Source organism: Triticum aestivum, chromosome 3B, assembly GCF_018294505.1.
Source record: "Triticum aestivum cultivar Chinese Spring chromosome 3B, IWGSC CS RefSeq v2.1, whole genome shotgun sequence".
In the NCBI taxonomy this organism is placed as follows: Eukaryota; Viridiplantae; Streptophyta; class Magnoliopsida; order Poales; family Poaceae; genus Triticum; species Triticum aestivum.
In genome coordinates this window covers 360603039-360675127 of record NC_057801.1, presented here as the reverse complement: position 1 = coordinate 360675127, position 72089 = coordinate 360603039, and the positions used below count along the sequence as shown (strand labels likewise).

The following is a 72089-nucleotide window of genomic DNA, read 5'->3' as shown; positions in this document are numbered from 1 at the left end:
TAATTATGTCATAAATGAAGTAGCTAAGCTAATTATAGATCATTATTGAGCTATCCTAGGTTGTTATGCAGTTTTGTACCTAAGTGAGCTAATTATGTCATAAATGAACTAGCTAAGCTAGCTATAGATCATTATTGAGCTATCCCAGGTTGTTATGCCATTTTTTAGCTAACAAAGCATTTGTTAAGCAAAACACTTGGGAAAACTTACCATAATCCGGGAGGTGAAGGGCTGGCCAGGGTTGCTCCACCGTGAGACGGAGAAGGATCGGTCGATCCTTTATGGGAGGCGTGCTGCACGAAAGATCATTTGCAATGTTTAATTAGCATGATGCAACTGAAATGTGAATACTAGTAACTAATGACCATTCAAATGAAACTCACCGTGTCCGCTATAGCAATCTGGGGCATAGGCACATTTTGTTTTCAAGAGTCAGTCATATTAGTTAGTAATGAAACGAACATTGCGTGCATGATTTGGCTAGTATGCGGGAGAAACTTACCACGAGGATCTCGTATAGGGCCCGGTGACTCGTGTTGTTCCGGTTCCTCTCCGCCTCCAACGGATTAGTCGTCCTCTCCTCCATGTCCCTCACCTTCTCCTCCGCCTGCCTAGTTGCCTCCGCCACAAGCTCCTGGGCCCTAGCCTCGATAGCGAGATCCATTGGCCGTGGTAGAGGCCTCATCTCGGGAAGAGACTTCGTCTGCCGCTTCTTGATATCCGGGAGACTTCTGGGACAACGCATGAGTCCATCCCCAATGGCTACGTTGCCATGTTTCCTCCCATCACTAGATAGCATCACGAGCTCAGGATCAAAAGGACTCTGGCTCGGGTTGAAGTCCTCACCTTTCATCTGCTTCCCCCAGTCTATGTACCTCACAAGCTTGTTGTGGGAGGAGATGTTGGTGAAGCTATCTGGATGATTGAGGTCATCCTCCGAGAATGCCTTGGCCTTCTTGTATGGGTCACTATGGGCCATGACATAGAGGTCGTACCGCGGCGGCACCTCCTTCTTGTTGTGTCGCGCCTGAAAGAGAGGAACGGGGTATTAGTAATTAAAGCTAGCATGAAGAATGAAATTGCATGAATCGAACCACATACCCAGTGATCCCTGTACTCAGACAGGTTGGAGCTCCCTTGATGGTGCGGCACACCTCGCATCTGGGCACGCTTGCCCCTGGCCTTGTTGTGGAAGGCTAGCCATTGGGGAGTGCACCACTCATCCAGCAACCTCTCCCAACAGTCCATCTTATTCGCACACCATCTCGGGGGCACCCAAGTTAGACAAAGAGAAATTCCAGTGCTACGCCTACGAATCAAATCAAGGAAACTGGTACAAGGCCTTAATAATAGGTAATTACCTTCATGTACTTGTCCTTACTCAGATACTTGAGGCGGCACTTCTTCTTCTGCCTCCTGATGTTAGTCGAGGCATAGTAGTCCCGGACAGCCTGCCCCCGAGCCTTGATGTCTACTACACAACCTTATTCTTGTAGACGTTGTTGGGCCTCCAAGTGCAAAGGTTTGTAGGACAGTAGCAAATTTCCATCAAGTGGATGACCTAAAGTTTATCAATCCGTGGGAGGCGTAGGATGAAGATGGTCTCTCTCAAACAACCCTACAACCAAATAACAAAGAGTCTCTTGTGTCCCCAACACACCCAATACAATGGTAAATTGTATAGGTGTGCTAGTTCGGCGAAGAGATGGTGATACAAATGCAATATGGATGATAGATATAGGATTTTGTAATCTGAAATTATAAAAACAGCAAGGTAACTAATGATAAAAGTAAGCGTAAACGGTATTGCGATGCTAGGAAACAAGGCCTAGGGTTCATACTTTCACTAGTGCAAGTTCTCTCAACAATAATAACATAATTGGATCATATAATCATCCCTCAATATACAACAAAGAGTCACTCCAAAGTCACTAATAGCAGGTGACAAACGAAGAGATTATGGTATCGTATGAAACCACCTCAAAGTTATCCTTTCTGATCGATCTATTCAAGAGTCCGTAGTAAAATAACACGAAGCCATTCTTTCCGTTCGATCTATCATAGAGTTAATACTAGAATAGCACCTTAAGACACAAATCAACCAAAAACCTAATGTCACCTAGATACTCCAATGTCACCTCAAGTATCTGTGGGCATGATTATACGATATGCATCACACAATCTCAGATTCATCTATTCAACCAACACAAAGTACTTCAAAGAGTGCCCCAAAGTTTCTACCGGAGAGTCAAGACGAAAACGTGTGCCAACCCCTATGCATAAGTTCATTGAACCCGCAAGTTGATCACCAAAACATATATCAAGTAGATCACGTGAATATCCCATTGTCACCACAGATAAGCACGACAAGGCATACATCAAGTGTTCTCAAATCCTTAAAGACTCAATCCGACAAGACAACTTCAAGGGGAAAACTCAATTCATCACAAGAGAGTAGAGGGGGAGAAACATCATAAGATCCAACTATAATAGCAAAGCTCGCAATACATCAAGATCGTATCACCTCAAGAACACGAGAGAGAGAGAGAGATCAAACACATAGCTACTGGTACATACCCTCAGCCCCGAGGGTGAACTACTCCCTCCTCATCATGGAGAGCGCCGGGATGATGAAGATGGCCACCGGTGAGGGATCCCCCCTCCGGCAGGTAGGCGGAACAGGGTGCCGATTAGTTTTTGGTGTCTACAGAGGCCTGTGGCGGCGGAACTCCCGATCTATTGTGCTCCTCGATGTTTTTAGGGTATATATATATATATATATATGGGTGAAAGAAGTCGGTCAGGGGAGCCACGAGGGGCCCACGAGGGTGGGGGGTGCGCCCAGGGGGGTAGGGCGCCCCCCTGACCCTCGTGGCCTGCTACGTCTCGAGCTTGCATTGGTTTTCCCCGAATAGGAGAGGATGATGCAGCACAGTAGCGTAAGTATTTCCCTCAGTTTTTGAGAACCAAGGTATCAATCCAGTAGGAGGTCATGCGCAAGTCCCTCATACCTACACAAAACGATAGCTACTCGCAACCAACGCGGTTAGGGGTTATCAATCCCTTCACGGTCACTTACGAGAGTGAGATCTGATAGAGATAATATTTTTGGTGTTTTTGGTATAAAGATGCAAAGTAAAAAGTAAAAGCAAAGCAAGTAAATAAAGTGATGGAGATTGATATGATGAGAATAGACCCGGGGGCCATATAGTTTCACTAGTGGCTTCTCTCAAGAGCATAAGTATTCTACGGTGGGTGAACAAATTACTGTTAAGCAATTGATAGAATTGAGCATAGTTATGAGGTTATCTAGGTATGATCATGTATATAGGCATCACGTCCGTGACAAGTAGATCGAAACGATTCTGCATCTACTACTATTACTCCACTCATCGACCGCTATCCAGCATGCATCTAGAGTATTAAGTTAAAAACAGAGTAACGCCTTAAGCAAGATGACATGATGTAGAGGAATAAATTCATGCAATATGATAAATACCACATCTTGTTATCCTCGATGGCAACAATACAATACGTGCATTGCAACTCTTTCTGCCACTGAGTAAGGACACCGCAAGATTGAACCCAAAGCCATGCACTTCTCCCATAGCAAGAACTACCAATCTAGTTGGCCAAACCAAACCGATAATTCGAAGAGACTTGCAAAGATAACTCAATCATACATAAAAGAATTCAGAGAAGATTCAAATATTATTCATAGATAAGCTGGATCATAAACCCACAATTCATCGGTCTCAACAAACACACCGCAAAAAGAAGATTACATCGAATAGATCTCCACAAGAGAGGGGGAGAACATTGTATTGAGATCCAAAAAGAGAGAAGAAGCCATCTAGCTACTAGCTATGGACCCGAAGGTCTGAAGTAAACTACTCACACTTCATCAGAGGGGCTATGGTATTGATGTAGAAGCCCTCCGTGGTAGATGCCCCCTCCGGCGGAGCTCCGGAACAGGGCCCAAGATGGGATCTCGTGGATACAGAAGGTTGCGGCGGTGGAATTAGGTTTTTGGCTCCTGTTCTGATCGTTCGGGGATACGTAGGTATATATAGGAGGAAGGAGTACGTCGGTGGAGCTCCGAGGGGCCCACGAGGTAGGGGGCGCATCCAGGGGGGCGCCTTCCACCCTCGTGACCTCCTCGGAAGCTTCTTGGAGTAGGGTCCAAGTCTCCTGGATCACGTTCGGTTGGAAAATCATGACCCCGAAGGTTTCATTCCGTTTGGACTCTGTTTGATATTATGTTTCTTCGAAATACTGAAAAAGGCAAAAAACAGCAATTCTGGGCTGGGCCTCCGATTAATAGGTTAGTCCCAAAAGTAATATAAAAGTGGAAAATAAAGCCCATTATAGTCCAAAACAGTGGATAAAGTAGCATGGAGCAATCAAAATTTATAGATACGTTGGAGACGTATCAGGCATCCCCAAGCTTAATTCCTACTCGTCCTCGAGTAGGTAAATGATAAAAAAAGAAATTTTGATGCGGAGTGATACTTTGGCATAATTTCAATGTAAATCTTTTTAATCATGGTATGAATATTCAGAGCCGAAAGATTCAAGACAAAAGTTCATATTGACATAAAAATAATAATACTTCAAGCATACTAACAAAGCAATTATGTCTTCTTAAAATAACATGGCCAAAGAAAGTTATCCCTACAAAATCATATAGTCTGGCTATGTTCCATCTTCCCCACACAAAGTATTTAAATCATGCACAACCCCGATGACAAGTCAAGCAATTGTTTCATACTTTAACATTTTCAAAACTTTTTCAATCTTCACGCAATACATGAGCGTGAGCCATGGATATAGCACTATATGTGGAATAGAACGGTGGTTGTGGAGAAGACAAAAAGAGGGAAGATAGTCTCACATCAACTAGGCGTATCAACGGGCTATGGAGATGCCCATCAATAGATATCAATGTGAGTGAGTAGGGATTGCCATGCAACGGATGCACTAGAGCTATAAGTATATGAAAGCTCAACAAAAGAAACTAAGTGGGTGTGCATCCAACTCGCTTGCTCATGAAGAACTAGGGCATTTTGAGGAAGCCCATCATTGGAATATACAAGCCAAGTTCTATAATGAAAAATTCCCACTAGTATATGAAAGTGACGAAATGAGAGACTCTCTATCATGAAGATCATGGTGCTACTTTGAAGCACAAGTGTGTTAAAAGGATAGTAGCATTGTCCCTTCTCTCTTTTTCTCTCATCATTTTTTTTATTTGGGCCTCTCTCTTTTTTTTATGGCCTCTTTTTTTTCGTTCGGAGTCTCATCCCGACTTGTGGGGGAATCATAGACTCCATCATCCTTTCCTCACTTGGGACAATGCTCTAATAATGATGATCAACACACTTTTATTTTTCTTACAACTCAACAATTACAACTCGATACTTAGAACAAAAATATGACTCTATATGAATGCCTCCGGCGGTGTACCGGGATATGCAATGAATCATGAGTGACATGTATGAAAGAATTATGAATGGTGGCTTTGCCACAAATACAATGTCAACTACATGATCATGCTAGCAATATGACAATGATGGAGCGTGTCATAATAAACGGAACGGTGGAAAGTTGCATGGCAATATATCTCGGAATGGCTATGGAAATGCCATGATAGGTAGGTACGGTGGCTGTTTTGAGGAAGGTTTATGGTGGGTGTATGATACCGGCGAAAGGTGCTCGGTATTAGAGAGGCTAGCAATGGTGGAAGGATGGGAAAAAGTGCGTATAATCCATGGACTCAACATTAGTCATAAAGAACTCATATACTTATTGCAAAAATCTAGAAGTTATCAAAGCAAAGTATTACGCGCATGCTCCTAGGGGGATAGATTGGTAGGAAAAGACCATCACTCATCCCCGACCGCCACTCATAAGGAAGACAATCAATAAATGAATCATGCTCCGAGTTCATCACATAACGGTTCACCATACGTGCATGCTACGGGAATCACAAACTTAAACACAAGTATTCTTTAAATTCACAACTACTCAGCTAGCATGACTCTAATATTATCACCTTCATATCTCAAAACAATTATCAAGCATCAAACTTATCTTAGTATTCAACACACTCAAAAGAAAGTTTCACATATCTTGAATACCAAGTATATTAACATTAAGCAAATTACCATGCTATTAACAACTCTCAAAATAATCTAAGTGAAGCATGAGAGATCAAGTTTCTTTAAAACAAATCCACCACCGTGCTCTAAAAGATCTAAGTGAAGCACTAGAGAAAAAATTATCACGCTCAAAAGATATAAGTGAAGCACTATGAGCGAACTATCAAGCTCAAAAGATATAAGTGAAGCACATAGAGTATTCTAACAAATTTCAATTCATGTATGTCTCTCTCAAAAGATGTGTACAGCAAGGATTATTGTGGTAAACTAACAAGCAAAGACGCAAATAATACAAGACGCTCCAAGCAAAACACATATCATGTTGGTGAATAAAAATATAGCTCCAAGTAAATTACCGATGGAAGTGGACGAAAGAGGGGATGCCTTCCGGGGCATCCCCAAGCTTTGACTTTTTGGTTTCCTTAGATTATCTTGGGGGTGCCATGGGAATCCCCAAGCTTAGGCTCTTGCCACTCCTTGTTCCATAATCCATCAAAAGAATTCACCCAAAACTTGAAAACTTCACAACACAAAACTCAACAGAAATCTCGTGAGCTCCATTAGAGAAAGAAAACAAAAGACTACTTCAAGGTACTGTAATGAACTCATTCTTTATTTATATTGGTGTTAAACCTACTGTATTCCAACTTCTCTATGGTTTTATAAACTATTTTACTAGCCATAGATTCATCAAAATAAGCAAACAACACACGCAAAACAGAATCTGTCAAAAATAGAATAGTCTGTAGTAATCTGTAACTAGCACAAACTTCTGGAACTCTAAACATTCTACCAGAATAGGAAGTCCTGGACAATTTGTTTATTGATCAGATGCAAAAAGAATCAACGCAAAAGCACGTTCCTGTGATTTATCATAACTAAATTTGTGCATGCAAAGTTTCTGTTTTTCAGCAGAATCAAATCAACTATCATCGTAGGTTATCCTATAGGTCCTACTTGGCACAAACACTAATTAAAACATAAAACCACATCCAAACAGAAGGTAGATGGATTATTTATTCCTAAACAGAAGAAAATACAAAAAACACAAAATAAAATTGGGTTGCCTCCCAACAAGCGCTATCGTTTAACGCCCCTAGCTAGGCATTGAGATTTCGATGATGCTCACATAGAAGACAAGAATTGAAGCGCAAAGAGAGCATCATAAAACACGTGACAAACACATCTAAGTCTAACATACTTCCTATGCATAGGCATCTTATAGGCAAACAAATTATCATAGCAAGCAAAAACTAGCATATGCAAGGAAGCGGAAAGAAACAATAGCAATCTCAACATAACGAGAGGTAATTTATTATCATGGAAATTTATACAACCATATTTTCCTCTCTCATAATAATTACATGTGGGATCATAAGAAAATTCAACAAAATAGCTATCATATAAAATATTTTCAACACGATCCACATGCATGTAAAGTTGACACTCTTCCAAAATAGTGGGATTAACATTAACTAAAGCCATGACCTCTCCAAACCCACTTTCATCAAAAATTTCATAAGATTGAACATTCTCCAAATATGTGGGATCTAAAGTTGACACTCTTCCAAACCCACTTTTAATATCATTGCAAACAATATTATCAATCTCATATTCATCATGGGGATTAAATAAATTTTCAAGATCAGAAGAAAAACCACCCCAATCGTGATCATTGCAACAAATAGTAGACATAGCAAAACTAGCATCCCCAAGCTTAGGGTTTTGCATAATTTTAGCACAATTAACATCAAGAGAACTTATAGGAAAATCATTGCAATCGTGCTTTTTATTCAAGGAGTTATCGTGAATCTCTTCATAAATTTCTTCATCATAATTTTCAGATTCACGAATTTCAAGCAAAACCTCATAAAGATAATCTAGTGCACTCAACTCACTAGCAATAGGTTCAACATAATTGGATCTCTTAAAGAGATTAGCAAGTGGACGAGGATCCATAAACTTTTAGCAAGCGAAGATGCAAGCAAAAAAGGAAGGTACATGGAGACACAAGATCGAGCAGAAGAGGGGCGAATAAAATGGCAAGGGTGAAGTGGGGGAGAGGAAAATGAGAGGCAAATGGTAAATAATGTAATGCGAGAGATAGGGATTGTGATGGGTACTTGGTATGTTGACTTTTGCGTAAGCCTCCCCAGCAACGGCGCCAGAAATCCTTCTTGCTACGTCTCGAGCTTGCGCGTTGGTTTTCCCCGAAGAGGAGAGGATGATGCAGCACAGTAGCGTAAGTATTTCCCTCAGTTTTTGAGAACCAATGTATCAATATAGTAGGAGGTCACGCGCAAGTCCCTCGTACCTGCACAAAACGATAGCTACTCGCAACCAACGCGATTAGGGGTTGTCAATCCCTTCACGGTCACTTACGAGAGTGAGATCTTATAGAGATAATATTTTGGTATTTTTGGTATAAAGATGCAAAGTAAAAAGTAAAAGCAAAGCAAGTAAATAAAGTGATGGATATTGATATGATGAGAATAGACCCGGGGGCCATAGGTTTCACTAGTGGCTTCTCTCAAGAGCATAAGTATTCTACGGTGGGTGAACAAATTACTGTTGAGCAATTGATAGAATTGAGCATAGTTATGAGGTTATCTAGGTATGATCATGTATATAGGCATCACTTCCGTGACAAGTAGATCGAAACGATTCTACATCTACTACTATTACTCCACTCATCGACCGCTATCCAGCATGCATCTAGAGTATTAAGTTAAAAACAGAGTAACGCCTTAAGCAAGATGACATGATGTAGAGGAATAAATTCATGCAATATGATAAATACCCCATCTCGTTATCCTCGATGGCAACAATACAATACGTGCCTTGCAACTCTTTCTGTCACTGAGTAAGGACACCGCAAGATTGAACCCAAAGCCATGCACTTCTCCCATTGCAAGAACTACCAATCTAGTTGGCCAAACCAAACGGATAATTCGAAGAGACTTGCAAAGATAACTCAATCATACATAAAAGAATTCAGAGAAGATTCAAATATTATTCATAGATAAGCTGGATCATAAACCCACAATTCATCGGTCTCAACAAACACACCACAAAAAGAAGATTACATCAAATAGATCTCCACAAGAGAGGGGGAGAACATTGTATTGAGATCCAAAAAGAGAGAAGAAGCCATCTAGCTACTAGCTATGGACCCGAAGGTCTGAAGTAAACTACTCACACTTCATCGGAGGGGCTATGGTGTTGAGGTAGAAGCCCTCCGTGGTAGATGCCCCCTCCGGCGGAGCTCCGGAACAGGCCCCAAGATGGGATCTCGTGGATACAGAAGGTTGCGGCGGTGGAATTAGGTTTTTGGCTCCTGTTCTGATCGTTCGGGGATATGTAGGTATATATAGGAGGAAGGAGTACGTCGGTGGAGCTCCGAGGGGCCCACGAGATAGGGGGTGCGCCCAGGGGGGCGCCCTCCACCCTCGTGACCTCCTCGGAAGCTTCTTGGAGTAGGGTCCAAGTCTCCTGGATCATGTTCGGTTGGAAAATCACGATCCCGAAGGTTTCATTCCGTTTGGACTCCGTTTGATATTCTGTTTCTTCGAAATACTGAAAAAGGCAAAAAACAACAATTTTGGGCTGGGCCTCCGGTTAATAGGTTAGTCCCAAAAGTAATATAAAAGTGGAAAATAAAGCCCATTATAGTCCAAAACAGTGGATAAAGTAACATGGAGCAATCAAAAATTATAGATACGTTGGAGACGTATCATGGCCCCACCTCGAAGCTTCCCTGACGTCTACTCCAAGTCTCTTGGATTGCTCCTGTTCCAAAAAAAACTCTCCCGAAGGTTTCATTCCGTTTGATATTCCTTTTCTTCGAAACACTGAAATAGGCAAGAAAACAACAATTTGGGTTGGGCCTCCGGTTAATAGGTTAGTCCCAAAAATAATATAAAAGTGTATAGTAAAGCCCATAAACATCCAAAACAGATAATAAAATAGCATGAATACTTCATAAATTATAGATAAGTTGGAGACGTATCAGCATCCCCAAGCTTAATTCCTGCTCGACCTCGAGTAGGTAAATGATAAAAGAAATAAATTATGAAGTGTGAATGCTAGCAGGTGCATAAGTTTGATCAATGATAATTTCAATCACCTTTTCTAGCATCATTATATGTCATAACAGCAACTCATCTCATAAAACTTCTCACGATCAAGTAACAAGCTATTCACATGTTAAAGCATAGACCATAAACTTTCTTGAAAACTAGCAAACTATGTTCTCAGTCATCAAACAATTGCAATTCATCTTATTTTCAGGAAGGGTCTATATATGAGCTTTGATTTAGCAAATCCCACATGCTCAACTATCATATAGTCTTCCATGATTGCTACCACTCAAAGCATATTTTTAGAACAAATAGCATCGATCGAACACAGAGAAAGATAGGGCATTAATGTTTCGCCTCCCAACTTACTTATCATATAGATAATTGTCAACAGTAATAATTCATGATCAAATATATTTGAATGGCCATATATGCTTAGATCTTTCCCCATCACATGATGCTTGCCAACTAAAGAGTTGGTTGGAATGAGAAGGAATACTATTGACTCTTGCATAAAAGTAAAAGATAGGCCCTTTGCAGAGGGAAGCAGGGATTTGCAGAGGTGCCAGAGCTCGAAGCTTTTAAAACAGAGATGAAAATAATTTTGAGAGGTATACTTTCATTGTCAACATAACAACCAAGAGTTCCCAATATCTTCCATACTAGATACATTATAGGCGGTTCCCAAACAGAAAGGTAAAGATTTTACTCCCCCTCCACAAGCAATCACACACCACGACTTGTCCGAAACAACGGGTGTCGTTCAACTATCAACAATCCTGGGGGAGTTTTGTTTAAATTATTTGCGATTTGTTTTTTATCTTTGATCATAGGACTGGGCATCCCAGTTACCAGCCATTTTTCTTGTGAATGATGAGCGGAGTCCACTCATCGTGAGAATAACCCACCTAGCATGGAAGATACTTACAACCCCTAGTCGCTACATGAGCGATTTAGGCATACAAAACAGATTATTATTTGAAGGTTTAGAGTTTGGCACATGCAAATTTACTTGGAACGGCAGGTAAATACCGCATATAGGTAGATATGATGGACACTCATGGAAGAAACTTGGTTCAAGGAATTTGGATGCACAAGTAGTATTCCCGCTTAGTACAGATATTTTGGCTAGCAAAGAATTCTAAATAGCAGGCACCACATGTTGGAGGATCTATAACAATATAACTTTTATACAAATATGCCCAAGCATAACTCATTATGTTGTCTTCCTTATCCAATTTCAACTAATTTGCTCAGGTTTAAAAATAATTAATGGGGCTCACAATCATAGAGATGTCTAAGATAGTATATTTATATGTGAAATCTCTCTTCCTTCAATATTCTTTCATGAATTTTTCAAGTGACCAATACAATGTTTGCTAAGCTTCAATAAATTTACCACCTCTACTTCTTAGATGTGAAGTCATTACTCCCCATGGGATAAGCATATGAAACATAAATAATTCCAGATTAATGATATTCAAATCATTCAACCATTTACTCATAGGATATAAGTGAAGCACACGAGTAAATGACAAACTACTCCAAAAAGATATAAGTGAAGATCAATGAGTAGTTAAATAATTATGTAGCTATGTGAAGACTCTCTCTCATTTAAGAATTTCAGATCTTGGGATTTTATTCAAACAGCAAGCAAAACAAAACAAAATAAAATGATGCTCCAAGCAAAACACATATCAAATGGTGAATAAAATATATAGCTCCAAGTAAAGTTACCGATGAACGAAGACGAAAGAGGGGATGCCATCCGGGGCATCCCCAAGCTTAGGCTCTTGGTTGTCCTTGAATATTACCTTGGGGTGCCTTGGGCATCCCTAAGATTAGGCTCTTTCCACCCCTTATTCCATAGTCCATCGAATCTTTACCCAAAACTTGAAAACTTCACAACACAAAACTCAACAGAAAACTCGTAAGCTCCGTTTGTATAAGAAGATAAACCACCACTTAGGTACTATTGTGAACTCATTCTAAATTCATATTGGTGTAATTTCTACTGTATTCCAACTTCTCTATGGTTCATACCCTCCGATACTACTCATATATTCATCAAAATAAGCAAACAACACAATGAAAACAGAATCTGTCAAAAACAGAACAGTCTGTAGTAATCTGTAACTTTCGAATACTTCTGTAACTCTAAAAATTCTGAAATAAATTGGTCGACCTGAGGAATTTGTCTATTAATCACATGCAAAAAGAATGATCCTAAAAGCACTCTCCATTAAAAAATGGCAGTTAATCTCGTGAGCGCAAAAGTTTCTGTTTTTTACAGCAAGATCGCAAAGACTTCACCCAAGTCTTCCCAAAGGTTCTACTTGGCACAAACACTAATTAAAACATAAAACCACATCTAAACAGAGGCTAGATGAATTATTTATTACTAAACAGGAGCAAAAGCAAAGGACAAAAGTAAAATTGGGTTGCCTCCCAACAAACGCTATCGTTTAATGCCCCTAGCTAGGCATGATGATTTCAATGATGCTCACATAAAAGAAAAGAATTGAGACATAAAGAGAGCATCATGAAGAATATAACTATTAAATTTAAGTCTAACCCACTTCCTATGCATAGGGATTTTGTGAGAGAACAATTTATGGTAACAATAATCAACTAGCATAGGAAAGCAAAACAAGCATAACTTCAAAAATTTCAACACATAGAGAGGAAACTTGATATTATTGCAATTCTTACAGCATATGTTACTCCCTCATAATAATTTTCAGTACCATCATGAATTAATTCAACAATATAACCACCACCTAAAGCATTCTTTTTTCATGATCTACTTGCATAGAAATTTTATTACTCTCCACATAAGCAAAACTCTTCTCATTCGGAATAGTGGAAGTATCATAAGAGACTCGAACACTATAAATTGTTTCCACATTAAAAGAGTAATGTTCAGAAAAAGGGTAATCATAATCATGACAAGTTTTATAAATATAATCATCACTACTTTTTATAGCATACATATCATCACAATAATTATCATAAGTAGCAACTTTGTTCTCATCATAATCGATTGAAACCTCTTCCAAGATAGTGGAATCATCACTAAATAAAGTCATGACCTCTCCAAATCCACTTTCATATTCATTAGAATAAGATTCAAAATACTCCAAAATAGTGGTATCATTACTTCCCAAAGTTGACGCTCTTCCAACCCCACTTTCATCAATATAATCATCATAAGCAGGAGGCATGCTATCGTCATAATAAATTTGCTCATCAAAACTTGGGAGGCTAAAAATATCATTTTCATTAAACATAGCATCCCCAAGCTCAGGACAAACATTAATTGCAGCAAATATATTCTCAAATATGTCATTCTCATCAAACATAGCATACCCAAGCTTGGGCCTTTTCATATGATAAGCATAGTCACTCTCATCATTAATAGTATGGATAGCACCAATAGTATAGCAATTATCATCATCACAATGAGTAATAGGAGCAACATCATTTGGGAGGAATACCTTTCTACCTTTGCTTCTCCGTCTTTTCTTTTTCTTCTTCACATCATGTGTGGGTTTAATCCTCTTTTTGGAGCTCGTTATTAATGAGATTGGTTGAATAGAAAGCTCCTCCTCGTACCTGTTTCATCATAAAAAGAATAGGAGGATATTGCGAAATCTCTTCCCTTTCATTAGTATTCTCTTCATCTTCTATTTGTTTTCTTGACTTTATGTAATTGGCAATATAAGGATTTTCAATGCAATTCACCGCACAATACATATAAATTTCCTCTAGATCAATATCAAGGAATTCCTCAAGGTTATATTCTAGAATATGCTCAGTTATACGTTTCATTTCTTCATAACCCAAAAGCAAACTAAGTTCATTATGATGTGCAGGGGAAATCAAGTCATCACAATTTTTGGACACGATTCGATCATGAAACAATTTGCATTGGAGATTTGAATGACCATGTTCATTGCAAAGTTCACAAGTATGGCAAACAAATTTTAAATTTTCAGCATAAACATCTAGAATTTCTTGCAACCATTTAGTTTCTAAATACTTGTGCCTCTTGCAAAATCTATCTTCCATATTTGGTGTGTACTTGAAAACTCTATGCACTCCACAAAAGTTGACATGCTTATAAGAGACATTTTCATCATGACTAGTGCAATCATCATTAGTACTATGGATATTCAAAGAGTTCATACTAACAACATTGCAATCATGCTCATCATTCAAAGATTTAGTGCCAAACATTTTATAGACTTCTTCTTCTAGCACTTGAGCACAATTTTCCTTTCCATCATTCTCACGAAAGATATAGAAAGATGAAGTGTAAGAGGCAAACTCAATTCCATCTTTTGTAGTTTCCTTTTACAGACTAAACTAGTGATAAAACAAGAAACAAAAAGATTCGATTGCAAGATCTAAAGATATACCTTCAAGCACTAACCTCCTCGGCAACGGCGCCAAAAAAGAGCTTGATGTCTGTTACACAACCTTCTTCTTGTAGACGTTGTTGGGCCTCCAAGTGCAGAGGTTTGTAGGACAGTAGCAAATTTCCCTCAAGTGGATGACCTAAGGTTTATCAATCCGTGGGGGGCATAGGATGAAGATGGTCTCTCTCAAACAACCCTGTAACCAAATAACAAAGAGTCTCTTGTGTCCCCAACACACCCAATACAATGGTAAATTGTATAGGTGCACTAGTTCGGCGAAGAGATGGTGATAGAAATGCAATATGGATGATAGATATAGGTATTTGTAATCTGAAATTATAAAAATAGCAAGGTAACTAATGATAAAAGTAAGCGTAAACGGTATTGCAATGTTAGGAAACAAGGCCTAGGGTTCATACTTTCACTAGTGCAAGTTCTCTCAACAATAATAACATAATTGGATCATATAACTATCCCTCAACATGCAACAAAGAGTCACTCCAAAGTCACTAATAGCGGAGAACAAACGAAGAGATTATGGTAGGGTCGAAACCACCTAAAGGTCATCCTTTCTGATCGATCTATTCAAGAGTCCGTAGTAAAATAACACGAAGCTATTCTTTCCGTTCGATCTATCATAGAGTTCGTACTAGAATAACACCTTAAGACACAAATCAACCAAAACCCTAATGTCACCTAGATACTCCAATGTCACCTCAAGTATCCGTGGGCATGATTATACGATATGCATCACACAATCTCAGATCCATCTATTCAACCAACACAAAGTACTTCAAAGAGTGCCCCAAAGTTTCTACCGAAGAGTCAAGACGAAAACGTGTGCCAACCCCTGTGCATAAGTTCGTTGAACCCGCAAGTTGATCACCAAAACATACACCAAGTGGATCACGTGAATATCCCATTGTCACCATAGTTAAGCACGACAAGGCATACATCAAGTGTTCTCAAATCCTTAAAGACTCAATCTGACAAGACAACTTCAAGGGGAAAACTCAATTCATCACAAGAGAGTAGAGGGGGAAAAACATCATAAGATCCAACTATAATAGCAAAGCTCATGACACATCAAGATCGTATCACCTCAAGAACACGAGAGAGAGAGAGAGATCAAACACATAGCTACTGGTACATACCCTCAGCCCTGAGGGTGAACTACTCCCTCCTCGTCATGGAGAGCGCCGGGATGATGAAGATGGCCACCGGTGAGGGATCTCCCCTCCGGCAGGGTGGCGGAATAGGGTGTCGATTGGTTTTTGGTGGCTACAGAGGCTTGCAGCGGCGGAACTCCCGATCTATTGTGCTCCTCGATGTTTTTAGGGTATATGGATATATAGGTGAAAGAAGTCGGTCAGGGGAGCCACGAGGGGCCCACGAGGGTGGGGGGCGCGCCCAGGGGGTAGGGCGCCCCCTGACCCTCGTGGCCACCTCGAAGCTTCCCTGACGTCTACTCCAAGTCTCCTGGATTGCTTCGGTTCCAAAAATAACTCTCTCGAAGGTTTCATTCCGTTTGATATTCCTTTTCTTCGAAACACTGAAATAGGCAAGAAAACAACAATTTGGGTTGGGCCTCCGGTTAATAGGTTAGTCCCAAAAATAATATAAAAGTGTATAGTAAAGCCCATAAACATCCAAAACAGATACTGAAATAGCATGAATACTTCATAAATTATAGATACGTTGGAGACGTATCAAGCCTTGTGCCGTGTGTTCTGAAGTAGGCGCTTGCACTCGGCTTTGAGAACCATAGCCGCGTCTGCCTCGTGTTCCTCAAGACACCTGTAGAAGGTCTGCAATCAAACAAGACAACACTGATCATTAGTACAATCACCAGGTACTGTTGATTTTTAATTCTGTAAAGGAGAAATTACCCACAACCGCCGTCTCACAATGTCGGCCACCATCTCGCACACGACACCGTCGACCATCTCCCCCGGTGGGGCTAGGGCAGCCTCGTACAGCTCCCAGGTCACTGCTAGTTGTGGAAGCTCACCCTCACCGGGTAACGTGACCCACCCCGGGAAGTGGTGCTAGACTAGAGTACCAAGGACCTGGTTGGGCCTGCAGACACCATCTGCGTGTATCCAACCCCTGCAGTATGACAAGGCCAACACATTAGATATTAATTTGAACAAACATGAAGGCAAAAGGTTCAAAAAGAGTAAATTAATGCACTTACTTCTCCCCCGTTAGGCTGAATCAACCACCTCTGGTCACGGGTCGCCGGCACGAACGGTAGCTTAGTACCACCATGCTGGTAGACCTTCTTGCCCTCCTCAACCCACTCGCTCTCGCTGAAGCTATCATTAGATAAGGTCTCCTCGACATCATCATCATGGTCGCTAGTCTCTGTAGTCACGTGTGACAAAGACTTTGGGACCCTAGTCTCCTGGGAGGAAGACTGTGGGACCCGAGTCTCCTGGGAGGAAGACTATGGGACCCGAGTCTCCTGGGAGGAAGACACTGGGACCCGAGGCTCGGCGACCAGAGGCTCGTCGATCCGAGGCTCGTGGACGGGAGTCCGACACGGGTCCAGGTCAGACGGGTCCACCTGAGACGGAGCACTCTGGTGGTCCGGAAACTCAGCGAGGGGTGGCTGCGAGGAAGGTAGAACAACCTTCCCACCTCTCCCAGCGCCCCGCCCACCTCTACCTGCACCCCTCTTCTTCCCCCGACCTCCTCTCCCGCCCGAAGAAGAAGCACTCGTCGAAGGTGCTGGGGGTGTCTGCATGCTGTCTACCAGTGCCCTCTGAAGGTTCTGGGGTGCAATAACAATACCCCTACCATGCGCTGAGGTAGGAGGCTCGGAGCACTCTCGACCCAAGCCCACCATCTGTCAACACCTGCAATGACAAAGAGTAAACAAAATTAGTACAACATAAACATAATAATTTTTTTAGTGTGTATCATCATCATGAACATAATAAAAAATTGAATACCTAATAACATAAACTAATTAATATCGGGGTGTAGGTGTCGGGGTGCCGTGTCGGGATCTCGGGGTGTCGTGTCGGGGGTCGGGTTGTCGGTGGTGTCGTGTCGGGTGTCGGTGGTGTCGTGTCGAGGGTCGAGGGGTCGGGGTGTCAGGGTGTCGTGTCGAGGGTCGAGGGGTCGGGGTGTCGGGGTGTCGTGTCGAGGGTCGAGGGGTCGGGGTCAGGGGGTCGAGGTGTCGTGGTCGGGATGGCACGATACCCCTGATCCCGATCCCTCGACCCTCGACACGACACCCCGACACCCCAATCCCTCGACCCTCTACACGACACCCTGACATCCCGACCCCTCGACTCTCGACACGACACCCCCGACACCCCGACCCTTCGACCCTCGACACGACACCCTGACCCCTCGACCCTCGACACGACACCCCGACACCTCTTCTTCTTTGTTTACTTTTTTTTTCATCTTTCTTGTTTATTCTTAAAAAAGAGAAAAAACTACCTAAACTAATTAAACTAAATAACCTAATTAAACTTAAACTAACTAAACTAAAAAACCTAAACTAATTAAACTAAATAACCTAGACCAATTAAACCTAAACTAACTAAACTAGAAAACCTAAACCAATTAAATCTAAACTAATTAAACTAAACAACCTAAACTATTTAAACTAAATAACCTAAATTAATTAAACTAAATAACCTAAACAAATTAAACATAAACTGAATAACCTAAACTAACTAAACTGAAAACCCTAAACTAATTAAACTAAATAGCCTAAACAAACTAAACCTAAACCTTAGCTAAAAACCCATAATTAATTGAACCTAAAAACTAACTAAACTAAAAAACAGAAAAAAAAACAGGGTGTCATGGGCTCACCGTGGGGGCGGCGACGGGTCGGGGAGGGGGCGGCGACGGGGCGGTCCACCGGCGGCTGCAGCATGGAGGCGGCAGCGGGGAGGCTCGGGAGGGGGGTGGGGAGGCAGGGAGGGGGCAGCGACCGGAGGGGGTGGCTACCGGGCGAGGGGAGGGGGGGCGACGGGGCGACGACGGAGAGGTGGTGGGCCGGTGGGACGACGGGGTGGTGGGGCGATGGGGCGGCGGCGGTGCTCGTTGGGCGTAGAGGAGAGGAGAGGAGAAAGAGAGAGGGCGACGGCGGGGGCGTGGGACATTATCTTATTTTGAAGCTTTGCCGTCCGCAAGCTGAGGGCAACGGACTCTTTGCCGTCTGCTGGCGAAACATCAAAGAGGGGGCCCATTAGGGCTTAACAACCAGTGGGCCAAACACCCTCTTTGTCGTCAGCTAGCGGCGGCAAAGAAGCTTTGCCGTCAGCTAGCGGACGGCAAAATATTAGCTGATTGCAAATCATTCCTTTGCCGTCCGCTGCCTCTTTGCCATCTGCTTTCTCGTGGCTGATGGCAAAGACATTCTTTGTCGTCTGCTAGTAGACCACAAATCTTTTGATTCCAGTAGTGATTGGAATCGCAACGGGAACCTGTGTTTAAGTTCCGAAAATTGTAAATTATGTATCACAAAATTGTTTCATTCTGCAGAGGGTCCAAATCGTGTACTCCCATCCACCCCTTGTTCAAAGACTGTCTGCTCATTTAAGACCTGGATAGCAAGAAAGAAGACTAATTGGAGATGATTGAGCTGAGATCATTCCTCCCCAGCGTGAATGCCAACTATCTTGCATCGCTTGAACCTCAATGTCTGGATGTTCAGAGGGATTTGATACACCAGAACATCTGAAAGCAAACACCCACGATTGTCTTATCCATAAATTTTCATGAATGTAGGATCGATAAAATTCAGTTAGCATGAACGATTTCAAAATGTAGTTTTTAATGTTTCAAAAAAAAAATCCAGAGAAGAAATCACCTCAGACAAACTTCAAACCAGAACAAAGATCGGGTGTTGCCGGCAAGCTCCTGCGACCTACTCGATCCAGATCGTCGGCTCAAACCCGCTGATGCACATGAAGCTTATAGGCAGAGTTTGAGTGCAGAGGAGGACAACCATGGAGGCCGGTGTGGGAGGCGCGAGAAGGTGATGAACGGTCGAGACAAATCTCGGCTGGATTCGATAACCAGGGGAGGAGGGCGACGGGGTTGGCGGTGCCGTCCAGATCAGGGCGTGCACGGCGAGACGACGCCGTCGCAGCTCGTCGGCGGTGTAGGTGAACGAGGGAGACGTCGGCTCTACCTCATCTGGCTGTCCGCTGCGTGGGAAAGATGGCAGGACGGGTGGGAGGTGCTGTTGGCGTCGGGGGTCGCTGTGGAAGAGGGCGACTCACTGGTCGCTTCAGCGGTGTCGGTGGCAGAGGAAGAGGAGGGTCAGGTGGCGGCGCTCTAGGGCGCAAGGCAGGCGACATGGGTAGTGGGGGGAGTTGTTTCGAGCAAGGCATCACACAAATTGAGGGGATTGCGATCAACTTCCTTTTTCGCATGCCTCACGCGTGATTTTAGGGGTTGCGAACATGAGCGCGTCGTATTTTCCTCGGTGGAGCACGGTTAGTCAACCTAAGTTATAACCTAAATTACAAAACGCACACCAGAAAACAGATTAGATTAAGCCTAGCTGTTAGATCGAGTTTAGGGATCTAATCATGCGGTGGTAATGGATTCGTGCACGTCTTGTGGGTGTATTTAAAGAAGATAATGTTGGATTGTTTATTGGTACTACCTCCGTTCGGATTTATTAGTCCCTCTTGTATTTTGTGTCAAACTTTGACCTTCAATTTAACTATAAAAAATAAGTTATATATCATAAAAATAGTACCACTGGAAGCCTCTTTCAAATATGAATGTAACAATATAAGTTCTATAACATACTACATATATTTGGTTGGTCAAATTTATGATCAAAGTTAGTTACAAATTACAAAGAAGACGAGTAAACCAGGAGGTACTAGTAGAGATGGAGATAAATAAATAGTGATCATCATAAGAAGCAAAAATCCCCTTCCCACCCTCTCACCTCCACACCAGCGGAAAATAGTAATAATCCCCACCGCCCAACCCCCACCCTCACCCTCCCCGGCGCGTGCGCGTGCGATGCTTCGGCGCCGGCGTCGGCCACGGGTGGTGCAGTGATGGTGGGCTTCTTCCGCAGCGGCAACCTTGCCTCCAGGGTGTTCGACCGCCAGTTCCTCTCTCCGCGCCCCGGCGCAACCGTACGCTTCTTCCTCCTTCCTCCCGCCTCGCTAACCCTCAGAATCGGTGATAGGCGTAGTGCTCTTGCGACTGTGGGCACGCGGAGGGCGGTCGAATGCGGCTGCTTTCCTTGCGTTAGGGCGGGCAGAGGGTGGTGTCGCTGTGGTTGCCGTTGCTACACGTGATTAGCCTTTGTGGCCTGTGGGGGGTTTTGGGGTGGGGTGAGGCCCCATTTTTGGGGTTGTACTGTTGACTATGGTACTCCTGTCTGTGCTGTAGTATGAGAACTGTGGCTAAGATATTTGCCAGAGATATCTAGAGTCTAGAGCTAATGACACTCCTGGTATTAAGCCATACATGGTAAAATATTAATGCGACAATGTCAGCCTTGTGAATAACTAGTACTTCCTCCATTTCTAAATATAAGCCCTTTTAGAGATTTCAATAAGGACTAGTACATACGGATGTATATAGACATATTTTAGAGTGTAGATTCACTCATTTTGCTGTGTATGTAGTCCATATTGGAATCTCTAAAAGGCCTTATATTTAGGAACGGAGGAGTAGCTCATAAGCAGTGAAATGTCACAAAAAAAGAGGTTAAATGAAGTAGGCAATGGTTGGAGTGAACTGACACATTCCACCTATCACCTTAACAATTTTAGGATAATTTGTACAACAGGGCGATGCAAGATTATCTTATCCCTATGACTTAGACAATTATCTATGTCAAGTAGTTTAGTTAACTAGTTTATGGTTCAGAAAACAAAACAATGGTGTAGGATGTCAAGCTTGAAACTGAGTGTGAGGAATAATGCAGCAAAATCCTTGGGACTTCTGAATTGAGATTTTTTTGGGTGAGTTGTTATGTTGTGCAGAACACCTATCAAGCATGAGCAAACAAGTAAACAATTGCCTAGTGTGTGAGATTGAAAATAAAAATACATGCAACATTGATGAATTTGTTATTGCCTGTGTCCATAATCTAGGATAGATGAAACATGCACAAAATCTGCACACTTGATGCTGTGGCAATACTTTTAGATGAAGATATTCATTACCCAAGATGGGGAGTGTAACTGTCAAAAGTTAAAGTTCAAGAATGTAGGCTCATATCTTTCTTTTAGGTAGACATAATTCACACTTGTTGCTGTATATTTTTTGATGACTGATGTGTGTTGTCTTCCTGTAATAACTATTGGAACTCACATGCTTTGGTGTTCTAGCATGCTTTTTATATTGAGTCTTGGTTATGGCCTTGTGATGGAGCAAATTTCTGCAACCTTTTTATTATGCAACTTAAGAAGATCTAAGTGGTTTTTCTTCTCCTTCCCTTTTCCATTGTTGACAGGTTAATACTGTCAGACAATTCTATGAGAATTTGGTTCCAAGTTACACTATATACGACATAGATTGCCCGGATTATTCGTTTCGCAAGTTCACTGATGATGGCAAGTATCTTGTGGCCTTTAGTCGAAACCATCAAGATTTGATTGTGTACCGTCCCATCTGGTTAACGTTTTCATGCCATGAAGAATGTGATTCTCATGATCTTCCGGCCAATGCAGAGAGATTTGACAGTTTCTTTAAGCAGCTCTACTCAATCTCACTTGCATCCAGCAATGAGTACATTTGTAAGGACTTTTTCCTCTACATGGAGTGCCATCAATATGGCTTATTTGCAACGTCAACTGCACAAAGTAATGACTCAAGTGCCACTGATGGTGCAATTCACGGGGTACCATCAATTGAGAAAATAACTTTCTATCTTGTGAGGTACAGTTATCTATTTGTCCTGATTTAGGAAGTGCAGCTTTTAACTCAAACTAAAATATATTCTGTAACCATGCTTTCCTACATTTGGGTGGATTAGCACATCTGTATTTTTGTTATTAGGTTAGAAGATGGTGCAATACTAGACGAGAAAGCTTTCTGCAATGATTTTATCAATTTGGCTCATAGTATTGGTGCTTACTTGTATGAGGATCTGGTTTGCATTGTCTCTCTTCGATATCAAACAATACATGTCCTACAAATCCGAGATTCCGGCAGCCTTGTTGAGGTACGGAGAATTGGTGCATTTTGCCGGGAAGATGACGAACTATTTCTTTATTCACATGGCCAGGTACATGCAAATCTTTGTATTTTTTCAAGATTGCTTGGTCTGCAGTCTGTACATGGGTTGCATTCATTTTCACATATTTGTTTCTTCCGGTTCGCAGCATCTACCTATTAGCCTGTTTTGACGTACCTTTGTTAACATGTTCTCAGTTATACGATTACTTTTAGAACATGTGTGCAGCATACCACATGGTTTAGCGAGACATATAATTTTAGTTTATCTGGCAATATCATTATAAATCTCTGGTTTACTATCGAATTTCAAATTATTGTTTGATATTCTTTCGTTCATCCTCTCTAATTGTTGTCTGAAAATAGTCTTGTTTTACCCACATCACTTATATACAGCAAATATCCTTTGGAGGCTGTAGCAAACCTTCATGTCTGCAATCTGTCATCCTTGAACAAGACTTTGGAAATTGTCTGTTATTGAACTTGTGAACTACGAAATTGATAATGGAGTTTATGCTTGCAGGCTGCACAGGGGAATTCTTTTCTTCCTGGCATCAAGCAACGGTTGCTATCATTTATTTTCCGCAAGACTTGGAATGAGGAACCTGATCAGGCTTTGGTTAGCTACTTAGCTATCTTACACATTTATTTGCTATGTGATCTTGATCTGCACTTTGCATTCTTACTCGCTTAGTTATTGCCAGGTTGATCTCAATATTTTGAATCCTCACGTCTGTTAGGAATATGCAACTTGTATTCTCACGGGGCCATAGACCGGTATATATACATGTACATGTGTAGGAAATATTCAGGAAACCCCTTATACAATGGGGTAAATATAAAAGACTACATGGCTATATGTATAGTACTCTTAACACCCTCCCTCAAACTCATGGTGGATGAACAACACTGAGTTTGGAGAGATAGAAGCCATGCTGCACTCTAGTCCGGGTCTACGTAAAGAAATTCGCCAACTGTAACTCGGAAGGCACATACTGAAGAGCAATAACCTGATCCTGCACATCAACGTGCACATAGAAAGCATCAACACCAATATGCTTGGTTAGCTCATGCTTCACAGGGTCATGTGCAATGCTAATAGCACCTGTACTATTAGACAATAGCAGAGTCGGTGTAGTGAAAGAAACACCAAAGTCCTAAAATAACCACCGTAACCAAGTCGCCTCCGCAGTCAAAAGAGCCATAACTCGCAACTCAACCTCTGCACTCGAACGGGAAACTGCAGTCTATTTCTTCGTCTTCCATCGTCTTCTAGGCAATGAGAGAACCACCAAGAATAACATGGTAAGCAGAACGTGAACGGCGATTTGAGGGATCACTAGTCCAGGTAGCATCCGAATAGGCCTCAAGCCGTAAGGAATTGGAGCGAGGAAAGAACAGACGACGAGAGATCGTGCCCTGAAGATATCGGAGAACACGAAGGAGGTGACTATAGTGAATCGAAGTGGGAGCAGAGACAAACTGACTCAGAAGATGGACTGCATAAGAGATATCTGGATGAGCGACAACTAGATAGACAAGACTCCGAACAAGATGATGGTAACGCGTCAGATCAGACTAGGGGTCACCATCAGTATCACGAAGGTGGACATCGAGCTCCATGGGAGTCTCAACAATGTGCTCATCAGTAAGAGCAGCACGAGCAAGAAGATCTTGGATATACTTCTCCTGGGAAATAAAAAAGCCATCTGAGGTAGAAGAGACCTCTATCCAAAGAAAATAGCGAAGAGGGCCAAGATCCGACATAAGAAACTGTTCACTAAGACGAGCCTTCACAAAGACAATATACTGCCAGTGATAATCATGTCATCAACGTAGAGAAGAAGAAGAGTTCGACCAAGAGTAGAAAGATGGACAAACAACGCTGGATCATGAGCACTCGTTGAAAAACCAGCAGCGGTCACCATAGAGGCAAAATGCTCAAACCAAGCGCGAGGGGCTTGCTTAAGTCCATAGAGAGAGCGACGAAGACGGCATACCATGCCATCAGGAACAGAATACCCAGGTGGGGGCTGCATGTAAACCGCTTCACGCAGCTCACCATTAAGAAAGGCATTCTTAACATCAAGCTGAGACACAAACCAGTGGCGAACAAAGGCCATGGCAAGAAGTGTGCGAACAGTGGTCATATGGGCCACAAGAGCAAAAATCTCATCGTAATCACGACCATGCTCCTGTTGAAAGCCACAAGCCACTAGACGAGCTTTGTAACGCTCAAGAGAACCATCAGAGCGAGTCTTAACCTTGTAGACTCACAAGTGATGGGGCGAACACCGGGAGGAAGAGAAACAAGATCCCACGTGTCTGTGTGCTCAAGAGCAACAAGCTCCTCTGCCATCGCAAACTGCCACTCGGGATGAACAACAGCTTGACGATAAGAAGTCGGCTCAAGAACAACAACACCAGCGCGTGGAAAACCAAGGCGATCAACAGGCGGAAGCGGGCAAGGATGCAACCCATAAGTAGGCTGAGACGAGGAAGGTGGCACATCAGTAGACACATCCACATTATGTAGATGACGAGTATAATACTGCGATGACGAGTATAATACTGCGGAAAAGATGGAAGAATACCAGGAGTATTCACCGAGAGAGGCGAAGGTGCAGAATCCTATGACGAGCGAGGTGAGGAAACCATGGGAGATGGTGGCACGGATCTGCAACAGTCGGAGAAGCTGGGGTAGTAGGACGGACGGGCAAGGGCTTAACTGGAGTGATAAGCGTGTCAGGAAAAGTGAGGAAAGATATATCCTCTACTGAAAAGGCCAAGGAAGATGGACGCGGGTAGATGGGACGAGACTCATCAAAAGTCACATCCCGAGAAATACGCATCCGACGACCGACAGGATCCCAACAACGATAACCCTTATGCTCATCGCTATAACCTAAGAAGACACACTCAACAGACTGAGTAGACAGTTTGGTGCGTTCATGAGGGGCGGGAAGAACATAGCAAACACAACCAAACAAACGAAGTGCCGAGTAATTAGGAGAACGATCAAAGAGAAGTTCTGAAGGAACGCAACCCTATAGAGCATTGGACGGCTGAAGGTTGATGAGATAGGTGGAAGTGGAGACAGCCTCAACCCAAAAGTGAGGCGGAAGAGAGGCGGCGCTCATCATCGCACGGGCCGTCTCAAGAAGGTGACAATGCTTGTGCGCAGCGACACCATTCCGAGCATGAGTACCAGGACAAGAAGCAACATCTTGGAGATATACTCTCCAGCAGAGTCAGCACGAAGCACATGAATAGGCATAGAGAATTGAGTGTGAACCATGGCAGCAAAACACTTATAGATAGATAAGACCTCACTATGAGAAGACATGAAATATATCCAGGGGTGGCGAGAGAAATCATCTATAAAGATAATATAGTAGCGATGACCCCCTTTCGAGGCAAAGGGAGAGATGGACCCCAGACATCAGAGTGAACAAGGTCGAAAGGACGCTGAGATACAGTGTCGCTATGACGATAAGGTAACCGGACCTGTTTACCAAGACGACAACCCTGGCAGTCTATGTTGGCGCCCCCTCCTCGCAGCGCCGCTTCTTCTACCTCAACAACTCTCTCTTCCTCTTGTTTCTCTCAAGGACGCAAACCATGGAAGAAACCGAGAAACACACACACTCACACACCAAGGAAGAGAGCCAACTAGCTTTGCCGTGAGGCACTTCCTTGGCAATCACAAGTGTTACATTTTTTCTCAGCCCTCCGGGCCACTTTTCTCATCGCTCATTGACGCATATATATACAAGACCATACACGCACTTGCCAGCCACCTCTCTCGGGCAACTAATCCCACTAACTTATGCATGCACTATCAGGCCTTATCCTACTCATGGAATCACTCCAACAACCAACACGACTTATCCGTGCAGGCCTCTGACTGAATCCTTTCCTAGTACTAACTAGGCATGCAACTACCTAAACAGATTAGCTTTGCATCTGTGTACACGTGAAGCACAACTCTGACGTGCACACCTGTCGCAGCTGGAACTACATGCATGACTCAAAAACAAGAAATAATCTAAACTTAGCACTAATAGCAAGATTAGTTCCAACAGTCTAAAGACACACCGTCGGAGACGGGTCCAAGAAGACCACATTGAACTAAAGATGAGAGACGAGAGCCACACAAGTGACCAAGGCGATGATGCCACTGCTGAAAAGAGCTGGTAGACATGGCAACAGAGGCGGAAAGACTGGCAGCGGTGGCAGTGGAGGGAAGGTGTAGCCAGTCAAGCTCCCAAAGACCCTGGGAGTCACGGTGTCGAGGGCCAGCACCAAGGAGAACACCAGTGTGACGGTCCAGAACGGAACATGAGTCAAAGTAGAGAATGACCCTATAACTAGAGTCAACAATCTGACCACCAAAAAGGAGCTGCATGGTAAGTCGAGGAACATGAGCAACTTCAGGAACATGAAAAGATGAAGTGCTAAGAACGCCTCGGCTAGTAAGCGGGAGAGAAGTACCATAGGCAGTAATAACATGAACAAGAGTCGAGAGATGGAATGGATGGCAAGGTGGATGAATCATGAGTCACACGGAGATGTACCTGCGTGTGTAGAAGGTGGTCTCACAATGCCAGAAGAGTCGGTAGCAGAACTAGCAGTACCTGTCGATGGAGAACGGAAGATGCAGGTCGCAGGCATCGAAGTCATGTAATCTCTTGCTCAGTCAAGAGCTCAACTGAAGAAGTCGGCGTAGATGCACTCGACAATAGAGAGCCGGAGGTAGCCAACAGGTCGCGAAGTCACGCAATCTCCTGCTCAGTGAAGTACACATCCGGATTAGGCGACGTAGCAACACCGGGGAAGGAGCGGCCACCACCACCTCTGGAAGCCACTAGATGTGGCGGTGTAGCATAACCAGTAGTGTTCGCAAAAGCTGATGAAGGAGACGAGGCCGTATGCAGGCAAGCACCAAGTGCCAAGGGAAGACGCGTGTGCGAGGTGGTCCATGGAGCCATATACACCAACACTGTCGGGGAAAGTCGCGAGAGGAGTCGATGTAGAGCGACAAGCACTGGTGGAAGTCGCGAGAGGAGTCGGTGTAGAACGACAATCACAATGTGCGGAGGTCGAGAGAGGAGTCACTGAAGAGCGACCAACATAACCTGTAGAAGACGCCAAAGGGGTGGACGAGCATCAAGCACCGAGGAACGACGCATGTGCGAGACGGAAGTAGTGAAGGGAACACCGTCAGGAGACGGGTAGCAAGGGACATGCGTACCTAAGGAAAACATCTCTCTCTCTCTCTCTACTCGCGAAGACCCAACAGCCGAGCTAAGACAGCCGGAGCAGGCAGCTGCGGAGCAGAGCAGATCACAGCGGCACAGGAGGCTTTGGCAGAATTTGTCTGGGCAAGTGCACGAGCGTGAACACACGTCACACCCTTCACGGGTGGTGCAGAAGCAACAGGTGAGCAAAGCACAAGTCATGTGCAGGCACACTCCACGGGCAGATGGGCGTCATGGAATCAGGCCAGGCTTCGAGCAGAACACGCGCGCTCGGATGAAGCTCTCGTGAGGGAGCAGCGACCTGGCACGTGGAGGCCTTCGGGCGTAGATGAGCGGGGCGGGGCGACGCGTGATGAGTGGCCTGGCGTAGTATGCAGCGGATCGGGAGGAGAGGAACACAGCAGCAACCGTTCAGAGAAGAAGCGGCGGCGCACGACGGGATCGAGCATGAGTTGCGGCGTGCGAAAAAAAACCCTAGGGCTCTAATACCATGTTAGGAATATGCATCTTGTATTCCCATGGGGCCATAGGCTAGCATGTACAGGTGTAGGAAATACTAGCAAACATTCCTGTGCACAACGGGAGAAAAATAACATCACAACCCATCACCACACACACAATCTGCTTCATCCACTTGAAGAAGGTAACCCATTTGTTTCGTAGGGATCCTCATTTTCGCCGTCACGGACGTAGGCCGTTCACCTTGTCATAACACGTGACGTGGTCAAGGTGATGGATTCGGTCACCGCATTGCCATTGAACCACACCGGTACAAGAGAACATTTATAACTCAAAAAAGTAATATTGTCGAGCTAGACGTAAGGGCTGCATTCCACAAATTGCTTCCTGATGTTCGTGCACTGTTACATAATGAAAAATTTCTCTCAACCAATATTTGTGTTAATTCGGTAAAATTTGTATAACATCAACCTTCAAATTTGGAGCATAGTAGATGAAACATAATTATTTCCAACAGAAATCTAAATTTGTTAACAGATCACCGAATGATATACACATTACCGTTCAACATATATTACTACAAAAAAATATCATCTGCCCATTGGAAACGAACTGAGATTTATCGAGAAACCACTCAGCAGCAGGGTAATACAATTTGTTCACATTGACAAAGAACAATATTATTCCAAAACTTAGTACGGCTCCGCAGATCAAGCCAGTGGTAGTGATACAAATCAAAATGCGGCTTATCAATCGGCGTGACTGCCACTCACCAAAGTACGGCTCACGCACGCCCTCCCGAAGCAGCCTCACCTTTCTTGGATATGGCATCAAGTTCATGATCGCGCGATTCCTACAATATCTTATGAACTTCAAACAAATCCAAAAACTGCATACATGTTTCTTTGGTGGAATAAACAACACATGCGATCATGAGAACATGCGCTACTAAACTGAACTGGCAAACAAAGTTGCTTTGAGCCCGTGCATTGCAACGGGAGAAAATGACAGTATGCAGAACCAGCTCCGTCGTAGGGTTGAGTGCTCGGGGTGCAGAACCAGCTCTGCCGTAGGGTTGAATGCTCTTAGGGGAGGGCGGTGACAGCAGGGTAGAGCTAGTTGAGACCAGCGCGCGTGTGTTTTTTACATTTTCCTGACAGTATATTTGAATTTTCAATAGCAACTTGTTGGCATCTCTGGTGCAAGCAATAAATAAGCATTTGCAAGCATACCAAATACTAATCCATACTCAATGCATACTGGATCACAGTAGTGGAAGCACCACAACTTTCATTTTCCCTGCTCTGGCAGCCAAATCTGGTTGCCCTGCAACACCAGTAAACAGGTCCAAGTGACTGTAGCAAATGGGGGCAAATTATACAGTGAATTTTCTCTTTGCAACACCAAGTACACTATCCAGGGAGTGGAACTAGTATCTGATTTCAGAATGTTGAAACTTACAGGATATGATCTCATTCTTGGAGTTGACTGGATGTATAAACATAGTCCTGTCACTTTTGATCTCCCTAACATGCAGCTAGGAGTCAAACTCTCTAATGGAGAACACATCACATTCCTGGATGAAAGTTTGCCAACAAGTCCCTGCTCTCCATTGTTACAAGATATGGAAAATATAATGGAGGACATGCTCACTGGAGCCCTGATGTGGATGCAACCAGTGCAGCTTGAAACCATCCATGAATCTGTCAAACAGCCTGGAATTAAGACAATCTTAGAGAATTTCCATGATGTGTTTGAAGAGCCCACTGGTCTACCTCCAAAGAGAGATTGTGACCATGCAATCAACTTAGAACCTGGAGCCCCAGTTATAAACCAAAGAGGATACAGGCTACCACATCACCAGAAAAATGCTCTAGAGGAAATTATTAAAGACCTTCTGCAAAAAGGGATAATTAGATTAAGTCACGGTCCATATTCTTCTCCAGCCATCTTGGTCAAGAAAAAGGACCTGACTTGGAGGTTATGCATTGATTACAGAAGATTAAATGCCCACACCATCAAGAACAAGTATCCCATACCAATGATAGAAGACGTACTGGATGAACTTAATGGAGCAAAGATTTTTACCAAGTTGGACCTCAGAAGTGGTTATCATCAAATCAGGATGAAAGAAGGAGATATTGAAAAAACTGCCTTTAGCACACACATTGGCCTGTTTGAGTTCCTTGTCATGCCATTTGGAGTGACAAATGGCCCACCTTCCTTTACAGAACTCATGCAAACTGTATTGGGACCCCTCCTGAGAGATTGTGTGTTAGTTTTCTTTGATGACATCCTCATTTTCAGTAAAACATATAAGGAGCACTTGGAACATGTGACTCTAGTATTGGAAGCACTCAGGAAACATCAACTATATGCAAAGCTCTCTAAGTGCACTTTTGCACAAAACCAAGTAGAGTATTTGGGATATGTGATCTCTGACAAAGGAGTATCCACAGACCCTGCCAAAGTAGAAGCAATCATTAACTGGCCCACTCCTCAAAATGTGACACAATCGAGAAGTTTTCTGGGCTTAGCAGGGTACTACAGAAGGTTTGTTCAGAGTTATGGGGTGATCTGTAAGCCACTGTTTGATGCATTGAAAAAGGATGGATTTCAATGAACTGATACACAAGCAACTGCTTTTTAGCAACTAAAGGACAAAATGACATCTGCTCCAGTTCTGGCCCTACCAAATTTCTCCTTGCCTTTTGTTTTGGAAGCTGATGCTTCTGGCTATGGGATAGGAGCAGTACTGATGCAGAATGGACAACCTATTGCTTATATGAGCAAAGCACTAGGCCCTAAAGCTGCTGCCTGGTCCACATATGACAAAGAAGCACTAAAAATGGAAGCATTACTTTGCCTCCTCCTCCTTGATCATCAGAACTGACCAACAGAGTTTAAAATACATACAAGAGCAAAAAGTTACTGAAGGCATTCAGCACAAACTTCTCATTAAACTCATGGGTTACAACTTCAGAGTAGAATACAAAAAAGGAAAAGAGAATAGAGTGGCTGATGCTCTCTCCAGAGTTAAATATGCTTTACTTGCTTTGGGGTCAAGTACTGCAATTCCTACTTGGATAACTGAAGTGGTGAACAGCTACAAAGGGGATACAAAATGCTCTGATCTACTTGCTAAACTAGCAATAGACCCAGCTGCTCAACCTCCTTACACCCTAACTAGTGGAGTCCTAAGATACAAAGGAAAAATCCTGATTGGCAATAACAGTGCACTGAAAAACTCTCTGCTCACTTCTTTTCATAAGTCTGAACTGGGAGGACACTCTGGTGAAAGAGCAACTTATCACAGATTGAAAATCCTTTTCACATGGCCAGGAATGAGAAAAGCAGTCCAAACCTTTGTCCAGCAATGCCCTGTCTGTCAGCTACACAAAGCTCAACATGTACACCCTCCTGGGTTGTTACAGCCACTGCCAGTTCCTGATTTTGCCTGGACCCACATTAGCATGGATTTTGTGGAAGGATTGCCCAAGTCTGAGCATAAGGACATGATACTTGTGGTGGTTGACCGTTTCATTAAATATGCTCACTTTATTGCTATGAGACACCCCATTACTGTCAAGACAGTAGCACAAGCCTTCACTGACAATATATTTAGACTACATGGTTTGCCTTCTGTCATTGTAACTGACAGGGACAGGATATTCACCAGTCACCTGTGGCAACATCTGTTCAACAAAATGGGAGTAAAGCTACACTTGAGCACTTCCTACCACCCCCAAACTGATGGGCAAACAGAAAGAGTGAACCAGTGCCTGGAAAACTACCTGAGATGCATGGCTTTTGCTCACCCCAGGAAGTGGCACTCATGGTTGTCCATGGCTGAATGGTGGTACAACACCACATTCCACACATCCTTGAAAATGACCCCTTTTCAAGCCTTATATGCAAGACCACCCCCTCTGATTGCAGAATTGATGCTACCACCAGTAGAGGGAGATGATTACCAAGCTCAACTGGACAGAGATACAATAGCACAACAGATTAAGGACAATTTGCTTAAGGCACAAGAAAGAATGAAGTTCTTTGCTGACAAGAAGAGATCTGAAAGACAGCTGGCAGTGGGAGATATAGTCTATGTCAAATTGCAACCATACAGGCACACCAGTTTAAGCATACACAGACACTTGAAACTTCATTCCAAATACTATGGTCCTTTCAGAGTCATGGAAAGAATTGGAGTTGTAGCTTATCGCCTCCTTCTACCTGAGGGTTGTCAACTTTACCCCACTTTTCATGTCAGCCAACTCAAAAAGCACATTGGGCCTGAAGCTGTGCCAAACCCAGCATTACCTCTCCTTGATGAGCAGGGGCACATACTCATCCAACCTGAAACTCTGCTTGACAGAAGGTTGATCCCAAGAGTTCAGGGAGACATCAGCATCCCAGTGGTGCAGTGGCACATCAAGTGGCTGAACTTACCAGTGGAGAATGCAACTTGGGAAGATGCGGCTTTTATCCAGAAGATCTTTCCTGATTTCCATCCTTGAGGGCAAGTCTGTTGTTAGTAGGGGGGAATTGTCAGGCCCGCCAACTGTAGCAGTTCACATGACGAGCCACAGTACCATCAGCTATTGCCTGGAGAAGCTACGACCGTCGATCCGTGATCTGACGACCCGGAGGAGAACTTACCGCTTCGCCGATTCAAGTGTGCCCACAACCGTCGATCTCCATCTGGACGGCCAGCATCGTCGCGACCTACTTTTTAAAAGTTACCGCGCTGTCTTTTACCTGTCGAACATGTCACTATCTACTTTTACTCTGAATTTTGCTTTATAAACCCCTCTCCGGCTTGTGGAGAGGGCATTCAGGATTAATCTGGGCTTGGCCCTCGCAGCCGCCGTGTTCCGGCTGGCGAAAACCCTAGCTACCTTGCATCGGATCTGAGTGAATCAAACCTCAAATCTCCCACCGAATTGCTTGTTTTTCTTCGATCTCTTGCAATTTCAGAGACAACCACCACTAGGGTCTGTCAGAGTGCAGACCTGGATGTGGGGCGCCGACATGATACCGCCGTATGGGGACGGCCGAACGCCAAGGGACACCTTGCTGGCCGCCATGGTGGACATGGCGGTGGTGGAGAGCGTCGAGCTAGTGGATCCGAAGGGGGGCCGGATCCGGTAGCCGCCAGGTGCATCGGGCCGCTAGCACCTCGATCTAGTCAACAGCGGCTGCGATGGTAGGGAGAGGGAGAGGAGGGGGTCGAGAGTTTTTTTAGGCAGCGTGGGCTGCGTCGTGCGTGGGATGTGGCAGAAAAAGACTTAGTAAGGAAAAAAAGAAAGAAAGAACGAACAAGCCGTTTTGTCGCTCGGCGGTGGCATACATTGTAATAATAGGTAATAGATCCGAGTCGTTGATCTTTGCGCTTGACACAAAAATTAACGGATCTAAAGGGATGACGGATAGAGAACTATGAAAGCCTCCGTCCTTTATTATTAGGTAAAGATAAAGATGCAGGAAACCCCTTATACAATGGGGTAAATATAAAAGACTACATGGCTATATGTATAGTACTAACAACGTCAATTATGATGCTTAAAATCATCTCTAATTTATTGCATCCACTTCTGAAATATTCGCACTCCCTGTCATTATTGTGTACAGTCAATCTTGCATCTTTTGAATTGTTGAAACAAACTTATGCTTAATTGCTTATTCCCCCTTCTTTCTTGGTCGTGTGGTCTTTCTTGTGAAGGAAAAATGTTTTGTTTCTACTTGTTTGAAATTGTAATTTTTGTTTGCAGAGGGTCCAGCATCTGAAGAAGAAATTTTATTTTCACTTTCAAGACTATGTGGATCTTATCATATGGAAGGTACCTATAGATACTTTCAAGACTAGCTTAAATGAATCATAATAGCAGTAGGATTTTGCTCTGTTTTTCTTTTGCCTTAGTTCTTTCTTTCTTCTCTCTTCTGGTTATTCTTAAGTATTGGCTAGCCTATGTTTTGTCTCCTTTTTGTTCCTGGTTTTGGCTGGTTTACTTTGGAAGTCTTATGCCTTCTCTGCAGTCTTCTACGTGAGATTTTTTTTCTCCTACTGTCATCCCTTCATTTTTTCTGTTAGATTGAAGTTTTATATTCTGCACTTACAGCTTTTGTTGTTCATTTTAGCTAGCTATCAGTAACCTAAGTATTTACGGGGACTATGCTGTTCACTGAACACATTGTTTTCTGCTAAATAATATTTGCAAGACGTGTTTATAACATGATGGTGGAACAGGTACAGTTTTTGGATCGCCGTCACCTATTTATCAAGTTTGGTAGTGTCGATGGAGGGGTAAATCTATTTTCTCCTGACATCTTACCAGTATTTTATTCACATCTTGTCACCATCTAATTGCAGACACTCTAATATATTTCTTTAGGTTACTCGGAGCACTGATCAAAACCTAGCATTCTTTGCTGTGTACAACATGGAGACGACAGATATTGTCTCACTCTATCAGGTATCTATGATCATCAGAGATGCTGTTCAAGTTATTGGATATATTTTCCCTTGTGTTTGAACATAATACATAATTTGTCAGCAGAATTCTTCGGAGGAGCTGTATTCATTGTTTGAACATTATTATGATCATTTCCATGCAAATCCTCAAAATTCTTCGCATGAGAAATTTATCTCGTCGCATTCCAATAGTGTTCATGCTCTTGATCAACTTCGCACCATTAAAAATAAAGCAAGCAGCTCCTCACAGGTAATGCTGATAACGCAAGTTGTATGAACGTATGATGCATTTTTGGTGAACCATTCTATTGATCTGTTCCATTCAAATGCCTTGACAAGATGCGAGGACTTGTGCATGTTGCGGCACTAATGGTCTCTTTATTTCCAAGAATGATGCTCTTATTGTTGACTGTACTGAAATGTTTCAACGTATTCTAGTAATAGCATGCACAATTTCCACATATGTTATAAGAAAGAGGTTTTCTTGGATATAACATACATGACATGCAATATAAAAAACAGTTTTCTTGGATATGTATGTTCAGAATTAATTGCATAATAAGGAGATTTTCTTGGATATAATGTGGAGAATTCCAAATAATGCAGGGCTAGAAATTGAGTTTTAGCCTTGCAGGTTAGCTTCCCTGAGCATGCTGTCAGTTCTAGTGGTACTAGAAGTCCAATTTGTTTCAGGTTTCGGTGAATCAACTAAGAAAAAGCAAACTTTGTTTTAGCTTTAAGCTTATTTTCTGGTGCTTGTCATGCCTTTTCAGTTATATATACCAACTTACATGCAGTTGCAGATGAGGTTGTATGCTCATGAAAATGTAAGAAACCCATACCGTCACAGACCCAATTGCTCATATCTGGATCGGGGAAGGGAAGGGGATGAGATCGGGCTTGGAAGAAGGGTTTCTTGCCAAGGAAGATGAGATACAAAGAGTAGGCGAGGAATCCAGTTCAGATACAAATCACGCATGCCTTGCCTACTGGCTACAGCTGACTATATACCCAGTCGCTCACACACGCGGATGGGCCCATGCCACATGGCAGCGGGGGTCCCACCATCACACGTCCATCGCATCAACCACTGGTGATGCGGGTGTGACATTCCCCACTCCTTTAGAACGGCGTCCTCTTCAGAAGATGCGTGCTGCTCGATGTCGTCGCCCGGAGGTTTGTCCCGCACTGGAGCTTGTGGAAAGCGGCGACGGAGAGTGTTGTAGTCCTCCCAGGTCGTCGATGTGTTGTCGTTCGTCCAACGGACCTTGATCTGCACGAGAGCACTGTTGCCACGCTTGACCATGCGTCGCTCCACAATCTCCACGGGCTCGTTATCGTGTCCGGCGAGATCTGGGGGCCGTGGGAGCTCGGAGAAGACCGGCGTGTAGTTGGGGGTGAACGGCTTGAGCTGCGACACATGAAAGACGGGGTGGATCTTGCTGTCCATCGGGAGCTCCAATTTGTATGCCAGCTTGCCAATCTTGTCCAGCACAGTGACGGCCCAAAGAACTTGTACGCCAGCTTGGCGCAGGGACGGTTGGCGACGGACGACTGCGCATATGGCTGAAGCTTGAGGAGGACGAAGTCGCCAACTTTGAAGGAACGCTCAGTGCGGTTCTGATCGGCCTGCTTCTTGAAACGGTGCTGGGCGCGCAGAATGTGCTCGCGCAGACGTGTCGTGTGCACTCCCCAGTCCCAGGGCTCGCCATCGATGACCGGCGCAGACTTGTCATTCTAGAGTGCCATGGCGCCAAGGTTGGGATCGACTCCGTAGAGCGCCTTGAAGGGAGAGCATGTGATGGACAAGTGAAAGGACGAATTGTACCAGAACTCCGCCGTGGGTAGTCAACGCCTCCATTGCCAGGGCTCGTTGTGCACCGTGCACCGCAGGTACATCTCCATGCATTGGTTGACCCTCTCGCTCTGGCCGTCCGTCTGTGGGTGGTACGCCGTGGAGTCGAGCAACTTGGTGCTCGCGCTGGCGAAGAGCTCCCGCCCTGGAGCGCGTTGGTGAAGACGCGGTCGCGGTCGGAGACGATGGAGCTCGGAATGCCGTGGAGCTTGATGACGTGATCCCAGAAGACCTTGGTCACTTGCGGTGCTTTGAAAGGATGCCGGTGCGGGTTGAAGTGCGCGGACTTGGTGAGCATGTACACGACTACCATGATCGACTCAAAGCCCTCTGATGATGGCAAGCCCTCCATGAAATCCATGGTGAGGTCGCTCCATGGTGCTGTTGGTACTGGTAGAGGAGCTAGCGTTCCCGCCGTCTTGCTCTGCTTGTGCTTGGCGTGCTGATAGACTTGGCATTGGCGCACGTAATCTGCGACGTCGCCCTTCAGGCCCTCCCGCATGAAGAGCTTCTTGAAGCATTGGTAGGTGGCAGTAGTGCCGGAGTGATCACCTACCACGCTGTCGTGCAAGGCGCTGATGATCTTGGTGCGTAGTGTCGTGTTCTCGCCAATCCACAGCCGATCTTGCTTGCGAATGAGCCCCTTGTAGAGTTTGAACCCGTCGTTGTCGGGTCTGATGATTGCGAGACGCGCCAAGTGCTCCTGTGCATCGGCGTCCGTGGCGTAGGAGTTAGCCACCTCTTGCACCCATGCTGGTTGGCAGATCGAGAGTGCGTCGAGGTTCAGCGCCGCGCCCACTCGGGACAGCGCGACGGCGGCACCGTTGTCGCTGCCGCGATGGTACCAGAACCGAACTGGAGGCCCACCAGTTTCGCCATGGCCTTTCGCTGCGGATCGGTAGCTAGACTTTGATCTTGAAGATTGCATAAACTCTTGTGATCCGTGAAGATGGTGAACGGTCCCCGTTGAAGGTAGGCGCGCCATTTATCGACGGCCATCATGACGGCTATGAACTCCTTCTCGCACGCTGATAGCTTTTGGTTGCGCACGCCGAGCGCCTTGCTAAAGAACGCCACGGGGTGGCCCTCCTAAGCCAGCACCGCGCCGACGCTAGTGTCGCACGCGTCCGTCTCAATGGAGAACGGGCGCCCGAAGTCGGGGAGCGCGAGCACGGGCGCGGTCACCATCGCGCGTTTGAGTAGATCGAACGCAACCTGCGCCCGCTCCGTCCACTCGAAGCCCTTCTTGGTCAAAAGGCTGGTCAACGGCTTGGCGATGATGCCGTAGTGCGCGATGAACTTGCGGTAGTAGCTTGTGAGGCCGAGGAAGCGCTGGAGCTCGGTCGCCGTGGTCGGTGTAGGCCATGCCAACATGGCGTGTGTCTTCTTCGGGTCAGTCGCGACGCCATCCTTGGAAATGATGTGGCCGAGGTAGGAGATGCTGTCTTGCGCGAACGAACACTTGGATTCCTTGGCGTACAACTGGTGCTCCCGCAACAGGGTGAGGACGAGGCGCAGGTGTTCCAGGTGCTCCTCCAACGTTTCACTGAAGGCTAAGATGTCATCCAGAAAAATGATTACGAATTTACGAACATACTTGGCGAAGATGGCATTCATCAAGCACTGGAAGATGGCCGGGGCATTCGTCAGCTCGGACGGCATGGCCTTGAAGTGGAAGTGTCCATGATGCGTCTTCAATGCCGTCTTCTCTTCACCACCAGCGCGCATTCTGATCTGATGATAGCCGGCGCGGAGATCGAGCTTGGAGAAGAATGCTGCGCCAACTAGCTCGTCGAGCAGTTCGTCTACAATCAGTAGCGGGAACTTGTTTTTGACCGTGGCGTCGTTGAGCCGCCAGTAGTCGACGCAAAAACACCATGTGCCGTCCTTCTTGACGAGAAGCACCAGCGCTGCGATGGGGTTCATGTTGTGCTCAATGACGCCCGACTGCAGCATCTCTTGGACCTGGCGCTCGATCTCGTCTTTCTGCAACGGCGTGTAGTGGTAGGGTCTGGAGTTGGCGGGGCGTGCGTCCTCCACCAGCTTGATGGCGTGGTCGTAGCAACGATGAGACGATAGGCCTTTTGGGTTGGCGAACACGTCGGCGAAGTCGTCTAGGATGCCCTGCACGCTAGGCGGCACCTTGGTGGCTTGGGGCTCCGTGGCACGGGGCAGGTCCAGCACGGCCATGCACCAGATGTCATTGCCGGCTTGCCATTTGTGCAGCCGATCGGGCTCGATCTCTTCCAGCGTCTCTTGTTGCTTGGGTCGAACACCTTGCAACGTGATCATGGTGTCTTGGTGCTCAAAGGTCAACGTCTTCTCGAGCCAGTGGCAGCTCATCGGGCTGAACTGCTCAAGCCAGTCCATGCCAAGCATGCCATCGTAAGCCCCCAAAGCTAGTTGCCGCATGTACGTGTGGAATGTGTGTCCTTGAATCCACCACTTCAACCCTTGGACCATGTTGTTGCAGGACATTGCGCTCTCCGTTGGCGACGCGTACCTCGACTGGCGTTGCTTTGATGCGGTCTGCGAATGTCGTGGAAATGAAGCTGTGCGTGCTCCCGGAGTCCACCAACAGCAACATAACTTGGTTGCCGACGAGCGCTCGTAGACGGATAGTATGCGGTGACTCGGTCCCCGCGACAGTGTGCGTGGAGAGCACGCAACACTCGGGTGCCGGCTCTGGTTGTGCAGGTGCGTTGAGCAGGTCCAAAGCGTGGACCGCGTCGTCGCTGAGCACCTCGACGTAGTCGCCGACATGGATCGTAAGCAGTTGGGTGGCCGCCTTGCATCGATGCTCGCGGGAGTACCGATCTCCACATTTGAAGCAGAGGCCATTGGCACACCGATGCTCGTGTAGCTGGCGCTCGCGTGCCAGGTCGTCGTTGGGCACAACAGCGCCCCCTGGCCGTGGCACCCCCACGGCCTATGGTGTGTGGCGAGAGGGGTGGTGGAGGTCGACTCGCGGGAATGATTCGCGGACGAGCACGTTGATTGCCCGCCTCTTCTTCCACGATCATGGCTAACACGGCAGCACGAGTAATGCTCGACGGCTCCTGAAGGCGGACCACGGCCCAGAGATCGTCGCGCAGGCCCAACAGGAATCGCGTGATGAAGAGCTTGGGGTTGAGCGTCGCCTCGAGGGTGAGCAAGTGGTACATGTGGGCCTCGAACTCCACCCGGTACTCTGCGATGGTGCTGGTCCGCCTGAGCTGCAGCAACTTATGCATCTCCACCTCGAACTCATCCGGACCGAACTCGCTGTTGAGGGCTGCTGTGAACTCCTCCCAGGTTGGCGCAAGGTGCGTCTGACGGTATGCCTGGAACCAGTGCGCCGCGTGACCGTGGATGTAGAGCAACGCCGTGGTAACCCAGTTGTGCGACGGTATGCGGTACAAGGCGATGCAGCGGTCGATCCAGAGGCTGGGCGTGTCGCCGTCGAAGCGAGGAAAGTCATGCTTGGGGGGCTTGACCGTGTACTCCTCGGTTTGCCCATAGTAGATGCCGCGGCCCGCCGTGATGACCGCGGCCTGGCCCGTGCCCGTGAACGGCGGAGATGGCCGCGTGGGAATCAGAGGAGGCCCTTTGTTGGAGAGATGAGCGGTTGGTCCTTGGGGACGAGGGCCGCGTGTTTGCTCAAGGGACGTCATTGAGCACGCCTGGGGCTTGCCGTCTTGGGTGTTGGCCGCGTGCGGTCGGTGGAGCGCAGCGGCGGTCGGCGATGGTGGTGGATCGCGGTGCTGCCGCACCTCGTTGACGTCTGCTTGAGTGAGATCCAGTTGCTTGCGGAGGTGCGCCAGATCAGACGACACCTGTGTGTTGAACGCGAGTTGCGCTTCGAGATGCTTGTCGCCCGCGAGCTTGCTTTCATCGAACCGCGTCAAGAGCGACTGGAGCATCGATTTCAGGTCTCCGGTTGATTCGGACATGGCGGCGATGATGTGGCGGGTTTGGGCAGGCGGTTTGGTCGGCGGCGCCGTTGCACTTGCTCCAAATCATGCCAACCCCGCTGGGGATTTCGGGTGGATCTCGCCGGAGCAAGTTCCACACCCACAGTGTGGATGTTACGGCTCGATCGAGAGGGTGAGAGTGGCGGCGGAGAAACTTGGTGGTGGGGAATGGAGGCTCTGATTACCAACTGTCACAGACCCAATTGCTCAGATCTGGATCGGGGAAGGGAAGGGGATGAGATCGGGCTTGGAAGGAGGGTTTCTTGCTAAGGAAGATGAGATACAGAGAGTAGGTGAGGAATCCAGTTCAGATACAAATCACGCATGCCTTGCCTACTGGCTACAGCTGGCTATATACCCAGCCACTCACACACGCGTGTGGGCCCATGCCACATGGCAGCGGAGGTCCCACCATCACATGTCCACCGCATCAATCATTGGTGATGCAGGTGTGACACATACCTTTCAGATGAAAAAACTAGAGGTGTGAAACGGTCACTAGTTGCTCATGGCTTATTTCTTGATAACTATAGTTACTACATATTTCTCATTTGTGTACTCTTAAGGCATCTGATTTGTGAACAATTTACCTCTTTTGTTAGAGGATGTAATAATGAACCTTTTGATGATTGCTAGTTTGCTATTTGTTTTCTGTTTCGCAGTTTGTGAAAAAGATGATGGCGTCATTGCCTTACACTTGCCAATCACAAAGTCCTTCACCATACTTTGACCTGTCGATTTTTCGTTATGATGAGAAGGTTTGTTCTACAACTTTTTTGAATATATGTTATATAGTAGTTCCAGTTTGGCTAGTTTTCTGGCTTGAGTGTCATAGTATAATATCCTGCAAGTGTTCATGTGCTTTCACTCGAGTCACCAACCTCTCTTTTGCTTTTGCAAACAATCAATATGGTCTTGGTAGAAAATTGAACATGAAGCACACGTTAATACATTATTAACTGTAGTGTCTAAACATTTGATATTGTTGCGTTGGGCTTACTTTAAGTCTGTCATTGAACCAATGATTCTTCAAAACTCTGAGCAGGACATTGTATATCCTGCTATTTGTAAAAAAAAATTGAGAACAGAGGGGAGACTCCTCGATGTTGATGTAGGGTGGAACCCTATGGTGACGATCTTTCACGTTTGGAGTGGATCCTACGGGGAATCACGAAGAACACACGGAAGCACAAAGGGGAAACACGGGGAAAACGAGAGAGAGAATCACTAAACCAACAAGGAATCAATCACACAAGTGCTAGATCACCGAACACAAAGAGATACATATGATCCACAATCAACAAAGGTAAGGATACAAAGGTAACCGATCTTCTCCGTGAGGAGGTCTTGAATCCACAAGGGGATCTTCCCACGAGGGGGTCTTGAATCCGATAGGATCTTCTCCGAGGAGGCCGCGGTCCGTCACGAGGAGGAGATCCGATGGATGAGCGAAGCTCTATCTCTAACTTGAGCTAAATCAACGCTAAACCCTAACTAGGAGGAGGCGGAGGAGTATATATAGTCTAGGCGAATGAAAGGGTAAGTGGCTTCGGCCCAACACACGGGCGGGCGCACAGGCGTCGGACGTCCGACAGGTACCGGACGTCCGGTGGCTCGCGAGGGTCCGGTCGTCCGGTGCATGTCGGACGTCCGGTGTTTTGGCTCTAGACAGGTGGTGTCGGACGTCCGGTCGGCGTCGGTCGTCCGGGCGCTGGAGAGTGTCGGACGTCTGGTGTTTGGCGGTTGTCCGGGCGCTGGGAGTCGTCGGACGTCCGGTGGCTCCGGTCGTCCGTGGATTCGGCTCGGGTCCTCAGGGGCCGGATGTCCGGGCTGGGCCGGTCGTCCGGTGGCTGTAGCTTCACGCAGCTTCTTCTCTGGGTCCTTGTACTTGGCGTCCTCGCTAGCTGTTCCGTTGGATGTGGTGGCTTCGTGGCTTTCCTCCAAGTACCTGATCATGCATATAACACACGTTGGAGGTAGTAGCCATATCTCACATGTAGAAAGTGATGGTTCGGAGAGGACCGAGTTCACCTTGTGTCCAATGGCATATGTTCGAGGTCTCGTCATATGTCCACTTGGGGTTTGGAGAGTAGTCGGAGTGTACATGGGGATGAACGTGGGATGCTCCGCATCATCTCCCCCCCCCCTTGGGAAAGATCCGACCTCGGATCGTGATCCTTATCACCATGGAAACGGTTGTCGTAGACGGACTTGTAGTTGGACGAAGTTGAAGACATGGCGCCATCGGAGTAGTCCAAGGTGTCGCCGGAGTGATAGACATGCAAAAAGAGCAAACACAAGCAACACTCGGAAATACAATGGTTAGCGCACACAAAGTGTCCATCATGTAAGAATGAGTCCGTGCGGCAAGATTGGTCGTGACAAAACGCATGAAGCTTATCAAGATGATCTAGAATGAGATGCAAAGCATTCATGGGAGGAAATGCAATCTTTGTGCACACAAATGTGTTGTAAATATGATCAATGCAACCACGGTGCAAAATGATGTCATAGTGAGACGGTTTGTCAATAGCATGAATATGGCAATGGATGCTCAATATAATTATGTTGTCATGCAATTGATGATAGGCAATATGATCACCATGTATGAATATGCCATCAAGAAAGATCACAACAAATTTGCTAAGAAAATGCACAAGCTCATATATCATGGATGACATGGGAATAGGTGCAACAGGACAATCATAATGTGTGTCAATCCATGCATAGGGTGCAAATTTGTCATGGGTTGTGTTGTACCATAGCTCGATGTCGTGGCACTCCTCAACTTGAAGGTCCATAGGGTCCATCTTCAAAGTCGGTCCTCCATCCAATGTATGTATCATGTAGACAATAAGAAGGAAACAACAATGAAAGAATGACCCGTCCAATATGTGTATTTGAGGATGGCTCAAATGGAAGGAGGTCACCTTTAGGAGATTCTCAAGGATGATGGAGTTGCGCATCTTGTATGCCTTCACATAACCAAGTTGTCTCGTGATGTTACCGCCTTGTGAATCCTTCAAAATGAAAGAACATGACAAACACTCGGAAAAACAAATGAGGTTAGCGGAAGTGCAAAACCTATCATTCGTGTAGTAAGATACCCAACAAGTGTATGCATCATGCTCATCATAAGAAATGACAAGGGAGTATTGCATAGTATGGAGGCATATGATACGAGAACAACCAAATGCAATAGGCTCAATCAAACAATCATGCATCACAAGTAAAGTGTCCAAGTCTCCAAGATGAATAAGCATAGCAAGTTGGCACTCAATACAAGGTGATACGAGAGATGCAACTAATGGAGACAAGAGGCAATGATCATGACAAATCAAGTGAGAGGCATGAACATATATGTCATCAACCCAAGAAAGCAAGTGATATTGGAACATGGGTGATACAACATAGCAAGCAATCATAGCGATCAAGTCAAGCATGCTAGTAGTGCGAAGATGCAACATACTAGAAGGAATCATGGCAAGCATGTCATGTGTGCAAATAGTGGGCATGAATAATTCACATGTCATAGCACAAGCATGAAAGCAAGATATGAGGAAAGTAGGTTCATGGTGTTGGCAAGAAGTCCTATGTAAATAGCAATGGAACATCATGACTCTCCCAACACAAGAATCAACAATAGTATGAGGCGCATGATAAACATGGCAATAGCAACAAGGATCTCCACCAAGCATGCAAATACACATAGAAGTATCATAATGGTGAATCATGGGTAGATGCAAGCAAGGGTCACAATTGCATGGCAAATGCATAGAAGCAAGTATAACATGCAAAGTGAACACGGAAAATGAGCATAAGGTGACAAGTGGTAAATAGCCCATAGCCGTGTGAGAGCCAAGTAGAAGAGATGCGCGTAGTCCTTGCGTGAAGGGAACGGTGGTAAGGATAGTCCACGGGATCCCAAGTCGTCGTTGCTCTCAAGAGCTCGTTTCGTCAACTCATGGGATTGTGAGGTTGACGAGTGTTCATAAGTACCTACACAAAACAAAGACAAAGAGAAAATTGTGTGTGCATGGTATATGTACACATCATCCATCATGATGCGCACGGGCATGTGTCGGTTAGCACAAAATAGCCAATGCTCAAATAAATGAGATGAGTGATATAGAAACATGTCATCCATCATGATAGGTTTGTTGTTATGTATAGCATAATGGAGACTCAAATTGTGTAATGCATCACGAGCAATATCTAGAGCATTGTTATTCATGGAATGCATATGATGTACACTATCATGGGAATCATGCAAAGTATGAAATGCATCAAGATCTCCTAATATGTATGAGGAAACTATGGGGGTCTCCTCATGAGCATTAGTGGAAACATCACATGAAGAATATTGACAACATCCAAAACAATGCATATTTGGAACAATGTGATCATGGCATGACATAGTAGATGAATTGCGCAAATCATGTAAAGGAAGCATGGCAGTATCATCACATGAAAAACAAAAGCCAATGACCATTGTCTCGTCATCTATGCCATAAGTGCAAATGGGATTGATTTTAATGGGGCATGCATAGTTACTATGTTGAGATTGAAATGATGCAATATGGGAGATCTCACTCATTGCATATGACAAGTTCAATGGATTGTCAAACATGATGTGACCAATAGAATTTTCACATGATATCCTATGGAGCATAGCATCACAACTAGGCAACTCAACACGCTCATCATCATATTCATCATAAATAGGTAAGTCAAGGCATGAAGAAGTCTCACTAGTATGAAGCATGGTAATAGGTGGGTCAACATCATGGGAGCAATCATTGTCAAGAGGGTCCACTAGTGGGACAAGAGAAGCACCATCACCTATGCTACCTTTGGAGCGTCGCTCATGTGTTGTAGGTGAGGTGTTGAAGATCCACTCGTTGTCATCTTCATCTTGATGGAACCATGTGGGGGGTGCATCATCGTCCATCATGGCCATCGGTGTTCCCATTGGAGGGATGGATTCATCAAGGGTAGGCATGTCGTCATGTAGGAGACCTAGCACCAAAGAAGAAAACACACTAGGAGTAGAGGCTAAGTCGTTAGAAATCATAGTGGCCTCACATGCCGTGTCAACTACCTCACTCACTAAGTGTTGTGGCTCACTCACTCCCTCAAGGATGCTCTCACTCATATGGTTGGTGGAGTCACTCAAATGGCGCTCAACCTCACATAGGATGTGTGGCATGCTCTCATGTGTGAGGCTAGTGGTGGTCACACTCATCCTCTCATAGAAAATGCTCTCAGTGTCACGTATGGTGGAGTCACTCATGTCACTCATGTGGTGGTGGCTCTCCTCACATGGCACTTGGGGCATCTCTTCATATGTGGGTGTCGGAGAGATGTTGGTGCAAATGTCTCCATGCGCGGTCGCGTAGCTTGCCTCGGATGAGGAGTCCAATGTGGGCGCCGTCTTCATGGTGTTGAAGAGGTTCGCGCTCGTCGCCGTGGTCGAAGGGGATGGCCCTTGCTCGATCGTCTTGTTGTTGGAGGCCCATATGATGTGGCACCTCATAGCTCGTCTCCATGACCGAAGGGAATTTCCCATGCTCGGCCGTCTTCCTCGGGGGGCTTTCGAAGATGGAAGTGTCGCCCTCGCTTGTAGGTGGTCGCCTTGGACTTGATGAAGTCGATGTAGGCGTACACGTGGGAAGTAGGCGAAGATGCCGTACGTCCAAAGGCGAAGATGCCTTGATAGCACTTGGCGAAGATGCCGAAGTGGTTGATGTAGCCGTAGCGCCGTCTTGGTGGTGGTCGTCTCGCGGTCTTCTCTTGTGCTTATGAAGCTTGGACTTGGCGTGTTGGGACTTGTGCATTTGCGCTTGTGGAGCATCTTCATGATGATGGTGTCGTTGTCGCGCTTGAGCTTGAAGGCGTTCGTCGTCGTCGTGCACATGATGCTTGGAGGTGACTTGCCCTTCATGACGATGTTGATCACGAATGTGATGGTGGTCGCCATGTAGATGTTGACTTGGACGACTTGCGCTTGCATCTTGTTTGCGCTCCGAAGACTTGTGGCTTGAATGTCGCCGCCTTGAAGATGATGAAGGGGAAGTAGACTTGATCAAGGCTCTAATCTCCTCCATCCTTGCATCTTGCTCCTCTTTATGTGCGGCAAGCTTCTCCTCGATGTGCTCTCGCAATCTTGATTGTGCGCCTTGCACTTGTCGTTGTAGATCGAAGATAGACGCTTTGGTGATGTAGTTGTTCACGCCGTCGTTGTTGTCTAGGACCGGAGAGGAAATGCCTTGCCTATCCATCACAAAACTCGAGCAAATATGAGTGGGAGAAAGAGAAGAACTTATACCAATGTACCTTGACCGAAGTTGACAATGAATCAAGTTCACTCAAATGCGGACAATGAAATAGCACTATTGGTACCAATCCTTGTCGGTTCTCACACCTACACAAGTAAAGCTTATGGAGGAGCTCGATGAGGATAGTGGCACAAAAATTTAATGCAAAATGTTAGCAAGAGTCAATAATGTTGAAAGAGATTCACAAATTCGCAAGGGAAACAAATGGACCAATAGCAAAGAATGACACACGGATAGATAAATGGGGTCGTGCAACCAAGGAATGAGCACAAAATGTGGAATCCACGGAAAACGCTCATGTTGCACAACTCAAGAGAGACGCTAGCACGATTGCTCTATAGGCGGATACGACACTTGTGCACAACCTATAAGATGCAAAATGGATATACTTCTATCCCAAGTATGCTATGTATGTATGGTTCCCGGTGTTTCTCTCAAGATGATCCAAGATGATCGGATATGACAATCTTATATGCAATGTGGTATGATGCTATGGCACTTGCTTACAAGCTTCTTTGCTCTCTTTCTTTTGCTTAAAAGCTTTTTTTTGGCCACTTTTGCACAATGCACAAACCAAGATAGCAATTGTGTATATGCGGGAACAAAGTTGTGACACAATGTATGATACCAATATATGCACCACGATGATATGGTATGTATGCTATGGGAAGTATGATCACTAATGTGCACAAGTAACGTTGCCGGCAATACTCAAATAGCTAGTCTCGATAGGCAAGTAACGCAAAATGGGTTAGGGGTTATCAATGCAATTTGCAAGGGGAATATACAATGGTGTCGTTGAGGTTACCGTCCTTTGTGATGATGAGTGGCGGTGTCTTTGATGTAGATACCTAGATGATGGAGACTCGTCCCTAAGTAGCCGAAACACCTTAGGAAACGGAAAAACCGCGAACTCAAAATCACAAATGACAAATGTCAAATGGTGGTAGCGGAAAGCGGTGGTGGTTTGCACTTGGAAATGTGGGGTGGAATGATGGGCTACACACGTGTCGGAGTTGAAGTTGCCGTCCCTAAGTAGCCTAAACACCTTAGGAGACACAAGCCACAACTCAAACAAGCTCAAACAACTATTGGGTTAAGTTGGGGGTGGCGAAATGTATGGTGGGCAAGGTTATGCGGAAGTGGTGGTGGTGGTTGATGAAGAAGCAATTGTCCCTAAGTAGCCGAAACACCTTAGGAGACTCAAATCACTACTCAAGCAACCACATATACAATGGGGAAAAAATTGGTTAGGTTGCGGAAGTCGGTGGTGGCTATGCGGATGATATGGTGGAAGGCCTAGGCAAAGATGCCAAAGTTCCAAAAATTTGATGGAGTCAAATGATGTTGGTAGTATTTTTGTGGTATGGGGGATGTCAATAGCTTCAAAACGAGCTAAAGAACGTCAAAATCGGAGTTCGGATGAATTAGTTATGGCCGAAACAAAAATCAGCCGAAGTCTGAAACTACAGGTTACGGACGTCCGGAAAGGTCGGATGTCCGGGGCGTCGGACGTCCGAAAAAGTCGGAAATCCGTAAATTCGGTTCGGGTTAGGGGTTCCGGTCGTCCGGAAAAGGTCGGACGTCCGGTCGTTCCTGGGGCTCCAGACGTCCGTAAAACTCCGGTCGTCCGGTGGGTCGGGGTCAACGCGAGATCCGAGTTTGGGGGCGCGATTTTGAGCGGAAAATGGAGATTTCGGGGTCAAAATTGACGGAATTTTGTGGATGAAAGATGGGGAAACTTGGGGAAATGCTAGATCCACTTGAAACCAAGCAAATCCATGGATCAAAATCAACAAAACATCATCAAACCAACAAATCACAAAAAATTTTGGGGCTATTTTTGGTGGGGATTTTCGAATTTAGGGAAGAATACAACAAAATCAAGCTAGAAAACATGGGTAGGGGCTCCAAAAACGTGATCAACGTGGCTCTTGATACCAAGATGATGTAGGGCGGAACCCTAGGTGGACGATCTTTCACGTTTGGAGTGGATCATACGGGGAAACACGAAGAACGCGCGGAAGAACACGAGGAAATCACGGGGAGGAACGAGGGAAAACACTCAACCAACAAGGAATCGGTCACACAAGTGCTAGATCAAAGAACACAAAGAGATACACGAGATCCAAAGTCAACAAAGGTAAGGATACAAAGGTAACCGATCTTCTCCGTGAGGAGGTCTTGAATCCACAAGGGGATCTTCCCACAAGGGGGTCTTGAATCCGATAGGATCTCCTCCTCGTGAGAGGTAACCGATCTTCTCCGTGAGGAGGTCTTGAATCCACAAGGGGATCTTCCCACAAGGGGGTCTTGAATCTGATAGGATCTCCTCCTCGTGAGAGAAGACCTCCTCACGGAGAAGATCGGTTACCTTTGTATCCTTACCTTTGTCGACTTTGGATCTCGTGTATCTCTTTGTGTTCTTTGATTTAGCACTTGTGTGACCGATTCCTTGTTGGTTGAGTGTTTTCCCTCGTTCCTCCCCGTGATTTCCTCGTGTTCTTCCGCGCGTTCTTCGTGTTTCCCCGTAGGATCCACTCCAAACGTGAAAGATCGTCCACCTAGGGTTCCGCCCTACATCAGATGTCTTATTCGTATAGGAGATGACAAGACTCGAACCCGGGCCGGCGACAGCAACCTTTGTGCTGTCTACCACTCCACCCAGAAGAGCTTCTCATATCTTGCTATTTGTGACATGTAATATGTGTAGCTTCTATCCTCTTTGAATAAATAATAACAAAACAAAAATTAGATGTGCAGAGTTATTGGAAAAAAATAATACATAGTACAAAGCAGCATCTTATAAAATGTTTTTCTACTTAGAATGTTAGTATCAACATCTGACTTACACATATTGATTATACTTGAAAATGGAGCCGCTATGTTTGTTCTCATGTATCCACTTGTTATGACATTATTACTGCAAATAGATAATATGCATTGCACTGATAGTCAGAGGTCCTGTTGGCCTGGGAGATGATTGCCTGTTTGCATGTAGGTAACTTGGTGATGATTTTGCATATTTGTTGGGAGAGTGAAGATGCAGCTACATTGCCATTTAGAGGGGTGGTTGCTGGCGATCTGATTAAAGAAAAATGAGAGAGTATAGGTGTGGTTGGCGTGAAGGGAAAGAGTTGTGCAGTATTAAAATTTCAGTTCATTTTATTTTGATGAGATCGGTGCTGAGCAGGGGCGGAGCCAGAAATTTTGTGAAGCCCGGGCAAGTTTGAGCCTAGCTAACTGAATGATCTAAAAACATTCGGGGGTTTGAATCAAGTTTTTTTCCCTTGATATCTGTTTTTTCTGGTAGGGGCTAAAAGAACCATTTTTTGAAAAATCTCGAAAATTTCGGCTTTTTTGCCTGAAACTATTTAAACAATTTTTTTATTTCAAATTCATTTAGCAGTAGAATATTTAGTATTTAACCCTTTGTATACGCAAATCTTTTTTTTTTCTGAAAACCACTTGGTGCACTTTATTAAACTGAAATTAAAGTTACATCATCCACAATGTCCGAAAGTAAAGCTGGGAGTATCACCATCCCAAACAAAAGTAGAATTTAAATTGAAACTATGTCTAGCAAGATTGTGCGCCAATCTATTAGCCTCCCTAGGGCAATGAGCGAAGGATACCACACCAATACGGTATGCTTTCTGAAAACAATCAGCCAAAATAGCAGTATAGGGGCTCCAAATCTCGATCACGCCATTGCATGCTTGAATAACTTCCAATGAGTCAGATTCAACAATGACTTGATGACAGCCGAGTCCTTCAACCAACTCTAGTCCTCGCTGAGTGGCTACTGCTTCCGCTGTCGTTGCATCAAGGAGATGATGAAGCAGCCAGGATGCTCCCGCAAGAGCCTCTCCTCGGTTGTTTCGAAGAATTGCCGCTGCTGCACCCGTTCCATCTTCAAAAAAAGCGGCATCAACATTTAGTTTATACGCAAATCTCTTTGTGTTCTAGCGGTGAACACGCGATTAATCCTTTCCCTAATGCGTGGGTTTGAGTCCTCCCTAACCCATTGTGGCCATAAATTCTTTTAAACACTGATAACATTAGAAATCAGGCTAGCGAAATTGGTAGTCGGCCCGTGACCTCAAAAGCACTTCCACCAGGCTAGGGGCTATGTTGTGTTAAAATATGCATACAGATTCTATTTGATACTCCCTCCGTCCCATAATATAAGAGCGTTTTTCACACTACGGGACAGAGGGAGTTGTGCGAAAAACGCTCTTATATTACGGGACGGAGGGAGTACTAACTAAACATGTAGCAAATAAATTCAGGGTCTGAGGAAATATCCGGTAACCGGTCGGTTCTTTAAAAACTTGACCAGTAAAAAACCTTAATTTAGATAGACAACATGTAAAATAGCATCAAAATCCCAGACCACAAATCTACATTAATAATGAAGTGAAATTATGAATATAGCAGTCATACAAATGTAGTTTTGAAGTGAAGTAATATAACCTCAATGACCAATTCTCCATGGCCGAACCTCAAAATTTGAATCTAAATAAATCTACCATTCTCCAAAAGTGCAATCTCACCTGATCACGGAGGAGGGGACAAGCAGCTGCCGGCCGATGATGCAAGCCGTTCCTGGGATGGATCCTCTCTGGCACAACCCTCTGCTGGCCACGTACCCAGCCTAGGCCTACATCCACTCGCCGCCATTCCTTCTTCGATCGATCTAGGGTGGCGCCGTCTGGAACAGCTGAACAAGCGGGGTCGTGGGGAGTGGAACGATCGACCGATCGTGCTTCTTTTTTGTTTGAGAAAAAGATCGTGGTCCTTCTCGTCTGAAGTAAACAACAGCCGAACAGACCTCTTGCTAGGTTAGTAGCCCAATAGGCCCAGTTCTCATCTGATTTAACGTCAGGGCGTCAAGCAAGTCTCGCCTGATCCATTACTACTGAAGGAAAAGGAAACCCGCTAGTTGATTAGCAAACCAGAACGAGCCCAGCTGCCTGGGTAAAGCACGATGCGTTGACGGTTTTTGTCAATGTAACGGAGCCATCGTAGTTGGCGCGTGCCTAGCGATCCCGGGCAAATGCCCAGGGTCGCCGGGCGCTGGCTCGACCACTGGCACTGAGAGAAGCAGTGGCAGGTGATTCAAACCGGGGAGGTGGGTCAGCAGGCTGCAATACTTCTTTTGTGGGTGCTAAGCACTGTTGCTAAAATGCAAGCTTAGCCCCTGCATGAGGTTGGGTTGAGGTTGTAAGTTAAACCCCTCCTACTTCGCAGAAGGCCTGGGTAGGCTAGAATTCCTTGGAAATTTAGTATCCCTGTTCCTATACAATGTGCGAGTTGTTTTATTGATATAGTATAACACTACACTTGTTTTGGACTAATGGTTTTTTCATTGCTGTAGTAATTTAGCTCAAAGCTAACCTATGCAATATGAGGGATTCCATCGTGATAAGTAATGACAGTAGTGGTTTAGATGTGTCCAACTTGCACTTTCTAAATCATTTTTATGACATTCCATGGCTTTGTTTATCTTCTCGATATTTGTCGTACTAAAGTGCATGATAGTAATTTTCCCTTCATTTGATATATCGTGTTGTTTTGTTTCCTTGTTTGCAGCTGATTTCAGCGATTGATCGGCATAGGCATTGCACAGAGCATCCGATAAAATTTATATCAGTGAGGCAACCAAATGTCGTCAAATTTAAGATAAAACCAGGTAACTGTTGATCCATTGCTGTGACCAAGCATCTAGATTCTAGAACTAGGGTGTGTGGAACTATATCAATTTAAACTTGTATCCGCATGAGAAGTCAACATTAGTCAAGGCTCATCTGCTCAAATTCTAGACCACAACAAACTTGTCACACTCATCCTCCACAATCATGTTGTGCATGATCACACAAGCTATGATCACCTCCCACAACGCTTTTGGATCTCATACCTTTGTAGGTCCTCGAACAACTGCAAAACGGGCTTGGAGCACTCCAAATGTCCTCTCCACATCCTTTCTAGCTCCTTGTCTTTTGCAAAGTGAGGTCTTTTCTCACCCCTTGAATCAGAGATGGTCTTGACGAAGGTCGCTCATGAAGGATAGATATCATCACAAAGATAATAGCCCATGTAGTCATGAAAATTGATGGTATATTTGCACGGAGGAGCTTCTCCCTTGCACAACTTTGCAAGCAATGGAGGCCGCTGCAACACGTTGATGTCATTGCCAGACCCGGGCATCCCAAAGAAAGAGTGGCAAATCTAGAGGTCTTGTGATGCAACTTCTTCAAGAATGATGGCGAGCTTCTTACAATGGCCTTGATATTGCCTTTGTAGAGCATATGGGCAATTCTTCCATAGCCAGTGCATGCAATCCAGAAATCCGAGCATATCTGGTCACCCTCTTGCTTCCAGTGCCATGAGCCGTGCGGTGTCTTGGGCAGTTCGTTCTCTCAAGTACTTCGGTCCAAACATCTTGACCACCATAGTAGCAAACCTAATCATGACTTCGACGCATATGCTTTCGGACATCCGGAGGTACTCGTCCCATGAATCTGTGGCCGTGCCATAGGCAAGCATCCTCAATGCAGCATGCACTTTTGGTAACCAGATAATCCAATCTTTCCAACGGTATCCTTCTTCAGGATGAAGTAGTCATCATAGGCCCGAACACCATTGTAGAGGTGATCGAACACATTTCAGCTCATCTGCAATCGATGAAGAAAATAGGACTCAAATAGCGCATTGGGGACAAAGTAGTCGTCCATAAGCCCCCCCCCCCCCCCCCCCATTCCGATTCATCACTTGATGTTCATCGTCGTTTCATCCTTATATTCGTCCTCATCTAACGATGACATATCTATGAACTCGGCGTAGAAGTACTCGGTGGCTGAATGCATCGTGTTTGCTTCAAAGTAAACAATAAAAGCGTCAATAAATTTGGCTGTGGCATTTGGCCAGACACTTGGTGGGCACCGTGTCCACCATGGACGGCAATGTGGCAGAGGGTACCTCGGCGGTAGCCGGACCAGGGATGGAAGGGCGGCGTAGGCAAGTTGGGGCTGGCGCTCGGTTGGAGCGGCGGAGGTCCAGCAAGGCCTGAACGGCGGAGTGGGTGGTTCAGCAGCGGCGTGGGTCTCGGACTACACGGATACAGAACAAAGGGGAGGGACAGAGTGAGAAAAGCAGGGCTTGGGGTAGGTTTTTTGTGTGGGCCGTGGGTGTCGGACGCCTACGTGGCGGCTGTCCGGACATTGGCAAAACTCCCTGGCTTTGCTTCCGGTTTGTGAGAATTTGGACGTACGGACTGGTCCGCAGACATTTGATGCACGGCGTTGGATGGCACAAAGTGTCCGGTTTGTGCTGGACGTTCACGGGTGTTTTGATGCAGTGTTGGAGATGCCCTTATCTCATTAATTCAAGAAAGATAGCCTCATCTCAATCCCATAAGCCTCATCTCAACCCCATAAGGAGCAGCAGGAGCAGCGTGCCAGTCCTCCCCTTTGATGAGGCCCATGTGTGGATCATAGCGTTTGTCCCTCACTGAGGGAGGCTAGCGGTAGCACCCCCACCTCACATCGTTTCTGAATTGGTGGAGGGAAGTTCAATGGGGAAAGGCACAGGGCAGAGAAAAAAAAATCTGACAGGTGTGTCCCCAATCGGTGCTAAACGCCGGAGCAAATTTGGTTTATTGGACCCTCCTTGCTTTTTTTCTTAGACCTGCCTCATGCTGCTTAGACTCCAAGGCCGATAACCAGACCAACAAACGGTCATGAACTCCCACACCATAGTGATGTATTCAGTAATCATGAAGGCAACATGACCACATCAGGGCAAGCCAAGACAGTGATGTAATCAGTAATCATGAAGGCAACATGACAACATCAGGGCAAGCCAAGACATAAGAAATCATACCTGACTTTAAGGGTGCAACTGGGGTGGGCCTTTTCGCTAGCTAGCCGTTAGCCTGCCCCACAAATAAGTCCCGCCAATTCTCCCATGGGCCAAGTGTGTTATTCATGCTGGTTCACGCGGGTGCGTCATCTGTGTTCTAGGGCGGCTGCATATCCCGCAAAATGCTAAAGCAGCTGCATCAGCTTCGAGCCTGCGACCTCTTGTCCTTGCTGTCCTTCTGCTGCCTGCTCTATTTTCTAGCAACATCTGGGTTGCCGGAGACAACAGATTCGCTTTATTTCCCTTTTCCTAGAGAAAGCAGGATCGATCGGCCGTGTTCCGCGTACATGTTGTGGCACGAGCATGATGAAAAGGCCGATCAGCTAGACGTACACCTGGTGACACTGCTGCTGGGCACCATGCAGGCGTTCCAACTGCTTCCCCCAATCGTGACAGACCATGGCCATTGCGTCCCTGCCAACCATGCCATGGAGGCCATGGCCTGCGTGCTCTCCGCCTAGCTTCACGGGCATCTTTTGGGACGGCAAGGGCGCCGTGTGGTATGGCTCTGGTCTACTTCATCGATGTCGATGTGCCGCTTGACCCGCAGGTGGTCAATGTCAGTGATGGTCTTCACGGCGGTGCCGCTGTTCGACCATAACGTTTGGAGTTTGGAGCCAAGCGCACGCACGCCAGAGCTGACAGGCTGAACGCCAAGAGCAACACGACAAAGGGTGTGCGATGTGGAGAACTAGAACCGATCTCCACCAAATTAGATGTGCGGGCTGTACGAGGCATACGCGGGACGTCGCGTTAACCTGCAACAACTAGTGCAGCATTATGCAGACCCACTGCCATGCCCGCATAAACTGTGAGCGCCCAGGCTGGCTGGAACCCGCCCCGCTTGCATCCTGACATGACTTGATAATTGGAAAATATATCATCACTTTCAGGACCCCGGAGGGAAATCATTTATACATTTGCTTTTCTACTTGGGTTCTAACTCTTTGTTTTATTAGCATTTCTCGAGTAACTTCACGTGCATACATCTCCCTTTTCTGCAGGGTCAGATTCTGGTGGTTCCGACAGCCGAGCAAAAAGAATCTCTTCCTTCTTGTTTCATCCATTTTTCCCGCTTGCACTGTCGATTCAGCAGACATATATGCAGCCAACTGTTGTCAATGTACATTTCAGGAGATAGAAAAATTGTAGTCGCTTCCTCAATTGTGTTTGGCCCAATAGAAATTTTGGTCATCTGTGGTAGATGTTTTATCGGTTGATCTTACTAGGAGAAAAAGAAGTCGTTCTGAAATAACCATTTTATAGGGTATCTGATGTTGGAAGATACTCCCTCTGTAAATTAATATAAGAGCGTTTTTAGTATTCTAAACGCTCTTATATTAGTTTACGGAGGGAGTAAATGTTAAGGCACCAAAGGAAATTTTGTTCGATCATTCATGTGAGATATGCAATCAAAGTAGCAAATATAATGAAACAAATAATTTCTACTTTATATATTATTTCATGCTATACTACCTGTGCATACATCAAGTTCAAATTTGTTCTTTGTTAGTAACTGAAAAATGTGGAAGGATATTTTTCTCTCTTCATTTGTAAATTGGATACTGATTTCAATTTTGCAGTGTACTTTAGCTGTCGTGGTTCTACTGCCGCCCCAAGTGCAGGATTATGAAATAAAACCTTCCGTGTTTGTGTTTGTAAATTCTAATAAAATACGCTAGATGCTATTGGAATGTTTCGATTTGTAAGAAGTATGTGTCGAAACTTGTTTCGATTGGAACATTTTTCTACCACGGCCCTTTGGTGCCATGTCATGACATCAAGCAGAGCTTCAGGTATTTTAGAGCATTTTTTTGTTTTTTTAGAATTTAAAAATTAAGATTCTCAATGTTTGTGTCTGAGCCATGACACCAAGATGTTTGAGATCCCTTTCAATTTCTTGCATGGGCCTAACATGCACCTAAGGACAAAACTATAATTTTGACATATTTTTTGGTTGGCTGTTGCATGTCTAGATATAGTTCAAATTTGGATTAACATATAGTTCAACTTTGAACTACGCCCATTAAATAGCTAGAAACTCACTGTCTTAAAATGCCAAATGAATCCTGAAAAATCACAAAATTTGACATGATAGTTGTATTCGTGTCACAAAATTTGACATGACAGTTGTATTCGTGTATGTTGATGTTAGAAAATATTTCAAGTCCATAAGACGCAGCGACCATTGGTTCGCTGCTTAATATGTCCCATCCCTCTCGGAACCATCAAGTCTTATTGTGAGATACTTCGGTTTGTGAGAAGTACGTGTCAAAATTTATTGCAATTTGGAAAAGAATTTTACCACGGCCCCTTGGTGCCATGTCATGACATATTGCAAAGTTTCATGTATTTTTTCTCCTGAATTTAAAAAGCAAGATTCTCAATGTTTGCGTCAGAGTCATGACACCAAGATGTTTGCGATTTCTTTCAATTTCTTGCATGGGGCATAAACATGCACCTAAGGACAGATAATGCGTATGTACTTCAAATTTGGATTACGCTCATTAAATAGATAGAAACTCAATTAATGTCTTAAAAAGCCCAAATGAACCTTGAAAAATTACAAATTTTGACATGACAGTTAAATTCCTGCATGTTGACGGTAGAGAAATCTTTTGTACAGTTTAGACACTATGAGCTGCTACTGTACCCAAAATAGTCTTTCAAATCAATACGAAAATTCAAGTATATCACATACAGTTTCGTATAGGAACTGTTTGCGATAATAGTTCACGGGTACTATTTCTGGCTTACTCAGAAGCTTTGCCGGCTTTGTATAGCTCCATTGTTGGCTACACTCCCAACCCCATTGTTAGCTCAAGGGAATAAGGTGAAGATATAGTCTTCTGACTTTAATCTCAGCTTTCCTAACCAGATGTATAACTGTCACAATAGCTGGAATTGGTCAAACAAATCCTCTGTCTTCATCAAGCTGCTCGTTCTATCCCTTCATTGATTTACTTTCTGTCTTTGTATTGTGAAGCCTTTGCTTGCTCATCTTTGTGTGTGAAGACATCACTTGAAGACATTCCCTTTGATCCCATCTTTGTCTTTGATGGCCTGCAAGTTGTACGATCGAAAGTACGTCTAGGGGGGGTGATTAGACTACTTGACCAAATAAAAATCTGTCATTTTCCCAATTTTAGTTGTGGGAAGATTTTAGCAATTAGCACAAGTCAAGCAATCAACCTACACATGCAATTCTAAGAGTATATCAGCGGGATGTAAAACATTGCATATGAAGATAAAGGGAAGGGTTTGGAGAAGGCAAACTGATGCGGAGCATCCCACGTTCATCCCCATGTACACTCGGACTACTCTCCAAGCCTCAAGAGGACATATGACGAGACCTCGAACATACGCCATTGGACACAAGGTGAACTCGCTCCTCTCTGAACCTTCACTTTCCACATGTGAGACATGGCTATTATCTCAAACATATGTGCTATGCATGACCTGGAACCAAGAGGAAAGCCATGGAACAACTAGGAGCATTGGACAAGACGACGAGGACACCAAGCGCGAGGAACAAGAGGAAGAGCTGTCAGGAAGCTACAGCTCTCGGACATCCGACGACCTTCGGACGACCGACGATCTCCGGGCGTCCGACGCCTGGAGACTCCACCAGCCAGATCGACTCCAGCCGAGGCAACCTACAGCTCTGGGACGACCGCTCGACACCGGACGTCCGACACTCATCAGCGCCCGGACGACCGACCCCGACCGGACGCCCGACACTATCGGACCAGAGCCAAAACATCGGAAGTCCGAAGACTTCCGGACGCCCGTGAGCGACCGGATGACCGACTGCCGTCGGACGTCCGACGCCTGTCTGCGCACAGAGATCGGGCCCGAGGCCCATGTATCCCTCTCCCACTTACCCCTTCGTGGTCCTAGACTATAAATACCCCCTACCCCTCCTAGCTAGGGTTAGCAATGGTTTAGCTCATTTGAGATAGAGCTTTGCTCATCCATACAGATCTACTCCTCGTGAGAGACCGCTGCCTCTTCGAAGAAGACCCATCTTGGATTCAAGACCCCATTCATGGGATGACCCTCAAGACCTCCTCATGGAGATGAACTAGCTACTTGTATTGTCCTTTGTTGGATTCGGACCGTGTATCTCTTTGTGTTTCGAGGATCTAGCATATGTGTGACCGGATCTTGTTGGTTAAGTGCTTTCTCTTGTGTTTCCCCTCGTGTTCCCCTCGTTTTTTCCCTCATGTATCACGTATTTGGAGCCCCTACCCCTTTGTTTTCTAGCCTAATTTTGTTGTGCTCTTCCCCAATTTTGAAAATCACCACAAACATAGACCCAATTTTTTTGTGATTTGTTGGTTTGATGAGGTTTTGTTGATTTTGATCCATGGATTCGCTTGGTTTCGAGTGGATCTAGCATCTCCCCAAGTTTCCCCATCTTTTATCCACAAAATCTCATCAATTTTGACTCCGAAATCTCCATTTTCCGCCCAAAATTGCGTCCCAAAACTCGGATCTTGAGTTGAACCAGACCCACTGGACGTCCGACACTTTACCGGACGACCGACTTGTCCGCAGCACCGGACGTCCGACCCTTACCGGACGTCTGACACCACCCATCCCGAACCAAAACATCGGATTTCCGGCCATTTCCGGACGCCCGTCCCGCGCTCTAGCCACCGGTCGTCTGACCCTTATTGGACGTCCGACCCATGTGAAAACTGACTTCGACTGATTTTTGTTTCAGCCATAATTAATTCATCTGAACTCCGATTTTGACGTTCTTTAGCTTGTTTTGAAGCTCTTGACATCCCCCATCACACAAAAGTACTTCCAACATCATTTGACTCCATAATTTTTTGGAACTTTGGCATCTTTGCCTAGGGCTTCCACCACATCATCCGCTACACTAACACCAACTTTCGCAACCTAACCCTTTTTGTTCACCATAGCATTAGTGGTTGCTTGAGTAGTGATTTGTGTCTCCTAAGGTGTTTCGGCTACTTAGGGACGGTTGCTTCTTCATCAACCACAACCTCCACTTCCGCATAACTTTTGCCCACCATGCACTTCCGACAACCCAAATTAACCCAATTTTGTTTGAGCTTGTTTGAGTTGTGGATTATGTCTCCTAAGGTGTTTCGGCTACTTAGGGACGACAACTTCAACTCCGACACGTGTATAGCCCATCATTCCACTTCCGCATTGCCGAGTGCAAAACTACCACCGCTTTCCGCTACCACCATTTGACATTTGCCTTTGGAGATTTTGAGTTTGCGGTTTTTCTGTTTCCTAGGGTGTTTCGGCTAACTAGGAACGTGATGCGGAGCATCCTACGGGCATCACCATGTCAAGAGTCCGTTTGGCAAGTGACACGTGCGACCTCTACTTCTCATACATAAAGGTGAATCTTCTCCTTTACACGTGCTCGCTTGACCCCTTCGAGCATGGTATACTACTTGACACTCCATTCGTGTGCATGCATAGGTGTTGCCGGAGCTTCACGGACGACGAGGAAGAGTGCAAGCGCCAAGGAACACCTACACCATCCGCGGGGGAAGCATGGAAGCGAAGACGGAAGAAGACGGAGCTGCGGAGCCTTCAGCGGCCGGACGACCGACGAGACACCGGACATCCGATGAGTCCCAACCCCCGGACAACCGACGCCGACCAGAAGACCGGCGCCACCTGTCCAGAGCCAAAACGTCGGAAGTCCGACGCCCTCCGGACGTCCGGACCCCCGCGAGCGACCGGACGTCCGACACTGCTTGTGTGCAGCCCGGCCTTTGGCCTTGTATCCCTCTCCCACTTACCCCTTCGTGGCTTAGACTATAAATAGACCCCCCCCCTCATCCTTTCTAGGGTTAGCAAATGTGATAGCTCATTCTTAGGTGAGCTTTGCTCCTACCTCTACTCTTGAGAGAGAGACCACCACTCCCATGGAGTTCAAGACCTCCATGTGAGAAGATCCTGCGGGATATCATCAAGACCCCTCACGGGAAGATCCGTCTAGGATATCATCAAGACCTCCTCTTGGAGATGAACCTTACCTTGTATCTTTCCTTTTGTTGTTCATGTACTTTGTGGATCTTGTGTGTTTGATTGTCTAGAGGATGTGTGATTGGACTTGTTCTTGGGTGTTTCCCCTTGTGTTTTCTCCCCATTCTTCCCCGTGTTCATCGTGTTCTTTGAGGGAACCCACTCCAATCATGAAAGATCGGCCTACACCGGGTTAGCCCCGTATCATATGGTATCATGAGCCACGTTGATCATGTATTTGGAGTCCCTCCCATTGTTTTCTAGCCTTCTTTTGCTTGATTTGGTCCTAAATTTTGAAAATCCCCACCAAAAATAGCCCCAATTTTTTTTTGCGATTTGTTGGTTTGATGATGTTTTGTTGATTTTGATCCATGGATTTGCTTGGTTTTGAGTGGATATAGCATTTCCCCAAGTTTCCCCTTCTTTCATCGACGAAATATCATCAATTTTGACCCTGGAATCCCCAATTTCCTCCCAAAAACGCGTCCCAAAACACGGATCTCGAGTTGACCCCGACCCACCGGACGACCGCCGTTTTTCCGGACGTCTGGAGCCCCTGGAACCATCGGACGACCGACACTTACCGGACATCCGACACCCCCGATCCAGTACCAAAACATCGGATTTTTCCAGCCATTTCCGGACGTCCGTCCCGCGCTCCAGCCTTCGGTCGTCCGACCATTATCGGACGTCCGACACATGTAGATATCAACTTCGGCTGATTTTGGTTTTGACCATAACTAATTCATCTGAACTCCAATTTTGACGTTCTTTAGCTCGTTTTGAAGCTATTGACATCCCCCTTCCCAAAAAAATATCACCAAAATCATTTGACTCCATCAAATTTTTGGAACTTTGGCATCTTTGCCTAGGGCCTCCACCACATGCTTCGCATTACCACCACTGACTTCCGCAACCTAACCCATTTTGTTCACCATAGTATTAGTGGTTGCTTGAGTAGTGATTCGAGTCTCCTAAGGTGTTTCGGCTACTTAGGGACGGTTACTTCTTCAACAACCACCACCTCCACTACCGCATAACCTTGCCCACCATACTTTTCGCCACCCCAATATAACCCAATTTTGTTTGAGCTTGTTTGAGTTGTGGCTTGTGTCTCCTAAGGTGTTTAGGCTACTTAGGGACATCAACTTCAACTCCGCCACGTGTATAGCCCATCATTCCACTTCTGCATTGCCAAGTGCAAACTACCACCGCTTTCCGCTACCACCATTTGACCTTGTCCTTGAAATTTTGAGGTCGCGGTTTTTTCGTTTCCTAAGGTGTTTCGGCTAATTAGGAACGGTTCTACATCAAGAACACCGCCACTCATCATCCCAACGGACGGTAACCTCGACAACACCATTGTATATTCCCCTTGCAATTGCATTGTTAAACCCTAGTCCATTTTGCGTTACTTGCCTATCGGGACTAGCCATTGAGTATTGCCGACAACGTTACTTGTGCACATTAGTGATCATTGGTCTACACCTCCTATTGCATATATAACATATCATATTGGTATCATCTTGCTATCATATCATATCTTGTGTCACAATTTTGTTCCCGCATATATACAATTGCTATCTTGGTTTGTGCAAAGTGGCCATACAAAAAAAGAATAAAGCTTTTAAGCAAAAGAGAGTGAACAAAGAGCTTGTAAGCAATAACCATAGAATCGCAATATATCATATGGTATCATATCCGATCATCTTGGATCATCTTGTGCTAGAACATCGGGAACCATACATACATAGCATACTTGGGATATAAAGTTTATCCATTTTGCATCTTATAGGTTGTGCACAAGTGTTGTATCCGCCTAGTGAGCTATCGTGCTAGCGTCTCTCTTCAGTTGTGCAACACGAGCGTTTTCCGTGGCTTCCACATTTTGTGCTCATTCCTTGGTTGCACGACCCCATTTATCTATTCATGTGTGTGTTTCTGTGTGCCATTCATTGCTATTGGTCTACTTGTTTCACTTGCAAATTTGTGAATCTCTTTCAACATTATTGACTCTTGCTAACATTTTGATGTAGGGTGGAACCCTAGATGACGATCTTTCATGATTTGGAGAGGATCCTACCGAGAACACGAAGAACACGAGGGGAAAACAAGGAGAGAAATCTAACCGACGAGATTCGATTACACATGTGCTAGATTCTCGAAACACAAAGTGATACACGATCCACGATCAACAAGGGACGATACAAAGGGTAACCGGTTCTTCTCCGTAAGGAGGTCTTGATGAAGGTCTTGAATCCAAGTGGATCTTCTCCGGAGAGGTGTCGCTCCCTCGCGGTGGAGTAGATCCGGATGGATGAGCAAAGCTCTATCTCTAATGAGCTATCACAATGCTAACCCTAATACGAAGCTAGGAGACAAGTATATATAGTCCAAGGGGTAAGTGGGAGGTACATGGGGTGAAACACCTCTCACTGCGCGCAGGCAGGTCGGTAGTACCCGTCTTGTGGGCGGTTGTACCGCTAGGAGCTCAGGTGCTGCTTCATGGAGGTGTTCTCGGAAGTGATTAGCGGTAGTACCGGCGGTTGGGGCGGTAGTACCATTCTTTTGGCAGTTATCGGTATAAACCGGGGCGATACCGGCCTTGTATCGTTTTATTACAAAAGGTTGACTTGTAGTTGCGCGGTAGTACCAGTGGACCGGTAGTTGACTGGTTGTACCTCTATCTCTACACTGGGAAAATCCCTCTCCATGCTCTTGATGTTCATCTTGCATCGTAACTTCTCCTTGGTTGCTTTCTTAGTACCTAAGCACACAAAGCATCTCCATTTTAGGTAGTAGCCATCAGTGGCGGAGCTAGCGAGATATTACTGAGGGGGTAAATAGCCTAATCTAATTGTGTGGAGGGGCCAAATACTGTATTTATCTTAATTTGTGTCATTCTAAACAGTGTTTCTTCACAAAATATTCATGGCTGGGGGGGCCATGGCACCTGCAGCACACCACATAGCTCCGCCAGTGGTAGCCATGTCTCAAGTGGGTCAAAGGGAAGTTCAACAAGGAGAGAGTTAACCTCAGATTAAATAGCACGTGCTCGAGCTCTTGTCATGGGTCCACTTGGAGCTTGAGTAGTCGAAGTAGTGTCCATGGGGATGACCGTAGGATGCTCCGCATCATCTCCCCTCCCTTGGGAAAGATCCGACCTCGGATCAAAATCCTCATCACCATGGTACGGGGAGAGATCGTTTACGTTGAAGATGTCGCTCACGGAGTACTTGTCACGTGGGATGTCGATCTTGTAGGCGTTGTTGTTGTAGCGTTCAAGCACCTTGAAGGTTCCATCGACTCATGGTAGAAGTTTGGACTTGTGTTCGTTGGGGAAGCGTTCCTTTCGATGGTGTAGCCACACAAGATCTCCAATGTTGAATATCATGGGTTACTTGTTGATGTTTAGTTTGGTCGCGAGTCGTTGTACTTGGCGCTCGATGGTGTGCCTTGTATCTTCATGCATCTTCTTGAGGTAGCTTTCTCGTTCACTCGTGTCCATGTTAGTGCGCTCTTGTAGTGGAAGAGGTAGAATGACCAATGGGGATAAGGGGTTGAAACTGTAGACGGCCTCGAAAGGGGACTTGCCGGTAGTCGAGTGTCTTGCGCGGTTGTAGGCGTACTCGGCGATGAGTAGGCACTCCTCCCACTCCTTGATGTTCCTGTTGATCAACACGTGAAGTAGAGTGGAGAGTGTACGGTTCGTCACCTCCATTTGGCCGTCGGTTTGGGGATGGTATGCCGAAGAGAACAAGAGCTTGATTCCGAGCTTGGCGCATAGAGTCTTCCAAAAGTAACTCAGGAACTTGACATCACGGTCCGAGACGATCGTCTTGGGCACTCCATGTAGGCGCAAGATTTCCCTACAAAAGATATTCGCAATATGTGAAGCATCATCTATCTTGTTGCATGGGATAAAATGAGCCATTTTAGAGAATCGGTCCACAACAACAAACACGGAATCCTTTCCATTTTGAGTTCTAGGCAAACCAAGTACAAAGTCCATGCTAATTTCTTCACAAGGTTGATAAGGAATAGGAAGGGGCATGTAAAGACCATGGGATTGATCTTTAGACTTAGCTTTGCGACATGTAGAGCATCGATTGGTGAAGCGTGAGACATTGCGGAACATCTTGGGCCAAAAGTAGTTCTTGGAGAGCGTGGAGAATGTCTTGTCGCGTCCAAAATGTCCCATGAGTCCGCCTCCATGAGCCTCTTGCAAAAGGAGCAAACGAAGAGAAGACTCGGGAATGCAAGGTTTGTTAGCTCTCATAAGATAATCATCCTTGATGTAATATCGTTCCCAAGATGTGTGCGTCAAACACTTAGCATAAGGAATAGCAAAGGTAGGATCATTCGCATACAAGTATCTTATGTGCTCAAAGCCAATAACATTCGACTCAAGTTTAGTGACAAGCGTGCATATGTGGGAAAGGGCATCCGCCACTACGTTTTCCTTACCCTCGATGTACTTGATGACATAAGGAAAAGACTCTATGAATGCACTCCATTTTGCATGACGCTTGTTTAACTTAGTTTGTCCTTTTAAGTACTTAAGCGTTTCATGATCGGCATGAATGATAAATTCATGAGGGCGAAGATAATGTTCCCATTCACGCAAAACTTGCACTAAAGCATATAGCTCTTTGTCATAGATGGGGCAATTGAGTTGCGCTCCGGAAAGTTTTCACTAAAATATGCTATGGGACACTTCTCTTGCGTTAACACGCCTCCGATGCCATTACCGCTAGCATCACAATGAATCTCAAAGGGTTTGTCAAAGTTGGGTAAAGCCAGCACGAGAGCATGAGTAAGCAAATTCTTAAGCTCATTAAATGCGGTATCTTGGGATGGTCCCCAAACAAATGGCACATTTTTCTTACTCAAAGAATGTAAAGGAGAAGCAATGGTGCTAAAGTCCTTCACAAAACAATGATAAAAACCGGCTAAACCAAGAAAACTGTGCACTTGTTGCAAGTTGGTTGGTTGGGGCCAAGTTTTAATAGCATTGATCTTAGATTCATCTACATGAACACCCTTAAAAGACACAACAAAACCCAAGAAAACAAGCTTATCAACACCAAAAAGGCATTTTTCCGCATTAGCATAAAGACGCTCTTTCCTAAGAGTTTGCAACACGGTTCTAAGATGGGTGACCCGCTCTTTGAGGGATTTGCTAAAGGAAAGAATATCATCAAAATAGACCACAACAAATACACCAATATAGGGACGAAGAATAAAGTGCATGACTCGCATGAAAGTATCGGGTGCTTCGGATAAGCCCATTGGCATAACTAGCCATTCATAGCCAAATTGGTCTTAAATGCGGTTTTCCATTCATCACCTTCTTGGATGCGTATTTGATAGTAGTCGCTCTTAAGATCAATCTTAGAGAAAATGGTGGCTCCGCTAAGCTCATCAAGCATATTATCTAAGCGTGGAATAGGATAACGATATCTAACGGTGATAGCATTAATGGGACGGCAATCGGAAACCATTCTATAAGTACCGTCTTTCTTTGGAACAAGTATGACCGGAACGACACAAGGGCTCAAACTTTCACGTACTTTACCGTTGTCGATTAGTTGTTGCACTTGCCATTGGATCTCCTTAGTTTCCTCGGGGTTGACGCGGTAGGGAGCCTTGTTAGGAAGAGGTGCTCCGGGGATGAGGTCGATTCAGTGCTCAATGCCTCGTAGTGGAGGTAGACCCGGAGGTAGCTCATCGGGGAAAACATCTTGGAATTCTTGCAAAAGAGAAGACAACACTAAAGGTAGATCATGAGAGGTGTTAGTTTTTGGTGCCTCGTCCTTGCACACAAGGACATAGTGCATAACACGTGACGGGTTCTCACACACTTCTCTCATCTCACTTTTGGTGGCAAATAGGACGAAGTTTTTCTTGTCGCTCATCGTGGTGACACTCGGTTTTGGCTTGTGGCTCTCACTCTCTTTTGGGTGGATCACTCTCTCACTCTTTTCTCCACGATGGGTGTCTTGCTTGTCGGCGATCACTTGACTAGGAGACATAGGTCATAGCACATATTCCTTCCATTTCATCTTGAAGCTATAGTGATTGGTACGCCCGTCGTGGATGACGCCGCGGTCAAATTTCCATGGTCGACCAAGAAGGAGGTGGCAAACGGACATAAGGATGACATCACACTCCAAAGTGTCTTCATATGCTCCAATTTTGAAGGAGACTTGGACCGTATGCTCAACTCGTATCGTGCCGGAATTGCTTAGCCATTGGACCTTGTAGGGGTGCGGGTGCTTCATCTTGACCAATTGTAGCTTGGAGCATAGTTCTTCACTTGCCAAGTTGTGACAACTACCTCCATCGATGATGACCTTGACAGACCTTCCATTGATGCCGGCCTTCGTGTGGAAGATGTTGCATCTTCGGTCTTTGCCTTGTTGATGTTGAAGAGTCAAGACTTTGGAGACAACGAGAGCGGGGCTCGAATCCTCATCACAAAAGGCTTGATCATCTTCATCTTCGTTCACACGCCGGTGCATGGCCACTTGCTCAATGGATTCCATTTCCTCTTCACTCATGGAGTCATAGGTTCCGTCGTCGTTGAGGATCATGGTGCGCTTGTTGGTGCACTCATAGGATTTGTGTCCTCATCCGTCGCAAGTGAAACACTTGAAGGAGCTTGTCTTAACTGTCTCACCGGTCGGAGTAGATGATGAAGCGCGCGGCTTGAATTTGCTTGTAGTAGGAGGATAACTTGAGGTTATCGAAGCTTTCTTGTAACTTGACTTGTCGTCGTTGCTTGTAGATGGCTTGGTTGAGGTAGAAGTTGGGGGAGGCGTTGAAGCTTGGTTGTTGGAGAAGCTGTAGCTCTTGGACGAGTACTTGGCGTACTTGAAGTCATCTTGCACTTGACGTTCCGCTTTGGTAGCTTGATGCACGAGCTCAATGAGGTTGGAGTAGGGTTGGAAATCGGCAATCTTCTTGATGGGATAATTGAGGCCATTCAATAAACGTGCCATAGTTTGCTCATCATCTTCCATGACATTGGCTCTTATCATGGCTATCTCCATTTCCTTGTAGTATTCTTCAACACTCTTTGTTCCTTGCTTGAGGAGTTGGAGCTTCTTGAAGAGATCGCGGTTGTAGTAGGTGGGCACAAAACGTGCTCGCATGACATCTTTCATTTGAGCCCAAGTGGTGATTGGTGGTTCACCTCTTGCTTCTCTACGCTCAAGGACTTGTTCCCACCATATGAGCACATTGTCTTGGAACTCAAGGGATGCCATAGCGGTCTTCTTCTCTTCCTCATAGTTGTGCAAACGAAAGATTTTGTCGACCTTCAATTGCCATGATAGGTACTCTTCAGGATCATTGCTTCCATTGAACTTGGCATGGGGAACTTTAGCTTGCCGTATCATTGTTCTTCATTGTGTTGGCATCGAGGGTGATGATGATGCCCTTGACATGGAGGATAATCAACCTCATGCTGCTCTTGGAGGTGAGGATTTCCATAGTCAACGTGTTCTTGTTGAACTTGAGGTTGTGGAGGAGCTTGTCGAGCTTGTGGAGGAGCTTGAGGAACTTGACGATGCACTCTTGATTGGTAGTTCCGCTCTTGGATTTCTTCGCGAAGTGCTTCCTCTTGATTGCGCCTATCGTGGTTGCGGTTGGCAATGGTCGACTAGATTCTTGAAAGGCACGTTGCGCCTCAAGAGCTTGTTCTTCATGTTGTTGTTGTTGAAGACGTTGAGCTTCGGCGTCTTGTTCGTCTTGATGTTGTCGTGCTCGCTCTTCTTCTTGGTGACATTGACGGTGTCGTTCTTGAGCTTGTGCAAAAGGAACTTGGTGTTGACGAGGTCTATGTGCTTGCTCGTAGACTTGCTCTTGTGGATGATTGCCGTGTAGAGGATTGCGAGATGCTTGACGGTCTTGATGCGCGGCTCGACGTAGAGTGTTCAATGTCGGTGTACATGAGCCGGAGAAGGTGTCGTAGGTGTGTCGACTCGAGCGGCTCCGTCTTGAGTAGGAAGAAGTGGAAGAATGGCGGTTCACCAACAAAGCATGGATCTCTTCCATTCTTGTGTCGTTCTCTTGTTTGTGAGCGTCGAGCTTGTTGTCGAAGTAGTCTCTTGTTCGTTGCTCAGAGAGTCACAAGTCGGTGGCGAGATTGTCGATGCGGTCGCTCATTGCTTGTTGTTCTTGGTGCAAAGCTCTTTGTGCACTGAAGAGGTGACTCTTGGTGACAAAGGATGACATGTCGTCGTCTTGCTCGATGAAGAGTGGGTTGGTAGAAGAACTTGGCCTATCCATCATTACAAGTAAATATGTGAGTGGGAGAAGGAGAAGAACTTATACCAAATGTACCTTGACCGATGTTGAAGATGGATCAATGATCACTCAAATGTGGACAAGGAAATAGCACAATTGGTACCAATTCTTGTCGGTTCTCACACCTACACAAGTAAAAGCTTATGGTGGAGGTCGGTTAGGATGGTGGCACAAAATTTGATGCAATTGTTGAGCTTCAATAATGTTGGAAAAGATTCACAAATTTGCAAATGCAACAAGTAGACCAATAGCAAGATAATGTAACACGAAAGCACACACGCAAATAGATAAGTGGGGTCGTGCAACCAAGGAATGAGCCAAAATGTGGAATCCACGAAAATGCTCTTGTTGCACAACACTAGAGAGACGCTAGCATGATTGCACAATAGGCGGATACGAAACTTGTGCACAACCTACTAAGCAAAAATGCAACGACTCCTATCCTAAGTATGCTATATGTATGGTATACCGGTGGTATGATCCAAGATGATCGGATATGACAATCTTAATGTAGTATGATGCTATGGTTCTTGCTTATAAGCTCTTTGCTTATCTTTCCTTCTTGCTTAAAAGCTTGTTTGGCTCTTTCACTTCTGAGCTCTTTTCTCATGCAAAACTTCACGAACCAAGATAGCAATTGTGTATGCGATGACAACTTTGTGACACAAAGGATGATACCAAGATATGCACCACTATGATATGGTATGTATGCTATGGAGTATGATCACTAATGTGCACAAGTCACGTTGCCGGCAATACTCAAAGGCTAGTCTCGATGGGTAAGCAACGCAAAAGTTAGGTTATGTGGTTATCAATGCAAATGGCATGGAAGTGACCAAGATGTCGTCGAGGTTACCATCCTTGGCGATGATGAGTCCTTTGCGAAGATGGGCGGTGGTGATGTTGACGTCGAACCGTACCTATATAGCCAAAACACAATAGGACACGGAAACCATAACTCAAAATCTCAAAGACCAAAACGGGTCAAAATTGTCGTAGGTGGTAGCGGAAAGCGGAGGTGGTATAGCGGATGATGTTGTGGAAGTTCTAGGCAAAGATACCAAAGTTTGGAAAATTTGATGGTGTCTGTTGATGTTGGGGGGAGGGGGGCGGTAGTACCGGTCCTGGAGCTCAGTGGTAGTACCGGTTTTGGAAGGTGGAAGTACCGCTGGGGTCGGGAAAACTGGATCAGGGCGATTTTGGGGCGGAAATGGATGATTTCGGGGGCAAAATTGCATGTATTTAGTGGATGGAAGGTGGGGAAACTTGTGGGGAAGGTAGATCTACCTGCTACATACGAAATCCATGGATCAAATCCAACAAAACTTCATCACACCAACAAATCACAAAAAATATTGGGGCTATTTTTGGTGGGGATTTTCGGATTAGGACAAAAAACAACAAAATCAAGCTAGAAAACAAAGGGTAGGGGCTCCAGAAACGTGATCAACGTGGCTCATGATACCAAGATGATGTAGGGTGGAACCCTAGATGACGATCTTTCACGATTTGGAGAGGATCCTACCGAGAACACGAAGAACACAAGGGGAAAACAAGGAGAGAAATCACTCTAACCGACGAGATTCGATTACACATGTGCTAGATTCTTGAAACACAAAGAGATACACGATCCACGATCAACAAGGGACGATACAAAGGGTAACCGGTTCTTCTTTGTAAGGAGGTCTTGATGAAGGTCTTCTCCGCGAGGAGGTCTTGAATCCAAGTGGATCTTCTCCGAAGAGGTGTCAGTCCCTCGCGGTGGAGTAGATACAGATGGATGAGCAAAGCTCTATCTCTAATGAGCTATCACAATGCTAACCCTAATACGAAGCTAGGAGACAAGTATATATAGTCCAAGGGGTAAGTGGGAGGTACATGAGGTGAAACCCCTCTCACTGCGTGCAGGCATGCCGGTAGTACCGTTCTTGTGGGCGGTTGTACTGCTAGGAGCTCAGGTGCTGCTTCCTGGAGGTGTTCTCGGAAGGGATTAGCGGTAGTACCGGCGGTTGGGGCGGTAGTACCGGTCTTTTGGCAGTTACCGGTACAAACCGGGGCGATACCGGCCTTGTACCGTTTGATTACAGAAGGTTGACCGGTGGTTGCGCGGTAGTACCGGTGGACCGGTAGTTGACCGGTTGTACCTCTATCTTTGTGCTGGGAAAATCCCTGTCCATGCTCTTGATGTTCATCTTGCATCGTAACTTCTCCTTGGTTGCTTTCTTGGTACCTAAGCACACAAAGCATCTCCGTTTTAGGTAGTAGCCATGTCTCAAGTGGGTCAAAGGGAAGTTCAACAAGGAGAGAGTTAATGTTATAGGGTGGAACCCTATGGGGAGATCTTTCACGAATTGGAGGGGAAATCCCCAAGAACACAAAGAACACAAGAGAGGGGAAACACTCAAATTGACTAGATCCAATCACACATATGCTAGATCCAAGAACACACAAGAGGTCACAATGAATCCAAGGACAACCAAAGGAAAGAGACAAGGTACTAGTTCATCCCAATCCTATGAGGAGAGAGGTCTTGATGATCCTATGATGGGGATCCTTCCCTAGATGGGGCCTTGATATCCACAAGAGGATCTTCTCCCTTAGGAGGTCATGATCTCCATGGGAGGAAGATGAGCAAAGCTCTCTCTT

General features: G+C 45.4%; 1 protein-coding gene across 3 annotated transcripts; it reads left to right on the top strand.

Moving 5' to 3' along the window:
* Nucleotides 1-20578: 20578 nt before the first annotated feature.
* LOC123069905 (light-mediated development protein DET1) lies at nucleotides 20579-56579 on the top strand. Of its 3 annotated transcripts, XR_006433185.1 has the most exons (12): nucleotides 20579-20795; nucleotides 22127-22551; nucleotides 22672-22900; nucleotides 23372-23467; nucleotides 34340-34408; nucleotides 34816-34872; nucleotides 34961-35041; nucleotides 35126-35290; nucleotides 41511-41606; nucleotides 50188-50298; nucleotides 52782-52881; nucleotides 56114-56321. XR_006433185.1 is itself a non-coding variant. In XM_044492874.1 (11 exons), the coding sequence occupies exons 1-11, from the start codon at nucleotides 20715-20717 to the stop codon at nucleotides 56248-56250; spliced, it is 1536 nt and encodes a 511-aa protein (XP_044348809.1). In that variant the 5' UTR covers nucleotides 20579-20714; the 3' UTR covers nucleotides 56251-56579. The 3 variants fall into 3 exon arrangements, 2 of the variants coding, with proteins under 2 accessions (XP_044348809.1, XP_044348810.1); XM_044492874.1 differs by lacking the exon at nucleotides 50188-50298 and having other exon boundaries at nucleotides 56114-56579; XM_044492875.1 differs by lacking the exons at nucleotides 50188-50298; nucleotides 52782-52881; nucleotides 56114-56321 and adding an exon at nucleotides 41894-42094.
* Nucleotides 56580-72089: the final 15510 nt, after the last annotated feature.

Bases quoted from the DNA above. Each gene is read 5' to 3' on its own strand.
- LOC123069905 (XM_044492874.1), top strand. From the start codon at position 20,715: ATGGTGGGCTTCTTCCGCAGCGGCAACCTTGCCTCCAGGGTGTTCGAC. The intron at 22,901-23,371 runs GTACATGCAAAT...TTATGCTTGCAG, and splicing joins TTCTTTATTCACATGGCCAG to GCTGCACAGGGGAATTCTTT. The intron at 41,607-52,781 runs GTTTGTTCTACA...CCTTGTTTGCAG, and splicing joins TTTTTCGTTATGATGAGAAG to CTGATTTCAGCGATTGATCG.